This window comes from Mobula birostris, chromosome 4 (assembly GCF_030028105.1).
Source record: "Mobula birostris isolate sMobBir1 chromosome 4, sMobBir1.hap1, whole genome shotgun sequence".
Taxonomy (NCBI): Eukaryota; Metazoa; Chordata; class Chondrichthyes; order Myliobatiformes; family Myliobatidae; genus Mobula; species Mobula birostris.
This window is the reverse complement of record NC_092373.1, coordinates 194,550,193-194,622,281: the sequence shown is the minus strand read 5'-3', so window position 1 is coordinate 194,622,281 and position 72,089 is coordinate 194,550,193. Positions and strand designations below refer to the sequence as shown.

The 72,089-nt window shown below is 42.9% G+C and overlaps 2 protein-coding genes and 1 long non-coding RNA gene across 7 annotated transcripts; 1 reads left to right on the top strand and 2 right to left on the bottom strand.

Annotated features, from left to right (window-relative positions):
• Positions 1-14,990: 14,990 nt before the first annotated feature.
• On the bottom strand, positions 14,991-34,584 carry LOC140196853 (apolipoprotein L6-like). Of its 4 annotated transcripts, none has more exons than XM_072256738.1 (5): positions 34,412-34,584; positions 26,909-27,028; positions 26,696-26,808; positions 23,702-23,782; positions 14,991-17,979 (listed from the first exon to the last, which is right to left on the bottom strand). In XM_072256738.1, exons 4-5 carry the CDS (start codon positions 23,721-23,723, stop codon positions 17,228-17,230), a joined length of 774 nt encoding a protein of 257 aa, XP_072112839.1. In that variant the 5' UTR covers positions 23,724-23,782; positions 26,696-26,808; positions 26,909-27,028; positions 34,412-34,584; the 3' UTR covers positions 14,991-17,227. The 4 variants fall into 4 exon arrangements, with proteins under 4 accessions (XP_072112839.1, XP_072112840.1, XP_072112838.1 ...); XM_072256739.1 differs by having other exon boundaries at positions 34,420-34,584; XM_072256737.1 differs by lacking the exon at positions 26,909-27,028.
• A 44-nt stretch (positions 34,585-34,628) lies between these two features.
• Positions 34,629-63,627, top strand: LOC140196852 (uncharacterized). Of its 2 annotated transcripts, XR_011885821.1 has the most exons (4): positions 34,629-34,745; positions 41,148-41,311; positions 61,384-61,430; positions 63,164-63,627. It is a non-coding gene; the product is annotated as an uncharacterized lncRNA (long non-coding RNA). The 2 variants fall into 2 exon arrangements; XR_011885820.1 differs by having other exon boundaries at positions 61,384-63,627.
• Positions 47,168-65,505, bottom strand: LOC140196851 (apolipoprotein L6-like). The gene is made up of 4 exons (XM_072256735.1): positions 65,430-65,505; positions 65,217-65,329; positions 61,767-61,847; positions 47,168-50,761 (listed from the first exon to the last, which is right to left on the bottom strand). Exons 3-4 carry the CDS (start codon positions 61,786-61,788, stop codon positions 50,010-50,012), a joined length of 774 nt encoding a protein of 257 aa, XP_072112836.1. The 5' UTR covers positions 61,789-61,847; positions 65,217-65,329; positions 65,430-65,505; the 3' UTR covers positions 47,168-50,009.
• Between the last annotated feature and the right edge of the window lie 6,584 nt (positions 65,506-72,089).

Below are 72,089 nucleotides of genomic sequence, written 5' to 3'. Positions count from 1 at the left end.
TGTGTAATGAACCGGAGGTGATTAGAGAGATTGAGGTGAAGGAACCCTTAGGAGACAGTGATCATAACATGATTGAGTTCACTGTGAAATTAGAAAAAGAGAAGCCGAAATCTGATGTGTCAGTATTTCAGTGGAGTAAAGGAAATTACAGTGGCATGAGAGAGGAACTGGCCAAAGTTGACTAGAAAGGGACACTGGCGGGAAAGACAGCAGAGCAGCAGTGGCTGGAGTTTATGTGAGAAATGAGGAATGTGCAAGACAGGTATATTCCAAAAAAGAAGAAATTTTCAAGTGGAAAAAGAATGCAACCGTGGTTGACCAGAGAAGTCAAAGCCAAAGTTAAAGCAAAGGAAAGGGCATACGAGGAAGCAAAAATTAGTGGGAAGACAGAGGATTGGGAAGTTTTTAAAACCTTACAAAAGGAAACCAAGAAGGTCATTAAGAGAGAAAAGATTAACTATGAAAGGAAGCTAGCAAATAATATCAAAGAGGATACTAAAAGCTTTTTCAAGTATATAAAGAGTAAAAGACAGGTGAGAGTAGATATAGGACCGATAGAAAATGATGCTGGAGAAATTGTAATGGGAGATAAGGAGATGGCAGAGGAACTGAATGAGTATTTTGCATCAGTCTTCACTAAGGAAGACATCAGCAATATACCGGACACTCAAAGGTGGCAGGGAAGAGAAGTGTGCGCAGTCACAATTACGACAGAGAAAGTACTCAGGAAGCTGAATAGGCTAAAGGTAGATAAATTTCCTGGACCAGATGGAATGCACCCCCATGTTCTGAAGGAAGTAGCTGTGGAGATTGCGAAGGCATTAGTGATGATCTTTCAAAAGTCGATAGATTCTGGCATGGTTCCGGAAGACTGGAAGATTGCAAATGTCACTTCGCTATTTAAGAAGGGGGCAAGGAAGCAAAAAGGAAATTATAGACCTGTTAGCTTGACATCGGTGGTTGGGAAGTTGTTGGAGTCGATGGTCAAGGATGAGGTTACAGAGTACCTGGAGGCATATGACAAGATAGGCAGAACTCAGCATGGATTCCTTAAAGGAAAATCCTGCCTGACAAACCTATTACAATTTTTTGAGGAAATTACCAGTCGGCTAGACAAGGGAGATGCAGTGGATGTTGTATATTTGGATTTTCAGAAGGCCTTTGACAAGGTGCCATACATGAGGCTACTTAACAAGATAAGAGCCCATGGAATTATGGGAAAGTTACATACGTGGATAGAGCGTTGGCTGATTGGCAGGAAACAGAGAGTGGGAATAAAGGGATCCTATTCTGGTTGGCTGCCGGTTACCAGTGGTGTTCCACAGGGATCAGTGTTGGGGCCGCTTCTTTTTACATTGTACATCAACAATTTGGATTATGGAATAGATGGCTTTGTGGCTAAGTTTGCTGACGATACGAAGGTAGGTGGAGGGGCCGGTAGTGCTGAGGAAACAGAGAGTCTGCAGAGAGACTTGGATAGATTGGAAGAATGGGCAGAGAAGTGGCAAATGAAGTACAATGTTGGAAAGTGTATGGTTATGCACTTTGGCAGAAAAAATAAACAGGCAGACTATTATTTAAATGGGGAAAGAATTCAAAGTTCTGAGATGCAACGGGACTTGGGAGTCCTCGTACAGGATACCCTTAAAGTTAACCTCCAGGTTGAGTCAGTAGTGAAGAAGGCGAATGCAATGTTGGCATTCATTTCTAGAGGAATAGAGTATAGGAGCAGGGATGTGATGTTGAGGCTCTATAAGGCACTGGTGAGACCTCACTTGGAGTACTGTGGGCAGTTTTGGTCTCCTTATTTAAGAAAGGATGTGCTGACGTTGGAGAGGGTACAGAGAAGATTCACTAGAATGATTCCGGGAATGAGAGGGTTAACATATGAGGAACGTTTGCCCGCTCTTGGACTGTATTCCTTGGAGTTTAGAAGAATGAGGGGAGACCTCATAGAAACATTTCGAATGTTAAAAGGCATGGACAGAGTGGATGTGGCAAAGTTGTTTCCCATGATGGGGGAGTCTAATACGAGAGGGCATGACTTAAGGATTGAAGGGCGCCCTTTCAGAACAGAAATGCGAAGAAATTTTTTTAGTGCAGGGTGGTGAATCTATGGCATTTGTTGCCACGGGCAGCAGTGGAGGCCAAGTCATTGGGTGTATTTAAGGCAGAGATTGATAAGTATCTGAGTAGCCAGGGCATCAAAGGTTATGGTGAGAAGGCGGGGGAGTGGGACTAAATAGGAGAATGGATCAGCTCATGATAAAATGATGGAGCAGACTCGAGGGGCCGAATGGCCTACTTCTGCTCCTTTGTCTTATGGTCTTATGGAGTGTTTGATGGCTCTGGGCCTGATTCTGATTCTGATACAGAATCAGTTCTGACCACAGAAAGGACAAATGTACACCCATAACACCATACACACCTTTGTTACTTTCACTTCTCTCTCCAAGCCTCTACTTACTGGAAATCAGATGGTTCTCCAAAGCTCAACAGCATAATTTTGAATGCGTGGAACACAGATATGGTTGGTGATCACGCGACTCACTGAAGCAGGGTAGTTTCAGTTTCCATCTGTTGTGCTGAAGTAAATAAAAGTTTAACTAAATTAATTCCTATACAATGCCCATATCTGTCTATTTTCTGAACATTCATGTGCCACTTAAATGCTTCTACTGTATTTGATCCCATTACCACCCATGGCAACGCACTTCTGTGAAAAAAAATCTTGCCCATCTCCTTTGAAATTACCCCTCTCATCTTAAATTGGTATCTTCTGATATTAAATGCTGCAGCCATAGAGGTGAAAAAAAACCTGCCTGTTGTCTGGTCTATCTATACCTCTCATAAACCAACAAACTTCTGTCAGGTCTTCCCTCAGCCATCATTGCTCCAGAGAAAACAACACAAGTTTTTCCAAGGTCGATAACCACGTAACCATATAACAATTACAGCACGGAAACAGGCCATCTCGCCCTTCTAGTCCATGCCGAACTCTTACTCTTACCTAGTCCCACCGACCTGCACTCAGCCCATAACCCTCCATTCCTTTCCTGTCCATATATCTATCCAATTTAACCTTAAACGACAACATAGAACCTGCCTCAACCACTTCTGCTGCAAGCTCGTTCCACGCAGCTACCACTCTCTGAATAAAGAATTTCCCCCTCATGTTACCCCTAAACTTTTGCCCTTTAACTCTCAACTTATGTCCTCTTGTTTGAATCTCCCCCACTCTCAATGGAAAAAGCCTATCCACGTCAACTCTATCTATCCCCCTCATAATTTTAAATACCTCTATCAAGTCCCCCCTTAACCTTCTACATTCCAAAGAATAAAGACCCAACTTGTTCAACCTTTCTCTGTAACTTAGGGGATAAAACCCAGGTAACATTCTAATAAACCTTCTCTGTACTCTCTCTATTTTGTTTACATCTTTCCTATAATTTGGTGACCAAAACTGTACACAATACTCCAAATCTGGTCGCACCAACGCCTTGTTCAATTTCAACATTACATCCCAACTCCTATACTCAATACTGAGTTATAAAGGCCAGCATACCAAAAGCTTTCTTCACCACCCTATCCACATGAGATTCCACCTTCAGAGAACTATGCACCATTATTCCTAGATCCCTCTGTTCTACTGCATTCTCCAATGCCCTACCATTTACCATATATGTCCTAGTTTGATTAGTCCTACCAAAGTGTAGCACCTCACATTTATCAGCATTAAGCTCCATCTGCCATCTTTCAGCCCACTCTTCCAGCTGGCCTAAATCTCTCTGCAAGCTTTGAAAACCTACTTCATTATCCATAACTCCTCCTATCTAAGGTGCCACATAAAAGACTTATCCATAAGATAAGGATGCATAGAGTTGGAAGCGATGTATTAGCGTGGATAGAGGATTGCTTAACTAATAAAAAGCAAAGAGTTGGGATACATGGGTGTTATTCTGGTTGGCAATTAGTAGTGAACGGTGTGCCGCAGGGGCCGGTGCTGGGCACGCAACTATTCACAATATACATTAACATTCTGGAAGAGGGGACTGAGTGTAGTGTATCTAAGTTTGCTGATGATACTAAATTGAGTGGAAAAGCAAATTGTGCAGAAGATACAGAGAGTCTGCAGAGAAATATAGATAGATTTAATGACTGGGCAAGGGTCTGGCAGATGAAATGCAATGTTGGTAAATGCAAAGTCATCCACTTTGGAAAGAAACATGGAAGAGCAGATAATTATTTAAATGGTAAAAGATTGCAGCATGCTGCTGTGCAAAGGGACTTGGGGTTGCTTGTGCATGAATCACAAAAGGTTGGTTTGCAGGTGCAGCAGGTATCAGGAAAGCAAATGGAATGTTGGCCTTCATTGCTAGAGAGATTGAATTTAAGACAGGGAGGTCATGTTGCAACCCTACAGGGTGCTGGTGAGGCTGCACCTGCAGTACTGCGTGCAGTCCTGGTCTCCCTACTTGAGGAAAGATATACTGGCTTTGGAGCCGGTGCAGAGGAGGTTCACCAGGTTGATTCCAAAGATGAGGGGGTTAGACTATGAGGAGAGATTGAGTCACCTGGGACTGTACTCACTGGAATTCAGAAAAACAGGGGGAGATTTTATAGAAACATATAAAATTATGAAACGGATAAATAAGATAGAGGCAGGAAAGTTGTTTCCACTGGTAAGTGAGACTAGAACGAGGGAACATAGCCTCAAGATTCGGGGGAGTAGATTTAGGATGGAGATGAGGAGGAACTGCTTTTCCCAGAGGGTGGTGAATCTGTGGAATTCTCTGCCCAATGAAGCAGTGGAGGCTACCTCAGTAAATATATTTAAGACAAGGTTGGATAGATTTTTGCATAGTAGGGGATTTAAGAGTTATGGGGAAAAGGCACGTAGGTGGAGATGAGTCCATGGCCAGATCAGCCATGATCTTATTGAATGGTGGAGTAGGCTCGATGGGCCAGATGGCCGACTCCTGCTCCTCGAGGCAGTACCCTGGTAAACCTGTTCTGCATTCTCTTCAAGGATTCCGCATCCTTACTATTATGGGGCAAACTGAATTGAATGCAGTAAGAACAATCAGATCCTAAGAGATCCTGTCTGCCACAGGTACAAGTTCCCTGCCTTATCCTCTTTGCCTTGACCATGAACAGCAGTTCATTATCCAACGAGCCCTGTGGGAAAGAATGTTGAATATTCCAAACCCTTCAAACAAATACATTTCTCACCACAGCCTTATACTGTTAAATTGTCCTCCCACCCTATGCTATTCTCAGTTCTTAGACCATAAGACTTTAAGACATGAGAGCAGAATTAGACCATTCAGCCCATCAAGTCTGCTTCATCATTTCATCATGGCTGATCCATTTCCCTTTCAATCCCTTATATAATAATACTTGCATTCGCAGAATCATTCCCATCAACCTCTTCTGAACCCTCTCCAATGTCATCACATCCTTTCTTAAATAGGGTACCCAAAACTGCTCACAATGTTCCACTGAGGCCTCACAAGTGCCTTTTACAGCCTGCACATTATGTCCTTGCTTTATGTCTGCTTGAAATGAGTGCTAACATTGCATTCGTATTCCTACCACAGACTCAAGCTGCAAATTAACCTTTGGGAAATCTTTCATGAGGAATCCCAAGTCCCTGTGTGCTTCAGATCTTTGAGTTTTTTCCCCGTTTAGAAAAGAGCCTGTGTTTTTCTTTCTTCTATCAAACTGCATGACCGTACACTTCCTTGCACTCTATTCCATCTGCCACCCCTTTGCCCATTCTCCTCATATATCTAAGTCCTTCTGCCCCTTGACCAATCTTCATATCATCCATAAACACGAATTGAATTGAATTGAGTTGAATTGACTTTTACTTCCTTCATATACATGAGAAGTAAAACTCTACTTTATATCTCCGTCTAAATGAGCAACATGCAATTTATAGTAATTTATAATAGGTGTGCACAACAGGATAGTCAATATAACATAGAAATACAGTTGTATCCGCATGAGTTAAGCAGACTGATGGCCTGGTGGAAGAAGCTGTCCCGGAGCCTGTTGGTCCTGGCTTTTATACTGCGATACCGTTTCCAGGATGGTAGCATCTGGTCGCTGGGGTGACTTGGGTCCCCAATGATCTTTCGGGCGCTTTTTACACACCTGTCTTTGTAAATATTCTGAATTGTGGGAAGTTCACATCTACAGGTGTGCTGGGCTGTCTGCACCACTCTCTGCAGAGTCCTGCAATTGAGGAAAGTACAGTTCCCATACCAGGCAGTGGTGCAGCCAGTCAGGATGCTCTCCATTGTGCCCCTGTAGAAAGTTCTTAGGATTTGGGGGCCCATACCAAGCTTCCTCAACCGTCTGAGGTGAAAGAGGCGCTGTTGTGCCTTTTTCACCACACAGCTGGTGTGTACAGACCATGTGAGGTCCTCAGTGATGCTTATGCCGAGGGATTTAAAGCTGTTCACCCTCTCAACCCCAGATCTGTTGATGTCAATAGGGGTTAGCCCGCCTCCATTCCTCCTGTAATCCACAACCAACTCCTTTGTTTTTGCGACATTGAAGGAGAGGTTGTTTTCTTGACGCCACTGTGTCAGGGTGATGACTTACTCTCTGTAGGCTGCCTCATTATTATCTGAAATTAGGCCAATCAGTGTAGTATCATCAGCAAATTTAATTAGCAGATTGGAGCTGTGAGTGGTGACACAGTCATGGGTATACAGAGAGTAAAGGAGGGGCACTTGCGTTGAGGGTCAGAGGGGCAGAGGTGAGGGAGCCCACTCTTACCACCTGCCAGCGATCTGACAGGAAGTCCAGGATCCAGCTACACAAGGCAAGGTGAAGGTCAAGTTCTCTGGCCTTCTTGTTGTGCCTGGAGGGAGTTATGGTGTTGAATGCTGAACTGTAGTCCAAGAACAGCATTCTCACATAAGCATCCCTCTTCTCCAGATGTGTAAGGACAGTGTGTAGAGCTGTGGCTATTGTGTCGTCTGTCAATCGGTTGTGTGGGTAGGCAGATTGTAGGGGGCCCAGTGTGGGTGGTAGTAAGCTGCAGATGTAGTCCTTGACCAGCCTCTCAAAACGTTTGCTTATTGTTGAGATGAGTGCAACAGGATGCCAGTCATTCGGACATGTTACCTTGGTTTCTTTAGGTACACAAATTCATGGTCACAAAGCCATGAATTTTATCATCCAAATTGTTAGCATACAACGTAAGAAGAAGCAGTCCCAACATAGACCCCCGTGGAACACCAGTAGTCACCAGCATCAGATCCGAAAAGGATCCCACTGTTTGCTCCTGCCGATCAGCCAATGCTCTACCATGCTACTATCTTCCCTGTAATATCTCTGCTTCCAGAGCATAAAGTAGTCTATCATCTTGTTTGTGTTCTAATGAATTTAAAATATTCAGTGGTTAATTAAATTTCTGTCATGGTCCAGCACACACAGGAATGTCTTAGAGGAGGTGTTCCCAACTTGGGGTCCATGGACCCCTTGGTTAATGGTAGGGCTCTATCACATAAAAAGATTGGGAACCACTGGTTTAGAGGGATATGGCGCAAATTGGAGTAGCATATTATAAACATGAGAAAATCTGCAGATGCTGGAAATCCAAAGCAACACACGCAAGATGCTGGAGGAACTCAGCAGGCCAGGCAGCATCTATGGAAAAGAGTAAACAGTGGATGTTTCAGGCCAAAAGCCTTCTTCAGGACCACTTTTTAAAATGCTTTTTACATTGTAGATGCATACTGGCATTTATATATTTGTGTACCTTTTATTTCATATCCATACTTTAACCTCTAAGTTTATTCTTTGTACTTTATAATTGTTGAATGTTGTTTGTCGTTACATGTCATGCGCTGGCCAACATTACACGACAATCCCAAATAAATATAAATGTATATGGCGAATAAAGGTGACCTTTGATACTTGATCACTTCCGCATAGATTCTGCCATTCACTAGCAGACTGGGAGTGAGTTACAGTTGTCCATTTATCAGCCAAGACACAGCCTCATAATAAAGGGAGCTCCATTTAGAACAGAGATGAGGAGGAATTTCTTTAGCCAGAGAGTGGTGAATCTGTGGAATTCACTGCCATGGGCGACTGTGGAGGCTAAGTCATTGGGTATATTTAAGGCAGGGGTTTATAGATTCTTGATTGGTCAGGGCATGAAGAGATACAGGGGGAAGGCAGGAGATTGGTGCTGAGAGGGAAATGGATCAGCCATGATAAGATAGGCCAAATGACCTAATTCTGCTTCTGTATCTTATGATCTTATGGTCAATCTGCACATGGGCAGAAACTGGAGCATGCAGTCACAGGGAGAAACTGCATAGGGATAACATCCATGATCATGATTGAACCCAGAACATTGGAGCTGAGTGATTGTTCCTCAAATACCTGTGCCACCCTTTCAAAATAGATGAACTTGAACATGTCAGAAATGGTTCTGTTGATTGATAATCTGGGTGAAGAAGTCAGGAGGAATTGGACTTCAGCCTGGGTGAATGTTCATCGAAGTTTCAGAGAATGGGACACAATCTCCTTAACTGGTGGAAGAATCTGACAGGAGTTGACAGGATAGATGCTGAGAAGAGGCTTTCACTTGTGGTGAGGATAGAGTACTTAGTTTCAGAATATGACATCACCCATTTGAAATGGAGATATGGAAGATTTTATTTCTCTCTCTAGAGGTTATGAAGCTTTGAAATTCTCAAATTTTGAAGGTTAAGTGGTTGAAAATATTCAGGTTCAATATTTACAAACTGTTGAACTAAAGTAGCTCCCCGATGATAGCAACGGAGGGTGTCAATTTGAAAGAGTAGCTTCCTTTGACACATGTACATCGAAACATCAAAACATACTGTGAAATGCACCAATGGTGTCAAAGACTAACACCATCTGAGAATATGCTGGGGCAGCCGTAAGTGTCTCCATGCTTCTGGCACCAAAATAACATACCCATAACTTAATAACCCTTACCCAAGGGTCCCCAGCCTTTCTTATGCCAAGGACCAATACCATTAAGCAAGGGGTCTGTGGACCCCAGGAAAGTAAAATGCTGTTGTTAATATAGTAAATCATGTTCTGAAAGGGAAAAATATAATTTGTCTCTAAGACGAGACATATCATTAGCTTATGCAAGAAATCTAATCTTTAAAAAATCTTTTACACAACCAAGTTCAATATTTGTTTTATTTCAGTAGTGAGGTCTCTACTTGGTAGCTAACTTATTCAATTCTCCAAGAAGCACAAAGCATTACAATTATTTGTGATAGGCGGGAAAATTCTATAATACATTGACCAGGTTAAAACGATCTACAATGTACTAAGAAAAAGAATGCATCATTAGACATATTTCATCATTACACATTGTATACTGAAAGGCTAGAACACCTCAATGGATTTGAAAGAGGATCTTGTTTTGTTGACATAATGTAAGTTTTGGTCAACAAATAGAATAAATGTTTTATATTTACAAATTTTATGAACAACAAATCATATTTTAATCAAGGTAAAAATCATTAAAAAGTTTTATTAAATGGTATTTTTCATTAGTTGAAGATCAACAGACAACAGTGTAGATTCCAAACACAGACACAAACACAAAAGTTGCCTTTATAATGCAGATCAACTATGATATTAGGGTGACCTTAACTCTGGATGCAGAACCCTAGGTTAAACTACTCCCCATTAGTTTGAAAGATTAATTCTTATAACTGAACATTGTGAATCAGAATCAGAAACAAGTTTCTTATCACTGATATACTGTATGTTGTGAAATTTGTTGTCAGCAGTACAGTACAATACATAAAGTATAGTATAAATTGTAATTAGAATTATACACAGTGGCCACTTTATTTGGTACACCTGCACAGCTGCTCATTGATGCAAATATCTAATCCGCCAATCATCTGACGGCAACTCAATACATAAGAGCATGCAGACGTGGTCAAGAGGCCAAGAGGTTCAATTGTTGTTCTGACCAAACATCAGAATGGGGAAGAAATATGTTCTAAGTGACTTTGACCATGGAATGATTGTTGGTGCCAGAAACTGCTGATCTGCTGGGATTTTTACGCACAATAGAGTTTACAGAGAATGGTGTGAAAAATGAAAAAAAACATCCAATGAGCAGCAGTTCTGTGGGAAAAATGCCTTGTTAATGAGAGAGGTTGGAGGAGAATGGCCAGACTGGTTAATACTAACAGGAAGGTGTCAGTAACTCAAATAACCACACATTACAACAGTGGTGTGCAAAGAGTATCTCTGAACACACAACATGTCCAACCTTGAAGTAGATGCCCTACAGCTGCAGAAAACCATGAACATACACTCCTTATTAGGTTCAGAAGGTCCCTGATAAAGTGGTCACTGAATTTATATAATTTGTCTAATAGCAAGTAAAACTGAGAAAAGTGGGAATGCTGGCGTGACCAACTGATATATACTGGCGTGGGACAGTCAAGAGAGGCCATGTCAAGGACAGACATTGTTTAGAAGCACTTAAGAGTTCCCTTGAGTAGAGTTGCCTCTATCCTCAATGAGTTAGTTTGTGTTCTTGGCTCTCATTGTTATGGGGCTTCGGCTGTTTTTGCACTGAGGGTCTTTGAAAATCTAAGGTAGAGGCTCCTAACTTTTTTATGCCACAAAAAAAGTGATGGCATAAAAGGGAGAAAGAAAAGGGGGAGGGGAGGAAAAACCATTTTAATTCCACGTCCCATTCCCATTCTGATATGTCTATCCACAGCCTCCTGTACTGTAAAGATGAAGCCACACTCAGGTTGGAGGAACAACACCTTTTATTCTGTCCGGGTAGCCTCCAACCTGAGGGCATGAACATTGACTTCTCAAACTTCCGCTAATGCCCCACCTCCCCCTCGTACCCCATCCGTTATTTATTTATATACACACATTCTTTTTCACTCTCTCCTTTTTCTCCCTCTGTCCCCCTCACTATACCCCTTGCCCATCCTCTGAGATTTTCCCCCCTCCCCCTTTTCTTTCTCCCTTGGCCTCCTGTCCCATGATCCTCTCATATCCCTTTTGCCAATCAACTGTCCAGCTCTTGGCTCCATCCCTCCCCCCCCCCCCCCCCACCGTCTTCTCCTATCATTTCAGATCTCCCCCTCCCCCTCCTACTTTCAAATCTCTTGCTAGCTCTTCTTTCAGTTAGTCCTGATGAAGGGTCTCGGTCCGAAACGTCAACTCTACTTCTTCCTAGAGATGCTGCCTGGCCTGCTGCGTTCACCGGCAACTTTGATGTGTGTTGCTTGAATTTCCAGCATCTGCAGATTTCCTCGTGTTAGTATTAGTTTTTATTTAGTTTAAGCATTTTTAGTTAGTGGCTCAGTTGGTCTAACAATGATTATTTTCCTTTGTTGTGAATAGTTCTTATTACAACTGAGTGAACTCTTCACTCTGTGTCCGTGCCTCTCCCTTTGCATTCGGGACATCACTGAACTCCTGTCACATTCGATTTGACTTGAAGTACGGTTTGCATTTTCAGTCCTTGGGAAGAAAGCTGGAAAATGCGGTTGAAAGGGACAATAAAGCAGTCATGATCAAATGGAGGAGGGGACTCGATGGGCCATATGGCCTAATTCTGCTCCAATGTCTTATGTCTTCAGTCAAGTGGAACAATTCCATATTCTGAGAAGTAGGTTCACTTGCAAATGGGCTCAACCTTTTCTGGGGAATCATAAAACTGAGAGGGAGTCCAAAGATTCCAGGAGAGATGTGAAGGAGAGAGACTTGGGAATGGGATTGTCGGTAGTTTCGTTGTATATATTTACACTTAGATGACAATTAACTTGATTTACTCTTCTATTATTTTGTGATTAATTACTCTGTGCCCTAATACAGGAAGGACTTGGAGGCTTAGGAGTAAGTGCATAAAAGGTTAACCAGGACGTTATCTGGTTTGGGATGCATTAGGATTCTAAAAAGGAGTTTGGACAAACTTAGACTGTTTTTCGGAGGCAGGGTAAAGAGGGATGTAGACCATATGCTGATAGATGGGATTAATTAAATTGGCCCCATGCTTGGTACAGAAATGGTTTGCCAAATTGCCTGTTCCTGTTTTGTATTCTTCTGTGTTCCATGTTCTACACCTGACCCTTACCTTCTCATCAGAGTCAGAATCGGGTTTAATATCACTGCCGTATGTTGTGAATTTTTTTGCCTTACCAGCAGCAGTACAATACAATATATAACAATAGAGAAATAAAACTGAACTACGGTAAGTATATATTTATTTATGTTGTTAAATTAAATAAATAGTGCAAAATGCAAAAATTGAAATAAAAAAGTAGTGAGGTAGTGTTTATGGGTTCAATATCCATTCAGAAAATGAATGGCAGATGGGAAGAAGATGTTCCTGAATCCTTGAGTGTATGCCTTCGCGTTTCTGTACCTCCTTGAAGAACAGGGTGGTGGGGGTCCTTAATGATGGATGCCGCTGTTTTGAGGCATCACTCCTTGAAGGTGTCCTGGATACTACGGAGATCAGTGCCCATGAAGGAGCTGACTAATTTTACAGCTCTCTGCAGCTTGCTTCGACCTGTGCAGCAGCCACCCTCCCAATCCATACCAGGTGATGCAGCCAGTTAGAATGCTCCCTATAGTACATCTGTGGAAATCAGTGAGTGTGTTTGGATGACAGACCAAATCTCCTCAAACTCCAAATGCAATATAGCCACTGCCTTGTCTTCTTTTGTAGCTCCATCAATATCCTGTATCAATATTAACACCAAAGAACTTGAAATTGCTCACTCTCTCCACTTCTGATCCCTTGATGAGGACTGGTGTGTTTTCCCTCATCTTACCCTTTCTGAAGTCCACAATCAGTTCACGTATAATCATCTTAGACTTTAATGTAGTGATATGATACCGTTGCTTGTAGAAAGAACAAAGAAAAGACTATGTAGTTGACAGAGGGAAGGAATGCTTCAGGTGTCGAAAAGCCATTTGTAATTTTGGGCAGAAAATGGAATTCAATACAAGGAAGAAATGCAAAGAAATCAATTTCAGAAGGTGGGAAATAAGTAAGATTATGAATCATGTGGATGAACAGAGGCAGCTTGGAAAATCTAACTGTATGTATTGGAAAAACCTCAGCAGGGAAGGAAGCATTCGTGAAAAGAGAAACAGAGCTAATGTTTCAGGACAGAAGTGACTCAATGTTCCTAGACATGAAGCGTGAGCTAGCGCTCTCTCTCTCTCCACAGAGGCTGTCTGATTTGCTGAATATTTCTAGCACGTTTTTCTGTTTTTACTTGGGTTTTCAGCATCTGCAGTTCTGTGCTATATTCTCACCTTTAAGTTCCTGCCACAACACTGGCTAAGCATAAGCACTGGGAAGAGTTCAAGTCAACTCATTATAAGAAAATTGAGACAATATAAAATCTGAATCGTCCATGACCTTGAAACTTACCAGCTTTCTGGTTAAGATATGAAAGAAAAGGTTATTACAAAAACATATTTATATGCCAGTGTATTGCCTTCCTTAAAATTAAACTCTGAATAACTCTAGGTCAACTTTCTAAATATCTCCCCCTTCACCTTAGCAAAGGTTATGTCTGTGTACATACATCTATTGATGCTTCTGGACATATCTTCAGTGATGTTCCTGGAATCATCGGGTGTTTCGGGTCTTTCAACATCATACAACCTCCTCCAGGTGACCCAGCCGGGGCTGATCAGACCCCAGCTTGTGTCCAGATGGCTAGCTACTTATGACTCCATGGCTCCCCTCTTTTGAGCCACAGCCATCTTGAGGCCCTCTCTGCCGCATCGGTGGTACTGCGGATGGCTCTCCTCTTCCTCTCTCCCTCGATGCCCAAAATGCTGAAGGCTCTTAACTAAAGAACGGGCTACGAATCCCCTACAACCAACCTCCACTGGGAGACACCTCGCTCTCCATCCATCCTGCTGACAGTTGCTGACCAGTCCTGCGTACTTGGAGAGCTTCCTTTGAAAGGCCTCTTCCAAGCTATCTTCCCATAGATATGTAGTGATATGTAGTGATATGATAACCATTCCAGGAAGCATATTTAAGAAAGAACCATATGACAATTCAATTACATTGTTTATGAACCTAGGACATTTCAACACAATTCCCACCCAATATATAATCTGGATGTGAAACATCTGGTGTATGTTGCAGGCTTCCAGAACAACCAAAATAATAATGGATCCATTTTTGTTTGGGTCATTAAATGCTAAATATATGTAACATTTTCCAGTTCTCCAGCACTTCTCCACTCATCTAAGAGTAGATCATGACTTGAATTAAAATCACATCTGAAAGGTAGAATTCTTGAGTGGTACAGTGGGCCTGAATGTGCTCAAAGCCCCTGAAAGAAATGCGACATTGCCCCAGGAACCCTGGCCCATGTCTGCTCAAGTGGAGATGCATTATTCTGCATGACAGTGAGAAGCTCTGGTTCACGTATCCTGAGCAGAGGAGCCCAGAGTAAGTGGCAGAAAATACCCACCATCTGAAACCAACAACCCCAAAAGACAAAGCAACGCACGCAAAATGCTGGAGGAACTCTGTGAGCCAGGCAGCACCTGTGGAAAAGAGAAAACCGAGAGTAAACCCCAAAAGACATTTCATGTCTTATCTGTGGAAGAGTGTATGGTTGCCCACCGACTCTTTCAGACATCTCAAAACCCACAAAAACAATCCGGGATGAAATCATTCCTGCTTAAGGGGAGAATTATGTTTTTGTGGAGAGCCATGGGATGATTTTCAATGTCAATATATAGGTTGCTGTTGTTAACAGCAAATCATTCCCTAAAGGGAGAAATTATTAATCTCTCTACAGGAGACATCAGACCCCCAATCACCTTCTGCAAAGAACTTGTTCCTTTAAAAAATATTCTGCACACTCAATTTAAGTGTTTGTATTACTTTTGAAGTGAATCAAGTACAGCATAGGTAGCTCATTTATGATTATGATTATGAGGACATGCAGTCCCCTTTTATTGTCATTTAGTAATGCATGCATTAAGAAGTGATACAACGTTTTTCCAGAATGATATCACCAAAACACATGACAAACCGACTGAAAAACTAACAAAAACCACATAATTATAACATATAGTTACAACAGTGCAAAGCAATACCATAATTTGATAAGAACAGACCATAGTACAGTAAAAGTCTCAAAATCTCTCGAAAGTCCCGTCATCTCACGCAGATGGTAAACCTCCAGCGCCGCCAACTTGCCGATGCAGCATCCCGGAAGCATCCGACCACAGTCCGACTCCGAGTCTGTCCGAAAACTCCGAGCCTCTGACCACCTATTCGACACCGAGCACCATCTCTGCCGAGCGCTTCAACCCCGGCCCCGGCAACAGGCAAAGCCGAGGATTTGGGGCCTTCGTCTCCGGGGATTCTCAATCACACAGTAGCAGCAGCAGCAAAGTAGGCATTTCAGAAGTTACTCCAGCTGTTCCTCTGTGCTTCTCATGGCAGATGTTCCTTTGCGCTCCTCTGCTTTGTGTTTGATTTAATTCTCAATCAAATGCAAAGCATTACAATTAGATATTATTCAGACAGAAAAACCTCAGTGGTAATAAACTAAATGAGTTAAAATAATCTGAATGTAATGAATGTATCATTAAACATATTTAATAATTTCACACAATACATCGAAAAATGAGGACTTCAATTCGAATTGAAAGAAAATTTTGTTTTGTTGACATAATGCAAGTCCTCTTCAGCAAATGGAATAACTTTTTTTATATTTGCATGTTTCACAAACAAATCAGATTATTTTATAATCACATGAAAATAAATCTTTTTAAAGTATTATTGATTGTTATTTTTTAATTAGTTGAAAATCTGATTACTGGTGCGGTAAAGAGATCTGACTAACTGCTACTTTTCGGTATGGCCCCAATGACAACCAATGAATGTCAGGGAGCTTCCTAAACCAACATTGACAGCTGTTCTTTTCGTCATGGGTTCTCAGTCAGACGCTTTCTCTTTGTGTCCCTGTAAAACTGATTCTATCCTCCTGAGGAATAATGCATTTTCCAATCCTGGAATGCTTAATCTTTCCATTAATTACTTCCAGTTACCAGGGCACTCTCCTCTGAACTGTCTTGCTTCTTTCTGGTAAAGAAGCCAAGAACATTTGCAGGTGCCAGTTGTGTTGGGCCTCAGGGCAGCCTGTATTCCACAGACACCTCACGTCCCTCAGGCACATCCTGCATTTGTGGCTTCGGTCAATGCTAATACTTTGGGGCCAGATTAATGGGCCGAACAGAATGGACTGAGTGGTAGTCACTGAGCCAAGAGCAAGAGAGAACATTAACATTGAACTCAAATAGTGCAAATCAGGATGGCTGTCAAATCGGAAGTTTAAATAGATTGATCCTGGGCCAACGTAAGAAGCAGATAATAGATAAGGATGTGCTGGTTTTGGAAATGGTCTACAGGAGGCTCACAAGAGTGATCCCAGGAATGAAAAGATTAACATACGAGGGCCATTTCATGACATTCTGCTTGTACTCACTGGAGTTTAGAAGGATGAGGGAGAGGGAGATCTCATTGAAACCAATTGAATAGTGAAAGGCCTAGATAGAGTGGATGTGGAGAGAATGTTTCCATTTGTGGCAAAACTAGGACCACAGAGCACAACCTCAGGACATGATGGACGACTCTTTGGAACAGAGATGAGGAGAAATTTCTTTAGCCAGAGGGTGGTGAACCTGTGAATTCATTGCCACAGACTCAGTGGAGGCCAAGTCATTGGGTATATTTAAAGTGGAGGTCGATAGTTTCTTGATTAGTAACTAGGGCATCTGGGGTTATGAAGAGAAGGAAAGAGAATGGGATTGGGAGGGATAATAAATCAGCCACAATGAAATTGCAGAGAAAACTCAATGGGCGAATTCTACACTGATGTCTTATGGTCCTGTAAGCAGTTGTCAGGTCAATAACGAATTTGAATTTGGAAGCAAAAGAAAACTTAGATTTTAAAGGGTGGATAGTTTATAAGAAATATAGAACTGCTACTAATTTAGGGAGAATTAATGCAGTATATCAAAGAACATTTTTATGTGTTCTCTTCATGATCACTAATCAACCAGATATTTATTGAGTCTCCAAAGATTACCTATGCTGGAATTTGCAACAACACAGGAAATCTTGGAAGAACTCAACACGTCAGCCAAATGTTGCCTGACCTATTGAATTTCTTTATTATCTTCCCAATTGCTCCTGAAATTTCTGCAGCTTAGTGCAGTTCTTCAGCACTGATGGAATTTTCTCAAAATTGCCCCTTTCTTCCTCCATCCTCTTAGCTACCTCCCGGATCATATGAGAAATTTCTGTCTCTTTGTCTTTCAGTTCTTTGCTATCCTTCCATACAGAATAAACATCCCATACCACAGCAAGACCTACCAAAACTCCTGAAACACATTTGAATACTTTTAAGGCCTTTTTAGTCACTGCTGAAGTAACTGTAGATATACTATTTAAGCTCTTCGTGATACTCTGAGTTGTGCCAACAAATACCGCATTTGGTACATTTCTTGTCTCAATTTTAATGAAAGATTCAATTGCTTTGTTGAGTAGCTCTAGTTTGTTTACCATATCTTTCTGTTCCTTGAGATATTGCTGTATAATTTCATCTACTCTTTTCTGGTTTCTTCTTTGATAGCTTGTCTCAGAAACACTGGCTACAATGTTGGTGACCCCACCAGCAGAACCAACTATCGCTCCCATACCAGTAAGCACTAATGAGCTTCCCAATGTGAAAGGAGAAGCAATCAATCCTGCAATACTTAGCATTCCTCCCACAACTCCTGTAGCAGAGCCTGCAATGTTTGTCTTGGTAGTATCTGCATGATATTCATCAATGCAATCAGCGATTACTCGCAATTCAGTGATGTACTTCAATGATTGTTCTGTCCACTGCTGAATTTCCGTCTGCAATTCATTCATTTTTTTGGCTGGAAAATTGCAAAGAGAGTTAATTATTAAACATCTGAGAACACATACTAGCAAAGCACATATGTTGCACAAATAGAAATAAAACAGTTGCTTCACATCATTCCAAGTTGCAGTGAAATGGAAGTGGCCCAGAATGGAGGTGGATTCCAATCACATCAAAACTTCAGCCGTTAATACGATATGAACATATAACACAGTAACCGGACCATCGGCCTCATTTCCTGCCCCCTGACCTCAGATCCATGTCAATCATTAAGCACCTGAATGGCCAATTCTGATAAAAGGTCTCAGCCCAAAGCTTCGACTGTTTATTCCTCTCCATAGATTCTGCCTGACTTGCCGAGTTCTTCCAGCATTTTGTTCATGTGTGTTGCTCAAGATTTCCAGCATCTGCAGAATCTCTTGTGTTTATCTAACCTACTAATCCCACTTAGCAACACTTGGTCCATTGTCTAGAATGCTTTGGTGGTGCAAGTGCTCATCCACACATTTCTTACCTGTACCTGCTTGCTCCACCTTCTCAGTCAGTGCATTCTCTGGGTAAAAATATAATCTTCCACAGACCTCTGGCTTCTCAAATTAAACCTATACATGGAGAAAAGCTTCCTACCATCTACCCAATATATGCCCTCAGTTTTATATGCATCTAACAGGTCACCCTTAAGCCTCTTCATATCCAATGAAAACAGGCCCAGCCTATCCATTCTTCCCCATAACTACACATTGGAATATATAGTGAAATATGCTATTTGCACTAAAAACTGGGGCAGCCTGCAAGTGTCGACATCCTTCTGGCACCAACATAGCATGTCCACAACTTATTAACCTTAACACTGTATATCTTTGGAATATGAGAGGAAACCGGCATACCTAGAGGAAACTAATACAGGTGGACCCCGTTTTCCGAACATTCGCTTTACGACACCTCGCTGTTACAAAAGACCTACACTTGTTACCTGTTTTCACTAACAGAAGGTGTTTTCACTGTTACGAGAAAAAGCAGCGCGTGCCCGAACAGCCAAGCTCCTTCCCCGGAACTGCATTCTAGCTGGCATTGCTTAAACATGTGCCTGTGAGCATCTGTGCTTTATGTCGATTTATTTTGTGCATCCGCTAGCAAGGTGAGTTCTAAGGTATCGGAAAGGCCTAATAGAGCTCGTAAGGGTGTTACACTTAGCGTAAAACTAGACATAATTAAGTGTTTCGATCGTGGTGAACGAAGTAAGGACATTGTCCCCCATTCACACTATTTATACGCAGAGAGAAAGAATTTTGAAAGCTGCCAATGTTACTGTCGGTTCTGCTCGTAGCAAAGTGGTCTCTCTTAGTCGGCAACCAATAATGGATAAAATGGAAAGTCTGTTGCTTGAGTGAATTGATGGGTGTACAAAGCATGGTGTTCTGTTAAGTTTTCTTATACTTATGGAGAAATCAGTCAGTCTTTTTAATAAGCTGAAACAGAAGGCACTGGACAATGGTGAAGGAAGTGTTGCGAAAGTGGAAGTTAAAGGTAGTCATGTGTGGTTTGATCGGTTTCTGAGGCGAAGGCAGCCTCATAGTTTAAGCAGTGGTCCCCAACTTCAAGGCCACGGACCAATACATTGCCGCAAAGAATGCAGTGGTGAGCGGTAGTCAGAATGCACCCAGCACATCTTTAAGAAAAAAAGCTAAAATAAACAAGCCAATTAATTAAGTGCCGCCCGGCATGTAAATGTCGGCCCAGATCAGAGGCGATTGCCGACTGAGTCAGGTGGTTATTCGTATAAGCAAGTGTTTAACTGTGACAAAACTGAAAAATCCCGATTCCAGTAAGTGAAACTACACTGTACATACATTATTTCTACTTTATGTAGGCTGTGTATTTTTGTGTTATTTGGTATGATTTGGCAGCTTCACAGCTTAAAGGTTACTGGAGAGAGTGTTTCTGCCAAAAGCGCTTCCACGAGATTTTCGCTGCGCTAGACAGTGCTGCAGAAAAGTATTTCTACCTTATATAGGCTGTATTTATCATATCATTCCTGCTTTTACTATATGTTACTGTTATTTTAGGTTTTGTGTGTTGTTTGGCATGACTTTGTAGGTTATTTTTTGGGTCTGGGAACGCTCAGAATTTTTTCCCATATTAATAAATGGTAATTGCTTATTCACTTTACGACATTCCGGCTTACGAACCATTTCATAGGAATGCTCTACCTTCAGATAGCAGGAGAAACCTGTATAGCAATGTCAAGAACGTACAAACTCTTTAAAAAAAACAGTGGCGGAATTGAACCCTGATCACTGGCAACACACACTAGATGCTGAAGAGCCTCCGCAGGCCAGACAGCATCTACGGAAGTGAATAAACAGTTATCCTTTCAGGTGAGATCCTTCTTCAGAATGGAAAAGATACCAGAATATGGAGGGAGAGGGAGAGGGAGAGGGAGGAAGGAGGAAAAAGTGGAAGATAATAGGTGAAGCCAGCTGATGGGAAAGGTGAAGGGCTGGAGAAGAAAGAATCTGACAGGAGAAAAGAGTAAATTGTGGGAGAAAGTGAAGAAAGAGGGGCACCAGCTGGGGGTGATGGGCAGGTTAGGAGACCACGTTTAAGAGACCAGAGTGGGGAATTGAAGAAGAGGGATGGGAAGGGGTAGAAAAAATACCACAGTTGGCGAAATATCAATATTCATTCAGCCTAGACAGAAATGTGTTACTCATTCAATCTGAGAGTGGCCTCATAATGGCAGAAGAGGAGGCCGTGAACCGATAAGTCAAATGGGAATGGGGATAGGAGTTAAAATGGTTAGCCTTCAGGAAATCCCACTTTTTGCGGATGGACTGGAGGTACTCAACAAAGTGGTCCCCCAGTTTACGTCGGGTCTTACCATTATGGAGGAGGCCACATCGGGAGGACTGAATAGAGTAGACAACCTTAACATGTTCACAGTTGAAGTGTTGCATTACCTGGAAGGACTGTTTGGGGCCCTGAATAGAGGTGAAGGAAGAGGTGAATGGGTAGGTGCAGCATTTCTGTATTTCTTACAGGTCTATATGCCAGGATAGATTGGTGGGAAGGACAAATGGACCAGGGAATTATGGAGGGAGGGGTCCCTGCAGCTAGCAGAGAGTGGCAGGAGGTAAAGATGCACTTGGTGGTAGGATCCTGTTGAAGACAGTGCAGGTTGTGGAGAAGGATGGGCGAGATACAAAGGCTCATGGTCGGTGAAGACAGGAGGAACTCCATCACTGTTAAGGCAGCGGGAAGATTGTGTGAGTGCAGATGTCCAGGAAATGGAGGAGATGCAGGACAGGACAGCATCAATGGTGGAGAAAGAGAACCCCCGTTCTTTGAAAAAGGAGGATATCTCTGATATTCTGGAAAGTAAAGCCACATCCTGGGAACAGATGCAGTGGAGTAAGTTTGTCTTCAGAGATGGAGATAATGAGAGGGAGGAAGGGGAGAGAGGTGTGAGAAATGGACCAAGTGAATTTAAGAGCAGGGTTGAAGTTGGAAGTTGATGAAATTGACGAGCTCAGCATGGATGCATGAAGCAGCACCAGTGCAGTTATTACTGTAGCAGAGGAAGAGTTGGGAGCATTAGTGGGGAATGCATGGAACCTGGACTGTTACATGTGTACCGTGAAAGGCAGGCATTGCTGGGGCCCATGCAGGTACCCATGGTTACCACTTCAGTTGGGAGTAAGTGGGAGGACCTGAAGAAATTGAGGATGAGAACCAGTTCTGCCAGGCAGAGGAGTGAGGTGGTAGAGTGGAACTGATTGATCTTTTGTCAAGAAAAACGTGGAGAGCATTAATGCCTTCTTGATGGGGAATAGAAGTGGGTAAGGCATGGACATCCATGGAGAAAAATGAGGCAATCAGGACCGGGTAACTGAAAGCTGTTGAAGAGATTGAGATCACGTGAAGTGTCAAGGATGTAGTTGGGAAGGGACTGAACCAAGGGGGATAGAACAGTGTTGAGGTAAATGAACATAAGTTCTGTGGGACTGGAACAAGCAGAGACAATGGGCCTGGCTGAACAGTCAGGTTTATGGATCTCGGGTAGGAGGTAGAAACAAGCAGTGCGGGGTAAGGGAACTATAAGCTTGGAGGCAGTGATTGGGAGATTTCCAGAGTGGATGAGGTCAATGATGAGAGACAGTTTTCTGATGGTGGGTTCCTCTTCCTTGAGAAAGGTAGAGGTCAGTTCACCATGCTAGAGCAGCACTCCCTTTGTCTGTGGGCTTGATTGTAAGGTTTGGATTTGTGCAGATAGAGCAGAGGACAGTGCGTTCAGAGGGGGTAAAGTTCGAGGAGGAGAGCGGAGTGCTGAAGTCAAAGCAGTTCATGTCTCATCAGCCATTAGAGATGTAAAGACCCAAGGCAGGCAGAGAAACAGAGCAGGGTATCCAAGGAGAGGAAGAGATTTGGAGAGGGGTCATTGATGAGGGGTGGGGAACTCTTGGCAAAGAAGTGGGCTCGGAGAAAGGTAACAGAAGAAATGCTCGGCATCCTGGCAGGTGCAGAACTCACTAGGGTCCGGGTAAAGTGGAACAAAGGTAAGGGCCTTATCAAGTATAGAACTTTACATCTCAGGGAAGGGAACGTTCAGATGGAATGGTGAAGACTTGGCAAGTATTTGAGCTGGAATCAAAGGGGGGGGGGAAGGAGAGTTTCTGACATCAGAGGAGGGGAGGGTTGGGGTATTAAAAATGAGCAATATTCCACCCTGTACCTGAAATGAAGGCTGATGTTGCAGCATCAAGATCTTGTTGCTCTTGTATTCTGTTCTGGCTAAGGAAGCCATATAACCTAAGTGTTTTCTTCACTACTCTATCAACCTGTCCTGCTACTTTCTGAAATACATGCATCTGTATTGTTAATTTTTTTTTAAAACTCAAGTCACAATAGTCTACACCGGAAAATTAAATCTCTGGAATTCATTGCCACAGACATATTGGTTTGGACCCATCATCAAGGCTGGAAGGGAAGGAGGAAGATGGGGGAGGGGTAAATAACTGCTCCTGAACCTGTTGGTGTGGGATCTATGCCTCCTGTACCCCTTGCAGATGGCAGCAATGACACCAGATTCCCACAATACCAGATTCAGGAACAGCTATTACCCAACAACCATCAGACTATTAAACCAGAGGGGATAAGTTCACTCGACCCATCACTGAACTGTTCCCACAACCTATGCACTTTCCATGAGTCTTCATTTCATGTTCTTGATATTGATTTCCTTCTATTATTATTATTTTGTTTATTTTCTTCTTTTTGCATTTGCAGATTGCCACCATTTGCACATTGGCTATTTGCTTGTTTTGTCATCTGCGTTTTTTCATTAATTCTAATGTTTCTTTTTCCTTACAGTGTATGCCCACAAGAAACTGAATTTCATGGTTGTATATGATGACCTTGACAATAAAGTTACTTTGAACTTTGATGGATGCTGCTTTCCTGTGGCAGTGCTCCTTGTAGATGTGCTCAATGTTTGGGAGGACTTTTCCTGTGATGCTCTGCAAGACAAGCTTTTCACCTGGTAATACGTGACAATAATAAACCAATACTCCATACTCTAATGGAGTTGAAGGTCATGTGAAGATTACCGTGTCGGTTGACTCTGAATAATCTGCATGTTAATAAACACACTGTGCAGCAAAGACCAAATAGGGTTGAATACTGAATTCACATACTGCTGAAAGTGGAGCATATTTAAATTGAAATATAAAAATGCTTACCTAAATCTTGATCGAATCCCATGTTTTCACGAAAGTAGGGCTCCAATTTGGACACAAATGTCTTCAACAATTTTCCTTAATCTTCAAAAAATGTAATATTAAAAAGGTTTCAAGTTGCACTTATCCACAAAATTTCAAAATCAGATTCAGAATCATGTTTAATATCACTGGCATATGTCATGAAATTTGTTGTTCTGTGGCAGCAATACATAATAAAAATATAAATTATAGTAAGTACATATATAAAACAGTTAAATTAAATAAGTCGTGCAAAAAATTGGCGAGGTTGTGTCATGGGTTTTATGTCCATGCAGAAATTGATGGTGGAGGGGAAGAAGCTGTTCCTGAATCATTGAGTTGTGACTTCAGGCTCCTGTACCTCCTCCCTGATGGTAGCACTGAGAAGAGGGCATAGCCTGGGTGGTGGGGGTCCTTAATATTGCTCAGCGCCTTTTTGAGTCAGCGCTGCTTGAAGATGTCCTGGATGCTACAGAGGCCAGTACCCATGACGGAGCTGACTGATATGTTTCCTGTCCTGCTGAAGGGTCCCAGACCATAAGGTTGGCTGTTTATTTCCCTCCATTGATGTCATCTGAATTGCTGAGTTCCTCTAGCATTTTGTGTAAAATGAGAGGGTTATGTGGAAATGAAATGCAGATAATGTGATAATGCTACTGAGACAGTCTGGGGAAATATATCTTATTGTAATTCAAAGTACTTTTTATGTATTGCCACAAAACTACAAATTTCACAGCACAAATGAGGCCCTCTGTTGGTGGTGGCCAACCATGGATATTGCAACCGAGATTTCTACATGATATGTGCGCAAACCAGGGAAGTAAGATTTGGAGACCAAGCTGTTGCCCATGCAGGCGTTGTCAGTCAGTGTTGAACTCAATATAGGCCTGCCTTAGAGAATCCAGCTCCCTCAAGGTTTACTCCTGAAGCCTTCCCCATCAGTGGGTATAGCCACAAGGCAGTGGAAGCTTGAGATCAGAGTTTTCCTTCTCCTAGATGACCTGTGAACTACGGCCGTTCAGCACCATCTGCCCGAAGTGACTGGTTTTAAGATGCCAGCAACCCATCTTTGTACCTTCTCTTGTCTGCAGAAACAGCTACACTGGCCTGAGTAGCTAAGCACCATGTTAAGGCCAGGAACAGGACTTGGGTGTCAGACAGTACTTGAGATGGATGCCATAGCGAACATTTAATATCTAGTGGGAGCATATCCCCACCAGCTCCCCCCACAATGACAACCTTAAGGAACCAAGGTTGCATAAGGAATATATATCAATGATAATAAACCTGATTCTGTTTCTGAAATCTGAGAAACACTAACCGTTCCATTTCCAAAGATGTAGCGTGATTTCTGTTCATGTTTTTGGACTCTGGAGAATAGGGAGTACCAACGTCATAGAGCATCCACTGAGCATCGCTGCAAACCAGTGGGGTCTCCTCATCACAGGTCCTGTCTCCATACTCACAACTTCTCAGTTATTGTCGCATCAAATAAAGAGTGCTGATTGCTTATTGAATTATCAGAGACTTAAGAAGAGCGGGAGGCAGCAGAAAGGAAACTTATAGACCTGTTAGCCTCACATCAGTAGTTAGCAAGTTGGCATCGATTGTTAGGGATAAGATTATGGAGTACTTGGAGGCACATAACAAGGTAGGCCACAACCAGCATGGTTTCCTGCAAGGAAAATCCTGCCTGACAAAAAAACTGTGATTCTTTGACGAAATTACAAGCAGGGTAGTCAAAGGAGATGCAGTAGACGTGGTGAACTTGGATTTTCAGAAGGCCTTTGACAAGGTGCCGCACATGAGGCAGCTTAGCAAGATAAGAGTCCATGGAATTACAGGGAAGTTACTAGCATGGGTGGAGCATTGCCTGCTCGGCAAAAAGCAGAGAATGGGAATAAAGGGATCCTATTCTGGCTGGCTGCCAGTTACCAGTGAAGTACCACAGGGGTCGGTGTTGTGACCACTGCTTTTTACAATGTATGTCAATGATTTGGACTATGGTATTAACGGATTTGTGGCTATATTTGCCAATGATACAAAGATAGGTGGAGGAGTGGGTGGTTTTGAGGAAACAGAGAGACTTAGGTCATTTAGGGGAATGGGCAAAGAAGTGGCAAATGAAATACAATGTTGGAAAGTGTATGGTCATACACTTTGGTGGTAGAAATAAACGGGCAGACTATTATTTAGATGGGAAGAGAATTCAAAATGCAGAGATGACAAGGGACTTGGGAGTCCTTGTGCAAGATACCCTAAAGGTTAACCTCCAGGTTAAGTCGGTTGTGAAGAAGGCGAATGCAATGTTGGCTTTCATTTCTAGAGGTATAGAATATAAGAGCAAGGATGTGATGTTGAGGCTCTATAAGGCACTCGTGAGACCACACTTGGATTACTGTGTGCAGTTTTGGGCTCCTTAATTTAGAAAGGATATATTGACATTGGAGAGGATTCAGAGAAGGTTCACAAAAATGATTGCAGGAATGAAAGGTTTACTGTATAAGGAACATCTGGCAGCTCTTGGGCTGTATTCCCTGGAGTTCAGGAGGATTCATAGAAACATTCTGAATGTTAAAATGCCTGAACAGATTAGATATGGCAAAGTTATTTCCCATGGTAGGGGGTTCCAGGACAAGAGAGCACGACTTCAGGATTGAAGGACATCCATAAGCGGCTGCTGAGGTCAAGTCATTGGGTGAATTTAAGGCAGGGTTAGATAGGTTCTTGATTAACCAAGGCATTAAAGGGTATGGGGTGCAGGCAGGGGCGTGAGGACTACTAGAAGAATCGGATCAGCCCCCAATTGAATGGCAGAGCAGACTCGATGGGCCAAATTGCCTACTTCTGCTCCTATATGGTCTTATGGATTTTTGTAGACCACCAGCTCCTCGTGACCACTGATAGTCAAAAGTAAGCAGATGAGGAAAGCTAAAAGAAAAAGGAAGGAGAAAAGTAAATCACACTTTTACTCACCAAAGCCTTCACTCTGTGATCAATGCAGACTGTCCGATATGGAACTGAGCTTTAGCAGAAACAATAAACTAGTTTACTGCGACTGTGGTCGGCTGGTCTCAACAATCCAGTTTCTGGTGGTTAAAGGAAACGTAAATTGCAGGTTAAATGGATAAAATTTCTCCAATTTTATTTGATGACTTTAGTTCATCATCCAATAGAAATAAAACTGACCTTGCACACGATAACAAGACCAACTGTGTCAGAAGACAATGAGGACTCAATTATTAGTCAGCTATTAGATGACATCAATTAGCCAATCATACGATATTGTAAGCTGCGAGCTTGGTCCATCTCATAGAGGAAATAAAATAGTGAAAAATACTGACATTTGCATTAGAAACATATAACATCAGTGACCTAGTCTTGACTTCTATCTTTTATCAGATAAAGGAGTCAATAACATCAAAAATGTAAACTAACAAGAAAGAGTCACTACTGGAGGGATGGAACTGAAAGTCAGAATGTGCCAGTAGGTGAATTTGGAGCCCAGGTACGGTTTAAGTTACTGGGCAAACAATTATGTAGATAAAGGTTTGAAGTAATTATTCAAACCCACAATGAGAGTTGGGTGGTTTCAATTCAGATAAGTTACTGAAACATAAATCTGTAATAAAAAGATATTGTTGGTATAGCGTCCATGAATTTCAGACGGTCTCAGCCTGAGCACACACCCCTCAGCATCAGCGGCACCACAGTGGAGAGAGTGGAAAACATCAAGTTCCTTGGGGTGCAGATCTCGGACAATCTCACCTGGTCCAGGAACACCACTGGGATTGTGAAACGGGCCCAGCAGAGATTGCACTTTCTGAGGAAGCTTAAACAAGCATCACTCCCCACTAACAGTGAGTGGGCAGATGCAGTTTAATGTGGATAAATGTGAGGTTATCCACTTTGGTGTAAGAACGAGAAGGCAGATTATTATCTAAATGGAGTCAAGTTAGGAAAAGGGGAAGCACAACGAGATCTAGGTGTTCTTGTACTTCAGTCACTGAAAGCAAGCATAGCAGGCAGTGAAGAAAGCTAATGGCATGCTGGCCTTCATAACAAGGGGAATTGAGTATAAGAGCAAAGAGGTCCTTCTGCAGCTCTACAGGGCCCTGGTGAGACCACACCTGGAGTACTGTGTGCAGTTTTGGTCTTCAAATTTGAGTTACGACATTCTTACTATTGAGGGAGTGCAGCGTAGGTTCACAAGGTTAATTCCCGGGATGACAGGACTGTCATATGTCAAAAGATTGGAGCGACTGGGCTTGTATACTCTGGAATTTAGAAGGCTGAGAGGGGATCTGATTGAAACATTTAAGATCATTAAGGGATTGGACACGCTGGAGGCAGAAAGCATGTTCCCGCTGATGGGTGAGTCCAGAACCACAGGCCACAGTTTAAAAATTAGGGGTTAGGCCATTTAGAACAGAGTTGAGGAAAAACTTTTTCACCCAGAGAGTGGTGGATATGTGGAATGCTCTGCCCCAGAAGGCTGTGGAGGCCAAGTCTCTGGATGCTTTCAAGAAAGTGATGGATGGAGCTCTTGAAGATAGTGGAATCAAAGATTATGGGGATAAGGCAGGAACTGGATACTGATTGTGGATGATCAGCCATGATCACAGTGAATGGCGGTGCTGGCTCGAAGGGCCAAATGGCCTACTCCTCCACCTATTGTCTATTGTTCTGCGCCATCGCAGCCCAGAGGTCTGAGATGAATTGGAGCCTGCAGTCAGAGGAAATATCAGCTGGGGTGTCAAACCAATCAACCCAGTTGCTGATGAACACCCGAGCCATATCTGCAGCTATTGTCAATGCTAAAGGGACATAAAGGGAGATAAGAAACACAAGAAATAGGAGCAGGAGTAGGCCAATCGACCCATCGAGCCTGCCCCGCCGTTCAATAAGATTATGGCTGATCTGTCCGTAAACTCAGCTCCATCGACCTGCCTTTCCCCCATAACCCTTAATTCCCCTACTATGTAAGAATCTATCTAACTGTATCTTAAATATACTTATAGAAGCCTCAACTGCTTCCCTGGGCAGAGAATTCCACAGATTCAGCATTCTCTGGGAAAAACAGTTTCGCCTCATCTCCATCCTAAATCTGCTCCCCTGAATAGTGAGGCAATGTCCCCTAGTTCTAGTCTCACCTACCAATGGAAACAACATTCCTACTTCTATCTTATCTAGCCCTTTCAAAATTTTGTATGTTTCTATAAGGTCCTCTCTCATTCTTCTGAATTCCAGAGAGCATAGTCCCAGGCGACTCAATCTCGCCTCATAAGTTAACCCCTTCATCTCTGGAATCAACCTGGTGAACCTTCTCCAAAGCCAGTATATCCTTCCTCAAGTATGGAGACCAGAACTGCACGCAGTACTCCAGGTGCGGCTTCACCAGTACCCTGTATAGTTGCAGCATGACCTCCCTGCTCTTGAATCCAATCCCTCTAGCAAACATTCCGTTTGCCTTCTTAATAACCTGTTGTACCTGCAAGCCATCTTTTTGCGATTCATGCACAGACACTCCCAAGTCCCTCTGCACAACAGCATGCTGCAATCTTTCACCATTTAAATAATAATCTGCTCATCCTTCCAAAGTGGATGATCTCATATTTACCAACGCTTGATTCCATCTGCTAGACCTTAGCCCACTCACTTAACCTATCTATATCCCTCTGCAGACTCTCCACATCCTCTTCCTTCAGAGATTGTCTCATTCTGTCGAATAAAAGACGACTTTATATCTACCAGCTGCATCTCCAAAATGACTGTTCATGTTACAACAAAGTCATCTTGCTTAAGGATAGAATTGGGGCAGTGGGTGTTGTCCACATGGATTTTAGTAAGGCGTTTGATCCAGATGCATGGGGTCACAGCAAATTAGCTTGCACATAGAAGACAGGGTAGCGGTGATCAAGCTAGAGGTCTGTAAATAATGGAGTTCCACAGGAATCTGTGCTGATACCTCTGCTGTTTATGATGTATAAAAATGACCTGGGTGGGATTTCCTGGTGGTGGCTGATGGAGTAACAGCAATCTGCCATTGCTCCAACTTTAATTATCTTACTATTTCCAACCAGTTGTTTGTTTGTTTGTTTTTTTTTATATATAATTAAAAGTGTGATATTCTTTCATTATGGCTGGAAGGAGTACCAGAGGTACCAAAAAGGATGATTTTCCTACGCCTTTGGATTCTATTATAGAATTGCTGCAAAGCCATACACGAGAAGCCTCTGAGAAGTTTTAACAATTCAGCACTGAATTTAAACAAATAGATGGTAAATTGGACTCTATGCAACAAACTCTTAATGAACACATTAAACGTATTAAAAATAATGAGGAAAATTTGTTGGCTCTGGAAACGGAAGCGGATGAATTGCATAAGATTTGTGAAAAGCAATCAAAGTCCAATGAAAAGTTAAGACAGAAGATTATTGACCTAGAAAATAGAAGTAGAAGGAACAACCTACGGGTTCTGGGTCTTGAGGAATTAATCGAAGATAACCATCCAATGGAGTTTTTTGCAAACTTCTTGCAAGAATTATTTCTGGAGATTTTGACATCTGTGCCTGTGATCGAATGAGTTCACAGGTCTCCTGCGTTTACACCTCCTAACACTCAGAAACCAAGATCAGTAATAACCTGCTTTCATGAATTTAAAACAAAGGAACTCTTAATTTGCAAATCTCGTCAAAGAGGCATGATTGACTATAATGGTCACAAGATTAGAATTGTTGAAGATTATTCGCCTGAGGTTATGCAGGAACATGTTAAATTCAAAGAAGTTATGTCCGAGCTTTTTAATATGGGTTTCAACCCTTCCCTTTGCTACCCAGCCCAACTCAGAATCACACTTAAAACCGGTTCTTCCGAACGGTTCCGCTCAACTATTGAAGTACAAAAGTTTTTTTAAATCTGAAGGTTAAATCCGAAGGCTAACAGTTTAGTTTCTACTTGCAAGACGACACAAGATTAAATGAGAAACTTTTAATTCGTAAATCCCGTCGAAGTGGCATGTCTTGTTATAGGGTGGAATATTAAGACTCTCGAAGGTTATTCGCTTGAGGTTATGCAGGAGTGTGCTAAGTTTAAACAAGCTCTGCTGGAATTTTTTTTTTTTTTTTTTTTTTTTTTTTTTTTTTTTAAAAACAAGGGTTTTAACCCATCTCTTGGCTACCCAGTTTGACTGAGAACCTCATTAAAGATGGATCCTTCAAATGGCTTTGTTTGAATGTTGAAGCACAAAGATTTTTTAAATGTGAAAGCTAATTGCTTAGTCTGTTTTTCCATGAAGATATAAGATTAATGTTCAATGTCTATCTGTACCAATAATTGTATCTTTTACTTTTGGTAAACCTTTGTAACTAAATTCTTTTCATATTTTTAAAACTGAATTTTTGATATACGAGAGCTGAATCTCTGGTTTGGGTATTGCTTAGTCTAGGCTGGAACATAAATAACCTTGAAAGTAATTGGAGCGATCACCAGGTTTTTTTTAAAAAAGGGGATTGTCAGTAGTTTGTAGATGCCGACTTTCTATTGGTCGGTTTTCTTCCTTTGGGAGGTGGGCGGGGTTATGTTTTTTTCCCTTGAAGCGGTTTTTGAATTTTTAGCCAACTTATTGCATGGTTACCATTTCCCAATGTTTATGCCTTGGTTTTTAACTTGCATTTTAACCCTTCCTTTAATTAATATTAAAAATGGACCAAACTATTAATTTACTCAGTTTTAACATGAAAGGGTTAATCACCCTGTTAAACAGAATAAGAGTTTTGCTTATATTAAGAAATTTAAGGTCTCTATAATTTTTTTAACAAGTAACTCATACGCAAATGTGATAATCTATGTTTTTTTTAGCCATTGGAATGGACTTTGTTTTCACTCTTCTTTTCAGGCCAAATCTAGAGGAGTTTCGATTCTTATAGATAATACACTTTCCTTTGTCCAACATAAAGTAGTGTCTGATACTAATGGAGATTTTGTTATCATCTCAGGAAAACTAGATAAGTTAATAGTATTTGCCAATGTGTATGCCCCAAATGTAGATGACCCAGGATTCTTTGAACACTTTTTTTCCATTTTTACCAGATCTGAATCTTTCCTCTTTGGTGATGGGAGGAGATTTTAAACTGTTGGCTAGACCCAAGCTTAGACCGATCATCTTCTAAACCAGTGTCTCTTAATAAATCAGCTTTGTTCATTCAATCCTTTTTATTGAAGTGTGGTATAGTTGATGTTTGGCATTTCCTACATCCCTTAGATAGGGAATTTCTTTTCCCCCCATGTTCATCACAAATATTCCAGGATTAATTATTTTCTTTAAATCAATAGTCAAATAATCTCATCAGTTCGTTCCTGTGAATATAAAGAGATTGCTGTTTCAGATCATGCTCCTGTATTTTTATCTTTAAAACTCCTTGGTCTTCTTCAAACCAACAGATTCAGGTGTTTTAATACAACTTTGTTATCTGATAAGGAATTTTAAAAATTTCTAGAGAAGCATATTATTTTGTTTTTTGGAGTGAATAAAAAGGAAGAGACTTCTAATCCCTTTGTATGGGATACTTTAAAGCCTATATTAGAGGACAAATTATTTCTTATACTGCAAGTGTTAAGAATAAAGCTAATAAAGAAAGAAGTGAATTAGCCAATCAATTAAAACAATTAGATCAAAAATATGCTATAGCTCCAGACCCTGTTTTATATAAAAGACATGTTGAAGTTAAAGCTAAATATGATCTTCTGTTAACATATCCAATTGAAACTCAACTTCTTAAAGATAAAACTCAATTTTACATTCACAGAGATAAATCAGCCAAAGTATTGGCCAACCAATTAAAAACTTCTGCAGTTAAACAACCAATTAAAGAAATTTGCAAAACTAATGGTGATAGGACAAATGATCACTCTGAAATAAATGATACCTTCAGAGAATTCTATTCTAAACTTCATACTTCTGACCTCCCTGAAGATAATACTGTAATGAACAATTTCTTGGATCAATTAAATATCCCTGCACTTTCTACAGATAATTGCAAACAGATGGATCAACCTATTTATCATGAGGAACACTGAGGCGGTCTACAAGAAGGGTCAGAGCCGTCTCTATCTCCTGAGGAGACTGAGGTCCCTTAACATCTGCCGGACGATGCTGAGGATGTTCTACGAGTCTGTGGTGGCCAGTGCTATCATGTTTGCTGTTGTGTGCTGTGGCAGCAGGCTGAGGGTAGCAGACACCAACAGGATCAACAAACTCATTCGAAAGGCCAGTGATGTTGTGGGGATGGAACTGGACTCTCTCACGGTGGTGTCTGAAAAGAGGATGCTGTCTAAGTTGCATGCCATCTTGGTCAATGTCTCCCATCCACTACATAATGTACTGGGTGGGCACAGGAGTACATTCAGCCAGAGACTCATTCCACCGAGATGCAGCACAGAGCGTCATAGGAAGTCATTCCTGCCCATGGCCATCAAACTTTACAACTCCTCCCTTGGAGGTTTAGACACCCTGAGCCAATAGGCTGGTCCTGGACTTATTTCATAATTTACATATTACTATTTAACTATTCATGGTTCTATTACTATTTATTATTTATGGTGCAACTGTAACGAAAACCAATTTCCCCCGGCATCAATAACGTATGACTATGAAATCGCCAAGGCTACACGTTCAATACACTTGGGGAAGGTTCTGGGTCCAGATGGATTTTCTGGAGCATTTTATAAGGTTTTTCTTCAATAATTATACTGTAGCGATGTGCTACACACAGAGCTAAAAATAATAACATGCAGCCTGTAAGTCGCAGTCGAGACTAGTTTATTCAAACTTCGCGGCGCTGGCTTTTACGCAGTTCCGTTCCTGCCCTCTCCGGCGGAAATGACGTCAGAGGCGCGGTACCAGTCTCTGGCGGCTAGCGGGCTTTCTCCCCTCACTGGCGAAGGAGACCCAGTGCCATTTTGGGGCCGGCCTCTGCCGACGCACGCACCATTTTGTGAGCCGGTTCGCCTGCGAAGAAAGTGGGTCGCCACAGAACCCACTTTCAGGACCTCCTCCCTTATCCTATTTATGTCATTGGTACCAACATGTACCAAGACAACTGGCTGCTCGCCCTCTCCCTTCAGAATATTCAGGACCCCAGCCGAGACATTCCGTACCCTGGCACCTGGGAGGCAACACACCATTCGGGTATCTCTATCAGGCTCACAGAATCTCCTGTCCCTTCCCCTGACTATGGAATCCCCTATGACTACCGCATTCCTCTTCTCCCTCCTCCTCTCCTGCACAACAGCGCCAGGCTCAGTGCCAGAGACCCGGTCACCGTGGGCGTTCCCTGTCAGGTCATCCCCCTCAACAGCATCCAGGACAAGATATTTGTTGCTGAGGGGGACAGCCACAGGTGTGTTCTCCACTATCCGGGCATTTCCCTTCCCTCTCCTGCCAGTGACCCAGTTTTCTGACCCCTGTAGCCTAGGGATGACTACCTCCCTGTAGCTCCTGTCTATCACCTCTTCACTTTCCCTGATAGTCTCTGAGGAGCTGCATCTCGGTGCACCTGGCGCAGATGTGGCCATCAGGGAGGCTGGAGGTCTCCCAGGATTCCCACATCTGACACGCTGGACAAAGCACTAACCCTACAGGCATGCTATCTAATTCTACAGGAATGAAACAGGAAAAGTAAGTCTACTCACCCACTTACCTCGCCAAACACACTAACTTTTTAAACAGTTAGCCGTGTGAACCTTGCTGTTCCTCTGTCTGTCCGGGCCGATTCCCCAAGGGGTTAAAAAACAGTCGGTGCGTCACTCTTGTCACTGTCGGCTGGTCGCCTTTTAAATCGCTCCGCGCATGCGCAGTCTCGTCCCCCCCCCCCCCGCACTCGAAGTTAAAAAAAAACTCTCTCGCCGCACTTCTTGTCCGGATCCAAAAACCGCTTTCACTTTCACATTCTCTCCAGGTCTATATTTACAGGAAATCAAGTGACTGTTGCCTGCTGAACAGCAGTTCTGAATGCATTGAATACAGGTACGCTTGGAAATCACATGATTTACTTAACACAAAATAATCTGCAGATGCTGGGCTCAAAGCCAGACTCACAACCCGCTGGAGGAACTCAGCAAGTCGGGCAGCATCCGTGGAAAAGATCGGTCGATGTTTCGGGCCGAAACCCTTCGTCAGGACTGTAGGGGGAAGGGGCAGAGGCCCTATAAAGAAGGTGGGGGAGGGTGGGAAGGAGAAGGCTGGTAGGTTCCAGGTGAAAAACCAGTAAGGGGAAAGATAAACGGGTGGGGGAGGGGAAGCAGGGAGGGGATAGGCAGGAAAGGTGAAGAAGGAATAGGGGAAAACACAATGGGTAGTAGAAGGAGGCAGAACCAAGAGGGAGGAGGTAGACAGCTGGGGGAGGGGGCAGAGTGACATAGGGATAGGGGAAGGGAGGGGGAGGGAATTACTGGAAGTTGGAGAATTCTATGTTCATACCAATGGGCTGGAGACTACTTTGAGGGTATATGAGGTGCTGTTCCTCCAACCTGAGTTTAGCCTCATCATGGCAGTAGAGGAGGCCATGTATGGACATATCTGAATGGGAGTGGGAAGCAGAGTTGAAGTGGGTGGCTACTGGAAGATCCTGTCTGTTTTGGCGGACGGAGCGGAGATGCTCGATGAAGCGGTCCCCCAATCTGCGTCGGGTTTCACCGCTGTAGAGTAGGCCGCACCGGGATTCACTATGTCACTCTGCCCCCTCCCCCAGCTGCCTACCACTTCCCTCTTGGTTCCACCTCCTTGAGCACCTCATTAACTCCAAGCTGCCTATATTTATTGTAAATCCCTCTCTTTTTGCGAACCAAGTTTCCTATATCCCTTGAAAACCATGGCTCTCTCAAACTTTTAACCTTTCCTTTCAACCTAACAGGAACATAAAGATCCTGTACCCTCAAAATTTCACCTTTAAATGACCTCCATTTCTCTATTACATCCTTTCCATAAAACAAATTGCCCCAATCCACTCCTTCTAAATCCTTTCGCATCTCCTCAAAGTTAGCCTTTCCCCAATCATAAATCTCAACCCTGGGTCTAGTCCTATCCTTCTCCATAATTATATTGAAACTAATGGTATTGTGATCACTGGACCTGAAGTGCTCCCCAACACATACCTCCGTCACCTGCCCTATCTCATTCCCTAACAGGAGATCCAACACTGCCCCTTCTCTAGTTGGTACTTCTATGTATTGCTGCAAAAAAACTATCTTGCGCACATTTGACAAACTCCAAACCATCGAGCCCTTTTACAGAATGGGCTTCCCAGTCTATGTGTGAAAAATTAAAATCTCCCATAATCACAACCTTGTGCTTCCTACAAATATCTGCTGTCTGCTTACAATTTTGCTCCTCTAGTTCTCAGCCCCGTTAGGTGGTCTATAATACACCCCTATAAGCATCACTGCACCTTTCCCATTCCTCAATTCCACCCAAATAACCTCCCTGGATGAGTCCACTAATCTATCCTGCCAGCACACTGCTGTTATATTTTCTCTGACAAGCAATGCAACACCTCCCCTCTTGCCCCTCCTATTCTATCACACCTGAAGCAACAAAATCCTGGAATATTTAGTTGCCAATCACACCCTTCCTGTAACCACGTTTCACTAACAGGTACAATATCATATTTCCAGGTATCAATCCATGCTCTAAGCTCATCCACCTTTCTTACAATGCTCCTAACATTAAAATAGATGCATTTAAGAAACTCTCCACCTCTTACACTCTGTTTATCCTTAATGGAGCAAACAACTTTGTTATCTTTTTCTTCCTTGTCCCCTATATCTTTGGTCTCAGTGCTTCTGATCTCTGTCCCTTGCCTATACTCCCTCACACACTGTCTACTACCTTTACTACCTTTGTGGGGGTAGTAACATTACTACCTTTGTGGTCCTTTTTCTCAACTCCCTTCCTAACTCCCTATATTCTCCTTTCAGGACCTCTCACCTTTTCCTACCTGTGTCATTGGTACCTATATGTACCACAACCTCTGGCTCCTCTCCCTCCCATTTCAGGATATCTTGGACATGATCAAAAACATCCCGGACCCTGGCACCAGGGAGGCAAACTACCATCGGGGTCTCCGAACTGCGTCCACAGAATCGCCTATCTGACCCCCTAACTATCGAGTCCCCTATTACTACTGCCTTCCTCTTCCTTTCCCTACCCTTCTGAGCTACAGGGCCAGACTCTGTGCCGGAAGCACGGCCACTGTCGCATCCCCCAGGTAAGCTGTCCCCCACAACAGTACTCAAACAGGAGTATTTATTGTCAAGGGGCACAGTCACTGGGGTACTCTCTATTACCTGACTCTTCCTCTTCTCCCTCCTAACCGTGACCCACTTGTCTGCCTCCTGTGGCCCCAGTGTGACCACCTGCCTGTAACTCCTCTCTATCAACTCCTCACTCTCCCTGACCAGACGAAGGTCATCGAGCTGCAGCTCCAGTTCCCTAACGCGGTCCCTTAGGAGCTGCAGCTCAGCGCTCCTGGCGCAGATGTGGACGTCCGGGAGGCTGGGAGACTCCAGGTCCTCCCACATCCGATGCCAAGAACAACAAGCTGCCCTCACACTCATACTGCCCCTCTCCTCAAATAACAACAGAAAATGAATACCAAACCTTCCTCGCCTCACCCGTTTCCGCCTGAGCCCATTGAGCCAAAGCCCTTAAGCCGTCACTCTACTCCCAGCTCACTCCACTGCCCGCTGTAGAATGGCTTTCATCATGGCTGATCCATTTCCCCCTCAGCCTCAATTCCTATCTTCTCCCTCTATACTTTCATGCCCTGGCTAATCAAGAATCTATCAACCTCCGTCTTCAATAAGCCCAATAAGTTGACCTCCACAGCTGCCTCTGCAAACAAATTCCACAGATTCGCTACTCTCTAGCTGAAGAAATTTCTTCTCGCCTTTGTTCCAAAAGTTTTCTATGGTGGAGGAGCCTATGATCGGAGGAAAATGCCTCAAAATAAATAGGCTCCTCCACCATAGAAAACTGCTCTCCACATATGCTCTATCCAGGCCTTTCAAAATTCAATAGGTTCCAATGAGGTCACCCCTCATTCCTCTGAATTCCAGTGAATACAGGCCCTGAGCAATCAAACGCTCTGCATATGACAAGCATTTCAATCCCAAAATCTCATATGTGAGCCCCCTCTTAACCCTTACAATGTCAGCACATCCATTCTCAGATAAGGGGGCCAAAACTACTCACAATACTCCAAATTATGCATCACCAGTACTTCATAAAGCCTCAACATTACATCCTTGCTTTTATATTCTCGTCCTCTTGAAATGAGTGCTAACATGGCATTTCATTCCTCATTACTGACTCAGCTTGTAAATTAACCTTAGAAAATCCTACATGAGGGCTCCCAAGTCCTTTTGCACCTCAAGTTTATTAATTTTCTCTCCATTTAGAAAATTGTCTCCTTTTATTTCTTCCACCAAAGCACATGACAATACACTCCACAACACTGTATTCCATCTGCCACTTCTTTGCCCATTCTCCTAATCTGTCTAAGTCCTTTTGTAACCTTTCTACTTCCTCGAAAGTACCTGCCTTTCCAGCTATATCCGTTTCACCCACAACCTTGGCTACAAAGCCATCAATTCTGTCGTCCAAATCATCAACTTACAATGTAACAAAAAACACTCCCAACACAGACCCCCAAGGAACACCACTAGTTACCAGCAGCCAAGCAGAAAATCCTCCCTCTATCCTCACTCTTAGCCTCTTGCCAAATAGCGAATGATCTATATATGCTAGTATCTTCCCTGTAAAACCATGATCACTTAAGTTGTTAAGCAGCCTCATGTGCGACATCTCATCAAATGCCCTAGCCTTGTGAAAATCCAAGTACACAACATCCACCAATTCTCCTTTGTCTATCCTGCTTGTTATTTCTTCAAAAATTCCAAAGAATTTGTCAGGCAAGATTTTTTTCTTGAGGAAACCATGCTTACTACAGCCTATTTCATCATGTGCCTCCAAGTACCCCAAAACCACATCCTTAACAATTGACTCCAACATCTTCCCTTCCACTGTGGTCAGACGAACTGGCCTATTATTTCCTTTCATCTGCCTCTCACTCTTCTTGAATTTTCCATTCCTCTGAATCTATTCTTTCCGATTTGGCTGCTGAACAGATTATAGAGCAGGTGAGGTCAGACAAACTGTTGATGGTCACCTCTGTTGCCAGTGGCAGTCATCCATGGATGTACACAAGAGGTTTATTAGGGGGCCAGCAATGTGCAACGTCAGTGGAGACAGGGTCGTCGGTATCGATAACTAATCTACCCTTGCCCATGAGTGCAGAGGTGAGTTACATTACCAGTGCAGGAGGTGGAACTATGATGGTGGAGAGAAGTCAGCCCCAGGTACCTGAGATAGAGGAAGAGCAGCTTCCTGTAGATTTTTGGGTGTGCCCAAACAATGAAGGTACTATCTTGGGGATGGACACACTGTGTAAGGCAGGTGCTATCATAAACTCAGGAAAATGAGAAATAACATGGACAAGACAGGAACAGCCATCTTGTGTAACCCACAAAGCAGCCAACATGCCCCACTGAGAGACAGCAGCCCCAAGCAGGGAGGAGAGACAGGACGATGTGTAGAAACTTTGTCAGGAGGTCCCAAGGTTTGGTGCCAAGCACAGTCAGGAGCTGTTAGGAGTGGTGCAGCTGCCTGAGGAGGGAACATTAATTACAGTAAAGGCTCACCAGAAAGGGCATGGAAGGAGCAGAAAGGGAATGAGTGGGCAAACATCACTGTGTGGAGGACAGTGGAAAAGCAAGTGTTGAAGGACTAAGCAAAACAACAGCAGCATATTGCTGATCAGAGAGAGTCGGATGGAAATGAGATAGTCCTCCTGTGATCGGGAGACCAAGTCAGTTTTCTACCTAGCTCTCTAAGTTCTTTTTCAGGACCACTTTGCTTTTCTTTCCTATGTCATTGGTACCAATATGCACCAAGACATCTGGCTGCTCTCCCTCCCTCTCCAAAATGCTGTGGTTGCAGTCCACACTGTCCCTGACCCTAGCCCCTCGGAGGCAATATACCATTCGGGTGGCCCGTTCATGTCCACAGATCTCCTGTCTGTTCCCCTGACTGTGGAGTCCCCTATCACTACCTGTCCTCTCTTATCTCTCTTTACCTTCTGCACCACAGACCAATGATCAGTGCCAGGTTCCCAGTCTCCATGGCATTCCGCTAGGACGTCGTGCCCCACAATAGTATCCAAAACAATATACTTATTATTGAGGGGAATGGTGACAGGGGTGCTCTGCGCTAACTGCCTATTCACATTTCCATTTCTCCTGACGGTCACCCAGCTACTTACCTCCTGCAACTTAGGGGTGACTACTTCCCTGTAACTCTGATCGATGATCTCCTCACTCTCCCATACAAGCCAAAGGTCATCCTGCTGCTGCTCCAGATCCCTAACATGGTCTTCAAGGAGCTGCAGCTGGATGCACTTCATGCAGATGTGGTTCCCTGGGAGAGTCTGGATCTCCCAGGACTCCAACATTCAGCATGAAGAACACACAACAGCTATTTACTACACTACGTACAGTAAGAGAAAAAAAGGAACCTTAACAGAAGCTTATCGAAAGACAATGCCTTTTTTGAGCCAAAGCCTTCTTTGGGCCAAAGTCTGACATTCCTACTCTCACCATTTGCCTACTCCCAGCAATGGCCGCCCTAACAACGGCCACTCCACTTGTCTCTTCTGTACTTTTAAACAAGAGTCACTGACCTGTGAGAAACCTCGTTGCTGTGGCCTGCTCCTGCTGCTGATTGGGCTGTCGGAATTACCCTTCTTATTTCTGTTCCACCCATAATGCCTCACTAGATGAGTTCTCCAGACTTTCCTGATTCAGCACTGCTGTGACAATTTCCCTGACTAGTAATGATACCCCTCCTGCTTTAAACCACCCACCCTTTCGTGTCTTAAAACAACAGAACTTCCGAATATTGAGCTGCCAGAAAGGGGATAGAAGGAGCAGAAAGGCAATGAGCAGACAAACGTCAATGGAGGGCAGTGGAAGGACAAGAAGAAACTACCACTACCAATTTTGTAAGATTACATGGAGATGAAAAGGACCTTTGTAACCAACTTTAACTGTTGAAGGACCAAGTAAAAGAACAGCAACATATTGCTGATCAGAGAGAGCAAGAGGGAAAAGAGATAGTCCTCCCATGATCGGGAGACCAAGTCAAGGCAAGGCTGCTGCCTGGAAAGGCAAGGATTGCTCCCAGATGGATAGGACCATGGATGGTACTTCAGAGAAATGACACTTGTGTCTGTGTGCAGACTTGGCGAGTTAGCCAGTGGAAACTTCGGACTCAGGTCAAAGCGTAGGACTCACCTTCTTGTCACCCTCACAGACAGAGCGGGAGACCAAGAGTACCCAGTTACAGAATCATTACAGAGAACCCAAGTGATAGACACCAGCTGGCTACATCACACCTGAACACACCTGATGGAAGCAGACTCAATGCAAACGCGAAGGCAGAGGACAACAGGAGTGTGACAGAAAAGTGTGAATAACGTACGTTTATAACGGTAACAGTACTCTACAATGAAGCTTGGTTTCTGAAGGCAGGTGATTCAGCATAGAGTAGAAAAAAAATACTGGGGGAAGTGGATGGGAAGGGATCTGAACTACAACAGAGACATCAGGTTCCACAACTTCAATGGCATGGCAGACTGAGTAAGAGAAGAAATCGAACACGGCATCTGAGGCCAGACACCCCAACAACCTGAGAGTGAATAGAAACGAGCTGGGCCTTTACAGCGGTTGGGCCAGTGACTGAACGGATTGCTGGAATACGATGCCACCAGGGTGAGGTCCTTACAGTCATTCATTTAGAGACCATCCCAATTCCTCCTGTATATCGATGAGAGGGGCTCTGAGCCTGATATATTTACCTTGCTGGTGTTCCTGAGCAGTGTAACCACTGATAGCCATTGCAGAGTTTTATCTATCAGAAAATGAAGGGGCAAAGATAAAGAATTCGATTAAACTGCAATCAGCCAGCAGGGAATGATGCAACAGACATACAAATGATGAAGCTACGTTTTAAAGACTCCTGGTAAAATTTCTGGAACCATCTGTCTGCTTAGCATCTTGGAGAGAGCCATGAGGGATGATAGCATAGATGCAAATGCACATAGAGTCATTGGGAGGGGTTCTGAAGCAGGGCATTTCTGCTGCTCTATTGGAGTAGATCCTCCTTAACGTTGGCCTTTCTTGGTACAACTTTATTTTTTTCCAGGAGAAGCAAAAGGAGGAAATATTAGGGCATACTCTAGACTTAGGGTGTATAACTTCAGCAACTATCTTCAGCAACCAAACTTTAGACCTGATATGGACTGTAAATTAAGTTCAAAATGCAGTCCTGGACAATAAGTCCCTAGATCTATAAACCACAATTAATTGAAAAACCAGACAATGCTGATCAATGGTCATTTTGGATGATGGGTGTATGGGTGCAAAGAAGGAGGTGGAAAGTTATATGTAATCCAAAGGAAGTATTGTAGATCCATTGTAAATATAGAATTGTAATTTGATCATCAGTTTATAAGCTGTCACGTAACATTGGGCTGAACAGGCCTCTTCCTTCAGAGACTGTCTCATTCTGTCGAATAAAAGACTACTTTATATCTACCAGATGCATCTCCAAAATGACTTTGTTTATGTTACGACAAAGTAATTTTGCTTAATGATAGAATTGGGGCAGTGGGTGTTGTCCACATGGATTTTAGTAGGGCGTTTGATCCAGAAGATTAAGATGCATGGGGTCACAGAAAATTAGCTTGCACATAGAAGACAGAGGGTGGCGGTGATCAAGCTAGAGGTCTGTAAATAATGGAGTTCCACAGGGATCTGTGCTGGTACCTCTGCTGTTTATGATGTATAAAAATGACCTGGATGAAAATGTAGATGGGGAGCATTAGTAAGTTTCCAGAAGATACCAAGATTGATGGTGTTGTGGATAGTGTAGAAGACTGGCGAAGAATACAACATTATGTAAATCAGTTGCAGATGTGGGCAGAGAAATGGCAGATAAATTTTAACCCAGATAAATATGAAGTTTTGCACCTTGGTAAGGCAAATGCAAGGAGACAGTACACAATTAAGGGCAGTGAGTTCAAAAGTAAAGAGGTTATCTTCAAAAGTCAGGAGGAAATCCTGGCTGACGAATGGTTCTAGTGGGGAGCTGAATGTCCAAGGTTACACGTTGTATAAGAGGGATAGGAAGGTCAGCAGAGGGGCTGGCATGGCTCTGCTGGTAAAGAATGGCATCAAATCAGTAGAAAGATGTGACGTAGGATCAGAAGATGTTTAATCCTTGTGGGTTGAGTTAAGAAACTGCAAGCGTAAAAGGACATTGATGGCAGTTAGATACCAGCCTCCCAACAGGAGCTGGGATGTGGACCACAGGTTACAACAGGAAATAGAAAAGGCACGTCAAAAGGGCAATGTTAAGATAGTCATAGGAGATTTCAACATGCAGGTCAATTGGGAAAATTAGGTTGGAAATGGATCTCAAGAGGGTAAGTTTTTTGAATGACTTTGAGATGGCTTCTTAGAAGAGTTTGTTGTTGAACCTACTAGGTGATCACCTATACTGGATTGGGTGTTATGCAATGAACTAGAGTTGATCAGGGAGCTTAAGGTAACAGAATCTTAGGAGGCAGTGGTCGCAATATGACTGAGTTCAACTTGAAAGTTGATTGGGAGAAATTAAAGTCTGACATAGCAGTATTTCAGTGGAGTAAAGGAAATTACAGTGGTAAGGGAGAGGAGTTGGCCAAAATAAATTGGAAGGAGATGCTGGCAGGGATGACAGCAGAGCACCAATGGTGTGAGTTTCTGGGAAAGATGAGGAAGGTGCAGGACAGATGTATTCCAAAAGCAAAGAAATAGTCAAATAGCAAACTGTGGGTGACAAGGGAAGTCAAAGTTAATATAAAAGCAAAAGAGAAGGCATACAACAAAGCAAAAATTAGTAGTAATCCAAAGGATTGGAAAGCTTTTAAAAGCCTACCGAGGTCAATTAAAATAATCATTAGGAGGGAAAAGATGAAATATGAAAGCAAGCTAGCAAACAATATCAAAGAGGACAATAAAAACTTCAAGTATATAAAAAATAAAAGAGAGATGAGAGTGGAAAAAGGACCTCTAGAAAATGAAGCTGGAGAATTAATATCGGGGGGCAAGGAGATAGTAGATGAAATAAATGACTGTTTTGCATCAGTCTTCACTGTGGAAGACACTAACAGTGTGCCTGGTGTTGAAGGGTGTGTGGGAAGAGAAGTGGGAGCAGTTACTATTACAAGGGAGAAGGAGCTCAAAAATCTGAAGGACCTAAGAGTACATAAGTCACCCAGATCAGATAAACTGCACTCTTGGGTTCTGAAAGAGGTAGCAATAAAGACTGTGGAGTCATTAGTAACGATCTTTCAAAAATCATTGGACTCTGTCATGGTGCCAGTGGACTGCAAAAATTGCAAATGTCACTCAGCTCCTTAAGAAAGGAAGAAGGCAGCATAAAGGAAATTATAGACCAGTTAGCCTGACGTCAGTGATAGGGAAGAAGCTGGAGTCAGTTGTTAACGCTGAAGTTGTGGAGTACTTGGTGATGCAAGACAAGATAGGACAAAATCAGAATGGTTTCCTTCAGGAAAATTCTTGCCTGATAGACCTGTTGGAACTCTTTGAGGAGAGTACATGTGGGACAGATAAAGTGGATGCAGTGGATATTGCATATATTGACTTTCAGAAAGCCTTTATCGACATCCCATATCTAGTTAAGAGCTGCTTACCAATTTAAGAGCCCATGGTATTACAGAAAAGCTATTGGCTTGGTTAGAGCATTGGCTGATTGGTAGGAGGCTGGAAGTGGGAATAAAAGGATCCTTTTCTGGTTGGCTGCCAGAGACTAGTGGTGTTCTGCAGGGGTTTGTGTTGGGACTGCTTCTTTTTATGCTGTATATCAATGATTTAGATGATGGAATAGATGGCTTTGTTGTCGCTTGCAGATGATACGAAGATTGGTTGAGGGGCAGGTAGTGTTAAGGAAATAGGTAGGCTGCAGAAGGACTGAGATAATTTAGGAGACTGGGCAAGAGAGTGGTACATGACATACAATGTTGGAAAATACATGGCCGTGCACTTTGGTAGAAGAAATAAATGAGCAGACTATTTTCTAAATGGGGAGAAAATCCAAAAATCTGGGATGCAAAGGGGCTTGTGTCCTTGTGCAGAACACCCTAAAGGTTAACTTGCAGGTAGAGTTAGTGGTGAGGAAGGCAAATGCAATGTTGAGATTCTTTTCAATAGGTCTAGAATACACGAGCAAGGATGTGACGCTGAGGCTTTATAAGGCACTAGAGGGCATGCATTGAAGGTGAGAAAAGATAGGGGTAGGGATGTGGGGGGCAAGTCTTTTTTATTCAGAGGTAAATGCCTGGAATGCACTGGCTGGTATGGTGGTAGAGGCTTTTAAGAGATGTTCAAGTTGGCACATGGATGTAAGGAAGATGGAGCGATATGGACATGGTGTCGGTAGGAGGGATTGGTGTTCAGGTGTTTCCATATAACCATATATCAATTGCAGCACGGAAAAAGGCCATCTTGGCCCTTCTAGTCCATGCCGAACTCTTACTCTCACCTAGTCCCACCAACCTACATTCAGCCCATAACCCTCCATTCCTTTCCGGTCCATATAGCTATCTAACTTTAAATGACAACATTGAGCCTGCCTCAACCACATCTGCTGGAAGCTTGTTCCACACAGCTACCACTCTCTGAGTAAAGAAGTTCCCCCTCATGTTACCCCTAAACTTTTGCCCTTTAACTCTCAACTCATGTCCTCTTGTTTGAATCTCCCCCACTCTCAATGGAAAAAGCCTATGCACGTCAACTCTATCAATCCCCCTCATAATTTTAAATACCTCTATCAAGTCCCCCCTCAACCTTCTAAGCTCCAAAGAATAAAGACCCAACTTGTTCAACTTTTCTCTGTAACTTAGGAGATGAAACCCAGGTAACATTCTAGTAAATCTTCTCTGTACTCTCTTTATTTTGTTTGACATCTTTTCTATAATTTGGTGAGCAGAACTGTACACAATACTCCAAATTTGGCCTTACCAATGCCTTGTACAATTTCAACATTATATCCCAACTTCTATACTCAATGCTCTGATTTATAAAGGCCAGCTTACCAAAAGTTTTCTTCACCACCCTATCCACATGAGATTCCACCTTCAGGGAACTATGCACCATTATTCCTAGATCCCTCTGTTCTACTGCATTCTTCAATGTTCTACCATTTACCATGTATGTCCTATTTTGATTAGTCCTACCAAAATGTAGCACCTCACATTTAACAGCATTAAACCCCATCTGCCATTTTTCAGCCCACTCTTCTAATTGGCCTAAATCTCTCTGCAAGCTTTGAAAACCTACTCCACCTTCACCTATCTTAGTATCATCTGCATACTTACTAATCCAATTTACCACCCCATCATCCAGATCATTAATATATATGACAAACAGCATTGGACCCAGTACAGATCCCTAAGGCACACCACTACTCTCTGGCGTCTCCCATCCAGCCACTGCTGAATCCATTTTACTACTTCAATATTAATACCTAACCATTGAACCTTCCTAACTAATTTTCCATGTGGAACCTTGTCAAAGGCTTTACTGAAGTCCATATAGACAACATCCACCGCTTTACCCTCATCAACTTTCCTAGTAACCTCTTCAAAAAATTCAATGATTTGTAAAACATGACCTTCCATGCACAAATCCATGTTGACTGTTCCTAATCAGACCCTGTCTATCCAGATAATTATATATACCATCCCTAAGAATACTTTCCATCAATTTATCCACCACTGATGTCAAACTCACATTCCATTTGAATTCTAGCTGGTTCGGCACAACATTCTGGGCTGATTGGCCTGTTTCTGGGCTGTACTGTTCTACAGTATGTTCTATTTACATATAAATATAGATTGTTGTCGTTATCAACAAGTCATTCCCTGATAGGGTAACATTATTAATTTGACTATGAGAGAGATCAGACCGTGATCACCTTGTGCAAGGAACTTATTCCTTTAAAAAAATATTCTGCACACTCAAGTTAAGTTTTTTGTTTTATTTTAGAAGAGAATCAAGTACAGTGCAGGTAACTTATTTCACTCTCAATCAAACACAAAGCATTACAATTAGTTATGATTCATATAGAAAAACATCAGTTGAGTGAGTTAAAATAATCTAAACTGTATAGGTAAAACGAATGTACCATTAGACATATTTAATAATTTCACATAATACATCGAAAAATGAGGACTTCAATTCGATTTGAAAGAAAACTTTGTTTGGTTGACATAATGTAAGTCCTTTTCAACAAATAGAATAACTGGTTTATATTTGCAAGCTTCATGAATAATGCAAATCATTTTTAATCATGTGAAAATATTTTTTCAGTATTATGAATTTGATATTTATTCATTAGTTAAAGATTTTCATACAATAGCTTATATTCCAGCCTCTGAGCAGACGCAAGCATTATCTACATATTGAAGATTGGTTATGATATTAATATATAATTATATTCTCACCATAGGTTAAACTGCTTCCCATTGGTTCCAAAGATGGGTTTGTTATAACTGTGAATTGTAGTGAGGAAAAGACTAAAGGCTGATTTATACTTGTGCGCCAAATCGACGCCGAAGGTACAGCCTAGCCACGAACCCTACGCAGTGCCTACGCGGATCCTACGCCGTAGCCTGACGCGCACCTCTCCGAAAATGTAACTACGCGTGGCAGCAATGCAGACCGCAACAACTGTGATTGGTCCGCTTGGTAGCATCGTATTTCCTCCTACACTGCAATAGCTTCCCATTGGGCGACTGAAGGGCAGGGAAGGAGCTCAGGCTGCAATGCTTTCCATAAAGCTTCACAGACCTCCGAAATTATGGAGGACACATTTCGCTTTTATGAAAAAAGACGCTCGCTTTAAACCGGTTTACCCCGAGAAAGACTACCATGACCATAAACCCTTGCACGGGCAGGTGTGTGCGCATGCGTAACATGCGCGCATTGCAAAGCGACGCAGACACACCAACACGCAAGTATAAATGCTCACAACAGTGTAGCCCACTTGCGTAGACTACGGCGTAAACTGGGTTTTTTTTTTGGATCTCCCCCTCCCCCTCCAACTTTCAAATCCCTTACTCACTCTTCCTTCAGTTAGTCCTGACGAAGGGTCTCGGCCTGAAACGTCAACTGTACCTCTTCCTAGAGATGCTGCCTGGCCTGCTGCGTTCACCAGCAACTTTGATGTGTGTTGCACACACAAGTATACATCAGCCTTAAGAGAGGTGGGAGTGTAGTAGGGCTAACTGACATAAGGTGATGTGGGATGGAATCAAGGAGGTTATGTCAAGGACAGTCATGTTGAAGAGAATTTTGGAGGGTTCCATCAAGCAGATTTGCCTAAGTCCTCAAGCAGTTCATTGCTGCTCTTGGCTCTGATTGGCATGGCATTTTGAGTACTAGGCTAAAACATTTCCATGCATTTGAGAGATCAGCTTTATTTCTCACATGTACATCAAAACCTACAGTGAAATGTGTCATTTCCATCAACAACCAACACAGTCTGAGATCTGTTGGGGGAGCCTATAAGTGTCACTGTGCTTCAGGTGTCTACATAGCATTCCTACAACTTACTAACCCTAAACGGTACATCTTTAGAATGCATGAAAAAAAAACAGAGCAACCAGAAGAAACCCATGGGGTCACAGGTAGAATATCGAAACTCCAGCAGCAGTGGGAATGGAAGCCCCTTTGCTGATTAATGGTGCTGTAATGCAATCCGGCCAACTTCTGCTCTACCTGGTTGCACTGATAGGAACCAATAAATGTCAGGCAGTTGCTGTGCTTCCTAAACCAACTTTGACATCCGTTCTTTTAATCCCTAGTTCTCAGTTGGGCACTTTCTCTTTATATCCCTGTAGAACTGATTCTATCCCCCTGAAGAATAATGCAGTTTCCAATCCTGGAATGTCTAATATTTCCATTAATTACTTCCAAATACCAGGGCACTCTCATCTGACCTGTCCTCCTGCTTCCTGGTAAAGAAGCCAAGAACATTTGCAGGTGCCAGTTGTGTTGGGCCTCAGGGCAGCCTGTATTCCACAGACACCTCACGTCCATCAGGCACATCCTGCATTTGTGGCTTCTGTCAATGCTAATACATTGGGACCAGACCAATGGACTGAACAGAATAGAATGAGCGTTAGTCAGTGGGCCAAAAGCAGGAGAAAATAATTAACATTGAACTCAAATAGTGCAAATCAGCAGAGCAGACAAATCTTAAGTTTAAAGAAAATGATCCTGGGACAACGTATGGAGTGGAATAATAGATAATGATGTGCTGGTATCAGAAATGGTCCTTAGGAGGTTCACAAGAGTGATCCCGGAATGAGAAGGTTAAAATATGAGGGGCATTTCAAGGCTCTCTCCCTGTACTCACTGGAGTTTAGAAGGATAAGGAAGGGGGAGATCTCATTGAAACCAATTGAATATTGAAAGGCCTAGATAGAGGGGCTGTGGAGAGGAAGTCTCCGATTGTGGCGGAACTAGGACCACAGGGCACAATCTCAGAACAGAATGCTATCCCTTTAGAACAGAGATGAGGAGAAATTTCTTTAGCCAGAGGGTGGTGAACCTGTGAATTCATTGCCACAGACTCAGTGGAGGCCAAGTCATTGGGTATATTTAAAGTGGAGGTTGATAGGTTCTTGATTAGTAACTAGGGTATCTATAGTTATGAAGAGAAGGAAAGAGAATGGGATTCGGAAGGATAATAAATCAGCCACAATGAAATTGCAGAGAAGACTCAATGGGCCAATTCTACACTGATGTCTTATGGTCCTGTAAGCAGTTGTCAGGTCAATAACGAATCCGAATTTGGAAGCAAAAGTAAACATGTAGATTTTAAAGGGTGGATAGTTTACAAGAAATAAAGAATTTCTACCAATTTAGGGAGAATTAATTCATAATATCAAAGTACATTTTTATGTGTTCTCTCCATGATCACTAATCAACCAGATATTTATTCAGTCTTTAGGGATTACCTATGCTGGAATATGCAACAACACAGGAAATCCAGAAAGAACTCAACACGTCAACCAGATGTTGCCTGACCTGTTGAATTTCTTCATTATCTTCCACATCGTTCCAGAAATTTCTGCAGCTCAGTGCAGTCTTTCAACTTTGATGCAATTTTCTCATAATTGTCCAATTCTTCCTCCATACTCTCAGCTATTTTCCGGATCATCTGTGAAATTTCAGTTGCTTTTTCTCTAAGTTCATTTCTATCCTTCCATACAGAATAGATATCCCATGCTACAGTGAGACCTGCCAAAACTCCTGAAACACATTTGAATACTTTTAAGGCATTTTTAGTCACTGCTGAAGTAACTGTAGAAATATGACTGAAGCTGTTTATGATACCCTGAGTTGTGCCAACAAATACCGCATCTGGTACATTTTTTGTCTCAATTTTAATGATAGATTCAATTGCTTTGTTGAGTAGCTCTACTTTGTTCACCAGCTCTTGTTGTTCCTTGAGATATTGTTGAATAATTTCATTTACTCTTCCCTGGTTGCTTTTTTGACTGGATTTATCAAAAACACTGGCTGTAATGTTGGTGACCCCACCAACAGCGCCAGCTACCATTCCCACACCAGTAAGCACTAATGAGCCTCCCAATGTGAAAGGAGAAGCAATCAATCCTGCAATACTTAGCATTCCTCCCACTGCTCCTGTAGCAGAGCCTGCAATCTTTGCCTTGGTAGCATCTGCATGATATTTATCAATGGAATTAGCAATTAGTCGCAGTTCAGTGATGTATGCTGTTACTTGTTTTGTCCACAGGGAAATTTCTGAATGTAATCCATTCACTTTTTTGGCTGGAAAATTGCAAACAGAGTATATTGTTAGTTATTAAACACCTGAGGACACATACTAGCAAAACACATATGGTGCACAAATAGAAATGAAACTGTTATTTCACATAGAAACATAGAAAATAGGTGCAGGAGTAGGTCATTCGGCCCTTCGAGCCTGCACCGCCATTCAGTATGATCAGGCTGATCATCCAACTCAGAACCCTGTACCTGCCTTCTCTCCATACCGCCTGACCCTTTAGCCACAGGGGACATATCTAACTCCCTCTTAAATATAGCCAGTGAACTGGCCTCAACTGTTTCCTGTGGCAGAGAATTCCACAGATTCACCACTCTCTGTGTGAAGAAGTTTTTCCTCATCTTGGTCCTAAAAGGCTTCCCCTTTATCCTCAAACTGTGACCCCTCGTTCTGGACTTCCCCAACACTGGGAACAATCTTCCAACATCTAGCCTGTCCAATCCCCTTAGAATTTTATACGTTTCAATAAGATCCCCACTCAATCTTCTAAATTCCAGAGAATATAAGCCTACTCGATCCAGTCTTTCATCATATGAAAGTACTGCCATCCCAGAAATCAATCTGGTGAACCTTCTTTGTACTCCCTCTATGGCAAGAATGTCTTTCCTCAGATTAGGGGACCAAAACGGCACACAATACTCCAGGTGTGGTCTCACCAAGGCCTTGTACAACTGCAGTAGTACCTCCCTGCTCCTGTACTCGAATCCTCTTGCTATGAACGCCAGCATACCATTCGCCTTTTCCTTTCTTCCTTTTTTTTAATTTATTTTTATTGAAGGAATGACACAATACAGAATATATAATGGATTACATTTTCCTCCATTTTGCTTTAGTATCGTACCCCCAAAACAACCCTCCCCGAACATATCATGGCAGCTAATATATTTACAACACAACTCACAAATACAAGTACGGACATTTCACAGCCATACCCCACACTATTTCAAGACGACAGCTCACACACATCTGCAACATGTCAGGCAATCCAAAATACACTCATATTTACAATTCATCAACCACCCTGTGAGGTAAATTATAAGCGTGTTAAATGGGAGGCAACTTCCCAAGTACAATCAAGTGCCCTCAACTAGTAGGTAATTCCTTAAGACTCCCAAAATATGATAAGAAAGGTCCCCATTTCGAATAGAACTTTTTCACAGACCCCCTCAAAGTGAATTTAATCTTTTCTAATTTCAGAAAAAACATTACATCTTCTAACCAAGCAGCAGCAGCTGGGGGAGTGGCAGATTTCCAAACCAGCAAAATTCTCCTACGGGCCAATAGCGATGTAAATGCAATGATATCCAACTGGCTTGCATTTAAACCCAAATCATCATCTGCCACACCAAATACAGCTATAAGCGGGCAAGGTCTCAGCGTCACCCCCAAAATCTCACTGATAATTTTAAAAATCAGTGCCCAATAGTCATCAAGCCGAGGGCATGACCAAAATGCATGTATTAAACCAGCTGGAGAGAAGGAACACCTGTCACTGTCAGCGTCTGTCCCAGGGTATATGTCTGCAAGTCTGGCTTTACTTAAATGTACCCTGTGTAAAACCTTAAATTGTATGAGCCCCAGTCTAGCACATGATGATGAGAAATGAACCCTATTTAATACTTTTGCCCAATATTCCTCCGCCAGATCCATACCGAGGTCATCCTCCCACCTACTCTTAGTTTTGTTTAGATCTTGAACTCCCAAAGACATCAGCTGAGAGTATAGCTCAGAGATCAGCCCCTTATTGTTAAAGCTAAGAGTGAGTTTTTCCCACAACATAGCAGGTGGTAGAACAGGAAAAGAGGGAAAATTTTCCTTGACCAAGTGGCGAATCTGCAGGTATTTAAAAAAAAAAGATGATGCGGAAGGCCATACTTACTGCACAGGTTATCAAAACTATCAAATATGTTATCAGTATACAAATCCTTAATGCGCGTAAGACCGTTCAAACCCCATTGTTTGAAAGCTGAATCGAATGTGGAGGGAGGAAATAAATGGTTTTTATGAATGGGGCCCAAAACTGAAGCTGATATGAACTTATAGTGGCAGCGAAATTGATTAAAAATTTTGAGGGTGGAGACCACGACCGGGTTAGATGTGAAATGAGAGGATTTCAATGGTAAGGAAGAATACACCAAAGCTGGGAGAGACGAGGAGTGGCAAGACCGTGACTCAAGCAGGCACCAGATTATATCTGGCCGGTGAAGCCAAAATAATACTTTTTGAATATTTGATGCCCAGTAATAATGAATAAAACTGGGAAGACCCATTCCACCTACGTCACGACCTCTTTGGAGAGTGTGTTTATTAACCCTTGGGACCTTATTTTCCCAAATAAAGGAGGTTATAGCTTGGTCGACTGATTTAAAAAATAACTTAGATAAGAAAACTGGCAAACATTGAAACAAATAGAGAAATCGAGGAAGTATAGTCATTTTCACTGACTGAATTCTCCCAGCTATAGTAAGGGGTAAACTACACCATCTCTCGAAATCAGCTTTCATTTGGCTAACCCGAGGCCTGTAGTTAGCTTCAAACAGAGATGTAAAAGAGCGAGTAATATGTATTCCTAGGTATACAAAACCATCTTGAGATAAAGGAAAAGGCAAGGATTCCTGTCGGATTTGTAGGGCCAAGTTATTAACGGGAAAGCATTTGCTTTTTTGAAAGTTCAGTTTATAGCCAGAGAAGGCTCTAAATTGACCTAATAATGACACAATAGCAGGACTACTACCTACAGGGTCGCTAACATAAAGTAAGAGGTCATCAGCATATAGGGAAACACGGTGTTCCATGTCCCTCTTCTAACACCTTGAAATAATGTAGTTCCATTCACCTTTTTCACCGCCTGCTGTACCTGCATGCCCACTTTCAATGACTGGTGTACAATGACACTCAGGTCTCATTACACCTCCCCTTTTCCTATGCGGTCACCATTCAAATAATGACCAGTTTTCCTGTTTTTGCCACCAAAGTGGATAACCTCACATTTATCCACATTAAATTGCATCTGCCATGAATTTGCCCACTCACCTAACCTATCCAAGTCACCCTGCATCCTCTTAGCATCCTCCTCTGCAGCCCAGCTTCGTGTCATCCGCAGACTTGGAGATGCTGCATTTAATTCCCTCGTCTAAGTCATTTGTATATATTGTAAACAACTGGGGTCCCAGCACTGAGCCTTGCGGTACCCCACTAGTCACTGCCTGCCATTCTGAAAAGGTCCTGTTTATTCCCACTCTTTGCTTCCTGTCTGCCAACCAATTTTCTATCCACATCAATACCTTTCCCCCAATACCGTGTGCTTTAAGTTTGCACACTAATCTCCCGTGTGGGACCTTGTCGAAAGCCTTTTGAAAATCCAGATATACCACATCCACTGGTTCTTCCCTATCCACTCTACTAGTTACATCCTCAAAAAGTTCTATGAGATTCGTCAGACATGATTTTCCTTTCACAAACCCCTGCTGACTTTGTCCAATGATTTCACCGCTTTCCAAATGTGCTGTTATCACATCTTTGATAACTGACTCTAGCATTTTCCCCACCACCAATGTTAGGCTAACCGGTCTATAATTCCCCGGTTTCTGTCTCCCTCCTTTTTTAAAAAGTGGGGTTACATTAGCCAGCCTCCAATCCTCAGGAACTAATCCAGAATCTAAAGAGTTTTGAAAAATTATCACTAATGTATCCACTATTTCTTGGGCTACTTCCTTAAGCACTCTGGGATGCAGACCATCTGGCCCTGGGGATTTATCTGCCTTTAATCCCTTCAATTTACCTAACACCACTTACCTACCAACATGCATTTCTCTCAGTTCCTCCATCTCACCAGACCCTCGGTCCCCTACTATTTCTGGAAGATTATTTATGTGAAGACAGAACCAAAGTAGTTATTCAATTGGTCTGCCATGTCCTTGTTCCCCTGTTTCTGACTGTAAGGGACCGACATTTGTCTTAACCAATCTTTTTCTTTTCACATATCTATAAAAGTTTTACAGTCAGTTTTTATGTTTCCTGCCAGCTTTCTCTCATAATCTTTTTTCCCTTTCCTAATTAAACCCTTTGTCCTCCTCTGCTGGACTCTGAATTTCTCTCAGTCCTCAGGTGTGCCACTTTTTCTGGCTAATTTGTATGTTTCTTCTGTGGAATTGATACCATCCCTAATTTCGGTTGTCAGCCAAGAGTGCTCTACCTTCCCTGGTTTATTCCTTTGCCAAACTGGGATGAACAATTGTTGTAGTTCATCCATTCGATCTTTAAATGCTTGCCATTGCATATCCACCGTCAACCCTTTAAGTATCATTTGCCAGTCTATCTTAGCTAATTCACGTCTCATACCTTCAAAGTTACCCTTCTTTAAGTTCAGAACCTTTGTTTCTGAATTAACTATATCACTCTCCATCTTAATGAAGAATTCCACCATATTATGGTCACTTGTACCCAAGGGGCCTCGCACGACAAGATTGCTAACTAACCCTTCCTCATTGCTCAATACCCAGTCTAGAATGGCCTGCTCTCTAGTTGGTTCCTCGACATGTTGGTTCAGAAAACCATCCCGCATACATTCCAAGAAATCCTCTTCCTCAGCACCCTTACCAATTTGGTTCACCCAATCTATATGTAGACTGAAGTCACCCATTATAACTGCTGTTCCTTTATTGCACGCATTTCTAATTTCTTGTTTAATGCCATCCCCAACCTCACTACTACTGTTAGGTGGCCTGTACACAACTCCCACCAGCGTTTTCTGCCCCTTAGTGTTATGCAGCTCTACCCATATCGATTCCACATCCTCCCGGCTAATGTCCTTCCTTTCTATTGCGTTAATCTCCTCTCTAACCAGCAATGCCACCCCACCTCCTTTTCTTTCATGTCTATCCCTCCTGAATATTGAATATTCCTGAATGTTGAGCTCCCATTCTTGGTCACCCTGGAGCCATGTCTCTGTGATCCCAACTATATCATATTCATTAATAACTATCTGCACATTCAATTCATCCACCTTGTTACGAATGCTCCTTGCATTGACACACAAAGCGTTCAGGCTTGCTTTTACAACACTCTTAGCCCTTATACAATTATGTTGAAAAGTGGCCCTTTTTGGTTTTTGCCCTGGATTTGCCAGCCTGCCACTTTTACTTTTCGCCTTACCACTTTTTGCTTCTACCCTCATTTTACACCCCTCTGTCTCTCTGCACTTGTTCCCATCCCCCTGCCACATTAGTTTAAATCCTCCTGAACAACAGTAGCAAACGCTCCCCCTAGGACATTGGTTCCAGTCCAGCCCAGGTGCAGACCGTCCTGTTTGTACCGGTCCCACCTCCTCCAGAACTGGTTCCAATGCCCCAGAAATTTGCATCCCTCCCACTTGCACCATTTTTCAAACCACGTATTCATCGGAAATATCCTCCTATTTCTACCCTGACTAGCATGTGGCACTGGTAGTAATCCAGAGATTGTTACCTTTGTGGTCCTACTTTTTAGTTTATCTCCTAACTCCCTAAATTCACCTTGTAGGACCTCATCCTGTTTTTTACCTATATCGTTGGTACCTATGTGCACTATGACCACTGGCTGTTCACCCTCCCACTCCAGAATGTCCTGCAGCCGCTCAGAGACATCCTTGACCCTTGCACCAGGGAGGCAACGTACTCTCCTGGAGTCTCGTTTGCGGCCTCAGAAACGCCTATTCCCCTTACAATCGAATCCCCTATCATTACAGCTCTCCCACACCTTTTCCTTCCCTCCTGTGCCGCAGAGCCATCCATGGTGCCATGAACTCAGTTGCTGCTGCCTTCCCCTGATGAGACATCTCCCCCAAAAGAATCCAAAACAGTATATCTGTTTAGGAGGGAGATGACCTCAGGGGACACCTGCACTACCTGCCTACTGCTACGCTGTCTAGTGACCACCCATTCCCTTTCTGCCTGTGTAGCCTTTACCTGCGGTGTGGCCAACTCACTGAATGTGCTATTCACAACTTTCTCAGCATCGCGGATGCTCCAGTATGAATCCAGTCGCAGCTCCAGCTGCTCAATGCAGTCTGCCAGAAGCTGCAGCTGGACACATTTCCTGCACACATAGTCGTCAGGGACACTGGAAGTATCCCTGATTTCCCACTTGCTGCAGGAGGAACAAATGACGGGGCCGATCTCAGCTGTCATGACCTACCCAATACGCTACAGCCTCGCCACCTTCCTTGCTTCAAATTAAATACTGCTGCAGACCGTTCTCCTTTTAAAGGAACTTAACCGGCCTTACCTCACTTGGAGTGAAACTCGTCCTCAGCCTCTGCTCGCCGAAACCTCTTGAGACAAAGCCTTCCTACTCTGTCTCCCTCTACTACTCCATCGCCCACTACAACATCACCCACTCCGTCAAACTGCTCCCTTTTAAATACTCCCGCTGCCTCACGGGCCAACTTACACGTGCTTGCGCAGTCCTGCCCTGCCACATCATTCCAAGTTGCAGTGAACGGGAAGTGGCCCAGAATGGAGGTGGATTCCAAGCACACCAAAACTTCAGTAGTTAATAGGACATGAATATATAGCACAGTAACCGGACAATCAGCCCCATTCCCCCACCTTGACCCCATATCCACGTCAAACATTAAGTACCTGAGGGCGAATTCTGATAAAGGGTCTCAACCCAAAGTTTGAACTGTTTATTCCTCTCTATAGAAACATAGAAAACCTACAGCACAATACAGGCCTTTTGTCTCACAAAGTTGTCTCAAACATGTCCTTACCTTAGAAATTACCTAGGGTTACCCATTGCCCTCTATTTTTCTGAGCTCCATATAACTGTCCAGGAGTCTCTTAAAAGACCCTATCGTATCTGCCTCCACCAATGTCACCAGCAGCCCATTCCACGCACTCACCACTCTCTGCGTAAAAAACTTACCCCTGACATCTCCTCTGTACCTTCTTCCAAGCACCTTAAAACAGTGCCCTCTCATGCTAGCCATTCCAGCTCTGGGAAAAAGCCTCTGACTATCCACACAATCAATGCCTCTCATCACCTTATACACCTCTATCAGGTCACCTCTCATCCTCCGTCGCTCCAAGGAGAAAAAGCCAAGTTCACTCAACCTACTCTCGTAAGGCATGCTCCCCAATCCAGGCAACATCCTTGTAAATCTCCTCTGCACCCTTTCTATGGTTTCCACATCCTTCCTGGTTGGTGAGGCAACCAGAACTGAGCACAGTACTCCAAGTGGGGTCTTACCAGGGTTCTATATAGATGCAACATTACCTCTTGGCTCCTAAACACAATCCCACAATCGATGAAGGCCAATGCACCGCATGCTTTGTTAACCACGGAGTCAACCTGCGTAGCAGCTTCGAGTGTCCTATGGACTCGGACCCTAAGATCTCTCTGATCCTCCACACTGCCAAGAGTCTTAGCATTAATACTATATTCTGCCATCATATTTGACCTACCAAAATGAACCACCTCAGGCTTATCTGGGTTGAACTCCATCTGCCACTTCTCAGCCCAGTTTTGCATCCTATCGAAGTCGCGCTGTAACCTCTGACAGCCCTCCACAGTATCCACAACACCCCCAAACTTAGTGTCATTAGCAAATTTACTAACCCATCCCTCCACTTCTTCATCCAGGTCATTTATAAAAATCACGAAGAGTAGGAGTTCCAGAAGGGGTTACCTGAGGCACACCATTGGTGATCGACCTCCATGCAGAATATGACCTGTCTACAAATACTCTTTGCCTTCTGTGAGCAAGCTAGTTCTGGATCCACAAAGCAATGTCCCCTTGGATCCCATGCCTCCTTACTTTCTCAATAAGCCTTGCATGGGGTACCTTGTCAAATGCCTTGTTGAAATCCATATACACTACATCTCTGCTTTACCTTCATCAATGTGTTTAGTCACATCCTCAAAAAATTCAGTCAGGCTTGTAAGGCACGACCTGCCCTTGACAAAGCCATGCTGACTATTCCTAATCATATTATGCCTCCCCAAATGTTCATAAATCCTGCCTCTCAGGATATTCTCCATCAACTTACCAACCACTGACTGAAGTAAGACTCACTGGTCTATAATTTCCTGGGCACTCTCTACTCCCTTTCTTGAATAATGGAACAACATAGAAAAAAATACCGGAGTTGGCAAATTATTGATATTCGTGCAGACTAGAGAGAAATATGAGATGTTACTCCTTCAGTCTGAAGGTGGCCTCATTATGGCTAAATAGGACATGGACTGCTATGTCAGATTGGGAATGAGGACTGGAGTTAAAATGGTTAGCCTTCAGGAAATCCCACTTGTTGCAGATGGAGTGGAGGTACTCAACAAAGTGGTCCCCCAGTTTACGTCAGGTCTTACCATTATGGAGGAGGCCACATCGGGAGGACTGAATAGAGTAGACAACCTTAACATGTTCACAGTTGAAGTGTTGCATTAACTGGAAGGACTGTTTGGGGCACTAAATAGAGGTGAAGGAAGAGGTGAATGGGTAGGTGCAGCATTTCTGTATTTCTTACAGGTCTGTGTGCCAGGATGGATTGGTGGGAGGAACAAATAGACAAGGGAATCATGGAGGGAGTAATCTCTGCAGCAAGCAGGGAGTGGGAAGGAGGTAAAGATGCATTTGGTGGTAGGATCCTGTTGAAGACAGTGCAAGTTGTGGAGAAGGATGTGCTAGCTGCGAAGGCTCGTGGTTGGTGAAGACAGGAGGAACTCTATCACTGTTAAGGCAGTGGGAAGATTGTGTGAGCGCAGATGTCCAGGAAATGGAGAAGATGCAGGAGAGGACAGCATCAATGTGAAGAAAGAGAACCCCTGTTCTTTGAAAAAGGAGGATATCTCTGATATTCAGGAAAGTAAAGCCACATCCTGGGAACAGATGCAGTGGAGTAAGTTTGTCTTCAGAGATGGAGATAATGAGATCGAGGAAGAGGAGAGAGGTGTGAGAAATGGACCAAGTAAATTTAAGAGCAGGGTTGAAGTTGGAAGTTGATGAAATTGACAAGCTCAGCATGGATGCATGAAGCAGCACCAGTGCAGTTATTATTGTAGCAGAGGAAGAGTTGGGAGCATTACTGGGGAATGCTTGGAACATGGATTGTTACATGTGTACAGTGAAAGGCAGGCGTTGCTGGGGCCCATGCGGGTACCCATGGTTACCACTTCAGTTGGGAGTAAGTGGGAGGAACTGAAGAAGAAATTGTTGAGGGTGAGAACCAGTTCTGCCAAACAGAGGAGTGTGGTGGTAGAGTGGAACTGATAGAGCTTTTGTCAAGAAAAAAGTGGAGAGCTTTAATGCCTTCTTGATAGGGGATAGAGTTGTATAAGGAATGGACATCCATGGAGATAAATGAGGCGGTCTGGGCCAGGGAAGTAAAAGTTGTTGAAGAGATTGAGATCACGTGAAGTGTCAAGGATGTAGTTGGAAAGGGACTGAACCAAGGGGGATAGAACAGTGTTGAGGTAAATGAACATAAGTTCTGTGGGACTGGAACAAGCAGAGACAATGGGCCTGGCTGAACAGTCAGGTTTATGGATCTCGGGTAGGAGGTAGAAACAAGCAGTGCAGGGTAAGAGAACTATAAGCTTGGAGGCAGTGGTTGGGAGATTTCCAGAGTGGATGAGGTCAATGATCTGAGACAGTTTTCTGATGGTGGGGTCCTCCTCCTTGAGAAAAGTAGAGGTCAGTTCACCATGCTATAGCAGCACTCCCTTTGTCTGTGGGCTTGATTGTAAGGTTGGGATTTGTGCAAATAGAGCAGAGGACAGTGTGTTCAGAGGGGGTAAAGTTCGAGGAGGAGAGCGGAGTGCTGAAGTCAAAGCAGTTCATGTCTCATCAGCCATTAGAGATGTAAGGACCCAAGGCAGCCAGGGAAACAGAGCGGGGTATCCAAGAAGAGGAAGAGAATTGGAGAAGGGGTCATCGATGAGGGGTGGGGAATTCTTGCCAAAGAGTGGGCTCAGAGACAGAGACAACAGAAGAAATGCTCGGCATCCTGGCAGGTGCAGAACTCACTGGGGTCCGGGTAAAGTGGAACAAAGGTAAGGGCCTTATCAAGTATAGAACTTTACACCTCAGAGAAGGGAACGTTCAGATGGAATGGTGAAGACTTGGCAGGGATTACAGCTGGAATCAGAGGGGGGAGGAGAGTTTCTGACATCAGAGGAGGGGAGGGTTGGGGTATTCAAAATGAGCAATATTCCACCCTGTACCTGAAATGAAGGCTGATGATGTTGCATCAAGATCTTATTGCTCTTGTATTCTATGTTCTGGCTAAGGAAGCCATATAACCCACATGTTTTCTTCACTACTCTATCAACCTGTCCTGCTACTTTCTGAGATACGTGCATCTGTATTGTTAATTTTTTTTTAAATCAAAGTTACAATAGACCACACCAGGAAATTAAATCTCTGGAACTCGTTGCCACAGACATATTGGTTTGGACCCATCATCAAGGCTGGAAGGGAAGGAGGAAGATGGGGGAGGGGTAAATAACTGCTCCTGAAACTGTTGGTGTGGCATTTGCACAGATTGTCATTGTTTGCACATTAGCTATTTGCTTGTCTTGTCATCTGCGTTTTTTCATTAATTCTAATGTTTCTTTTTCCTTACAGTGTATGCCCACAAGAAAATGGAATTTCATGGTTGTATATGATGACATGTATGTATGTCCTTTGACAATAAAGTTACTTTGAACTTTGATGAATGCTGCTTTCTTGTGGCAGTGCTCCTTGTAGATGTGCTCAATGTTTGGGAGGACTTTTCCTGTGATGCTCTGCAAGACAAGCTTTTCACCTGGTAATACGTGACAACAATAAACCAATACTCCATACTCTAATGAAGTTGGAGGTCATGTGAAGATTACTGTGTCGGTTGACTCTGAATAATCTGCATGTTAATAAACACACTGTGCAGCAAAGACCAAATATGGTTGAATACTGAATTCACATACTGCTGAAAGTGGAGCATATTTAAATTGAAATATAAAAATGCTTACCTAATTCTTGATGGAATCCCATGTTTTCACGAAAGTAGGGCTCCAATTTGGACACAAATGTCTTCAACAATTTTCCCTAATCTTCAAAAAATATAATATTAAAAAGGTTTCAAGTTGCAAGTATCCACAAAATTTCAAAATCAGATTCAGAATCAGGTTTAATATTACTGGCATATGTGATGAAATTTGTTGTTCTGTGGCAGCAATACATTGCAATACATAATAAAAAATGTGAATTATAGTAGGTGCATATATAAAACAGTTAGATTAAATAAGTCGTGCAAAAAATTGGCGAGGTTGTGTCATGGGTTTTATGTCCATGCAGAAATTGATGGTGGAGGGGAAGAAGCTGTTCCTGAATCATTGAGTTGTGACTTCAGGCTCCTGCACACTCCTTCCTGATGAGGTACACTGAGAAGAGGGCATGGCCTGGGTGGTGGGGGTTCTTAATGTTGTACAGTGCCTTTTTGAGTCAGCGCTGCTTGAAGATGTCCTGGATGCTACAGAGGCCAGTACCCATGACGGAGCTGACTGATATGTTTCCTGTCCTGCTGAAGGGTCCCAGACCATAAGGTTGGCTGTTTATTTCCCTCCATTTATTTCATCTGAATTGCTGAGTTCCTCTAGCATTTTGTGTAAAATGAGAGGGTTATGTGGAAATGAAATGCAGATAATGTGATAATGCTACTGAGACAGTCTGGGGAAATATATCTTATTGTAATTCAAAGTACTTTTTGTGTATTGCCACAAAACTACAAATTTCACAGCACAAATGAGGCCCTCTGTTGGTGGTGGCCAACCATGGATATTGCAACCGAGATTTCTACATGATATGTGCGCAAACCAGGGAAGTAAGATTTGGAGACCAAGCTGTTGCCCATGCAGGCGTTGTCAGTCAGTGTTGAACTCAATATAGGCCTGCCTTAGAGAATCCAGCTCCCTCAAGGTTTACTCCTGAAGCCTTCCCCATCAGTGGGTATAGCCACAAGGCAGTGGAGGCTTGAGATCAGAGTTTTCCTTCTCCTAGATGACCTGTGAACTACGGCCGTTCAGCACCATCTGCCCGAAGTGACTGGTTTTAAGATGCCAGCAACCCATCTTTGTACTTTCTCTTGTCTGCAGAAACAGCTACACTGGCCTGAGTAGCTATGCACCATGTTAAGGCCAGGAACAGGACTTGGGTGTCAGAGACTATTTGAGATGGATGCCATAGCGAACATTTAATAGGTAGTGGGAGCATATCCCCACCAGCTCCCCCCACAATGATAACCTTAAGGAACCAAGGTTGCATAAGGAATATATATCAATGATAATAAACCTGTTTCTGTTTCTGAAATCTGAGAAGCACTAACTGTTCCATTTCCAAAGATGTAGCGTGATTTCTGTTCATGTTTTAGGACTCTGGAGAACAGGGAGTACCAACGTCATAGAGCATCCACTGAGCATCGCTCCATAGCAGACACTAACAGGATCAACAAACTCATTCGTAAGGCCAGTGATGTTGTGGGGATGGAACTGGACTCTCTCGTGGTGTCTGAAAAGAGGATTCTGTCTAAGTTGCATGCCATCTTGGTCAATGTCTCCCATCCACTACATAATGTACTGGGTGGGCACAGGAGTACATTCAGCCAGAGACTCATTCCACCAAGATGCAGCACAGAGTGTCATAGGAAGTCATTCCTGCCTGTGGCCATCAAACTTTACAACTCCTCCCTTGGAGGGTCAGACACCCCGAGCCGACAGGCTGGTCCTGGACTTATTTCGTAATTTACTGGCATAATTTACATATTACTATTTAACTGTTTATGTTCTATTACTATTTATTATTTATGGTGCAACTGTAACGAAAACCAATTTCCCCAGGATCAATAAAGTATGACTATGACTATACCAGTGGGGTCTCCTCATCACAGGTCCTGTCTCCATACTCACAACTTCTCAGTCAGTGGCATCAAATAAACAGTGCTGATTGCTAATTGAATTATCAGAGACTTAAGAAGGGTGGGAGGCAGCAGAAAGGAAACTATAGACCTGTTAGCCTCACATCAGTGGTTGGGAAGTTGTTGGAATCGATTGTTAGGAATGAGATTACTGAGTACTTGGAGGCACATGACAAGATAGGCCAAATCCAGCATGGTTTCCTGAAAGGAAAATCCTGCCTGACAAACCACCTGCAATTCTTTGAGGAAATTACAAGCAGGGTAGTCAAAGGAGATGCAGTAGACGTGGTGAACTTGGATTTTCAGAAGGCCTTTGACAAGGTGCCGTACATGAGGCTGCTTAGCAAGATAAGAGCCCATGGAATTACAGGGAAGTTACTAGCATGGGTGGAGCATTGATGGTTGGCAGAAAACAGAGAGTGGGAATAAAAGGATCCTAATCTGGCCAGCTGCCGGTTACCAGTGGAGTTCCACAGGGTCGTTGTTGGGACCGCTGCTTTTTACGATGTATGTCAATGATTTGGACTATGGTTTTAATGGATTTGTGGCTAAATTTACCAATGATACAAAGATAGGTGGAGGAGTGGGTGGTGTTGAGGAAACAGAGAGACTTAGATAGTTTAGGGGAATGGGCAAAGATGTGGCAAATGAAATACAATGTTGGAAAGTGTATGGTCATACACTTTAGAGGGAGAAATAAACAGGCAGACTATTATCTAGTTGGGGAGAGAATTCAAAATGCAGAGATGCAAAGGGACTTGGGAGTCCTTGTGCAAGACACCCTAAAGGTTAACCTCCAGGTTGAGTCAGTTGTGAAGAAGGTGAATGCAATGTTGGCATTCATTTCTAGAGGTATAGAATATAATAGCAGGGATGTGATGTTGAGGCTCCATAAGACACTCGTGAGAGCACACTTGGAGTACTGTGTGCAGTTTTGGGCCCCATATTTTAGAAAGGATATACTGACATTGGAGAGGGTTCAGAGAAGATTCACGAGAATGATTCCAGGAATGAAAGGGTTACTGTATAAGGAATATCTGGCAGCTCTTGGGCTGTATTCCCTGGAGTTCAGGAGAATGAGGGAGGATCTCATAGAAACATTCCGAATGTTAAAAGGCCTGAACAGATTAGACATAGCAAAGTTATTTCCCATGGTAGGGGATTCTAGGACAAGAGAGCATGACTTCAGGATTGAAGGACATCCATAAGCGGCTGTGAAGGCCAAGTCATTGGGTGTATTTTGGCAGAGTTAGATAGGTTCTTGATTAACCAAGGCATCAAAGAGTATGGGGTGAAGACAGGGGTGTGGGGACGACTGGAAGAATTGGATCAGCCCCCGATTGAATGGAGGAGCAGACTCGATGGGCTGAATAGCCTACTTCTGCTCCTATATGGTCTTATGGACTTTTGTAAACCACCAGCTTCTGGTGACCACTGATAATCAAAAGTAAGCAGATGAGGAAAGATAAAAGAAAAATGAAGAGAAAAAGTAAATCACACTTTTACTCACCAAAGCCTTCACCCTGTGATCAATGCAGACTGTCCCATATGGAACTGAGCCTTAGCAGAAACAATAAACTAATTTACTGCGACTGTGGTCGGCTGGTCTCAACGATCCAGTTTCTGGTGGTTAAAGGAAATGTAAATTGCAGGTTAAATGGATAAAACTTCTCCAATTCTATCTGATGACTTTAGTTCAGCATCAAATAGAAATAAAACTGACCTTAACCATGGTAACAAGGCCAACTGTGTTAGAAGACAATGAGGACTCAATTATATAGTCTTCTATCAGATGACTCAGTTAGCCAATCATACGATATTGTAAGCTGAGAGCTTGCTACAAGGAAATAAAATATTGAAAAATACTGACATTTGCAGTAAAAACAAATAACGTCAATGACCAAAACATCACTTCTATTTTTAATCATATATAGGAGCCAATAACATCAAAAATGTAGACAAACAAGGAAGACTCACTACTGGAGAGATGGAACTGAAAGAATGTTCCAATAAACAAACTTGGAGCCCAAGGACATTTTATCTTACTGGACATATGTTGTTATAGGTTTGAAGAAATTATTTAAATTACCAATGGAAATTGTGTGGTTTCAATTCAGGTAAGTTATTGAAATATAAATCTGTAATGAAAAGATACTGTTGGCATAGTGTCCATGAAAACACCAAACTGGTGTAAGACAATAAATTTAGAAACTTCTATCAGAGGGTGAGGTGGAAGGTGAGGTCTCACTGGCAAGGATTTGAGGCTTGGGCTTTGATGTCCAGGCTACTGAACAACCTTCAGGCCTGATGTTCAGTTTTGACCCCAGACAAGCTGATGATAGGACCCCAAACTCTGGGCTTGTGACTGACTGTTCCTTGTGCCTCTCCATGCCATATTTACATCACATATTAGATATGAATATGGCACAATACAGATCGCTGAAGAAGTTGCTGACCCAGGCACCGGTGCTGGCTTTTGCGGACCCCCGGTTACCCTACGTACTACACACCGATGCCAGCTGAGAGGGAATAGAGGCCATCTTGTATCAAGATCAGGGGGCCGGGTTGAGACCTGTAGTGTTTGTCAGCCGCAGTTTGTCGCCCTCCAAGAGGAACTATACCACCCACAAGTTGGAGTTCCTGACATTGAAATGGGCGGTGGTGGATAAACTGAGTGACTATCTCTACGGGGCCAAGTTTGAGGTGAGGACGGACAACAACCTGCTTACTTATATCCTGACCTCTACGAAACTGGATGCTACGGACCATCGGTGGTTGGCGGCCTTGTCGTCATATGATTTCAGCCTGAAGTACCGGCCGGGGAGCCGGAACTTCGATGTGGATGCTTTGTCCCGACAGGCACATGAGGAACTGGAGCGGGACCAGGAGTGGGAGAGCGTTCCTGCCTCTAGGATGAAAGCCATGTGTCAGCTTGCAATCACTGTGAAGGCTGAGGAAAAGGAGATGCCGTATCGTACAGTGGACCCACTGGGGACTTCTGACGACACCCTACCCCTGGTTTACTGTGACCTGACTGCTCTGAAGACCAACCAGCTGCTGGAATTGAGTCTGGGGTTAGTGGCAGCTGCTCAGCGAGATGACCAGGCCATTGGCACCGTTTGGGACGCGGTGGAAAAGGGGGATATGGCGTGGGAGGAGAAAATGAAACACGCTTTGGTGCCTCCATTACTGAGGGAATGGCCCCGGTTGAAGTTGAGGAAACAAATTTTATACTGGGTCACATCGCCCCCCGACCGACCATAGTGTTGGCAGTTGGTCCTGCCTGAGAAGTATCGGAAGATTGCATTGAATTCACTGCATGATGAGTGTGGTCATTTGGGGGTGGAGAAGACCTGTGGATTGCTCAAAGACAGGTTTTACTGGCCCAGAATGAAGTTGGACGTTGAAGAGTACAGCAAGTCGTGCATTCGCTGCATACGCCGGAAGTTACTGCCTGTGCAGGCCGCTCCTCTGTCACACCTGCAGAGTGCAGGGCCCCTGGACTTGGTGTGTATGGATTTTCTGTCCATAGAACCCGATGCCAGCAACACGGCGAATGTCTTAGTCATCACGGACCACTACACTAGATATGCTCAGGTTTTTCCGACCAAGGACCAGAGGGCGACTACAGTGGCAAAAGTGTTATGGCGGAAGTATTTTGTGTATTATGGCCTTCCCCAGTGGATACATAGTGATCAGGGACGGGACTTTGAGAGTAAGCTCATCTATGAGTTACTGGGCATGCTGGGGGTTGAGAAATCGAGGAACACACCCTATCATCCGCAGGGTGATCCCCAGCCAGAAAGGTTTAATCGGACCTCGCTAGACATGCTCAGGACTCTAGAGATCAGCAAAAAGAGCAGATGGAGCCAACATATTGGGCATCTGGCTCACTGTTACAACTGTACACGCAATGAAGCTACCGGGTATTCGCCCTATTATCTGATGTTTGGGCGTGAGGCGAGGTTGCCCATTGACCTCTATTTCGAGACTGACACGATCCAGTTTCTGGTGGTTAAAGGAAACATAAATTGCAGGTTAAATGGATAAAACTTCTCCAATTTTATCTGATAACTTTAGTTCAGCATCCAATAAAAATAAAACTGACCTTGAACACAATAACAAGACCAACTGTGTCAGAAGGCAATGAGGACTCAATTATATAGTCTTCTATCAGATGACTCAGTTAGCCAATCATACGATATTGTAAGCTGAGAGCTTGCTACAAGGAAATAAAATATTGAAAAATACTGACATTTGCAGTAAAAAACAAATAATGTCAATGACCGAAACCTGACTTCTAGTTTTAATCATATATAGGAGTGAATAACATCAAAAATGTAGACAAACAAGGAAGACTCACTACTGGAGAGATGGAACTGAAAGAATGTTCCAATAAACAAACTTGGAGCTCACGGACATTTTATCTTACTGGACATATGTTGTTACAGGTTTGAAGAAATTATTTAAATCACAAATGGAAGTTGTGTGGTTTCAATTCGGATAAGTTATTGAAATATAAATCTGTAATGAAAAGATACTGTTGGCATAGTGTCCATGAAAACACCAAATTGGTGTAAGACAATAAATTTAGAAACTTCTATCAGAGGGTGAGGTGGAAGGTCAGGTCTCACTGGCAAGGATTTGAGGCTTGGGCTTTGATGTCCAGGCTACTGAACAACCTTCAGGCCTGATGTTCAGTTTTGACCCCAGACAAGCTGATGATAGGACCCCAAACTCCGGGCTTGTGACTGACTGTTCCTTGTGCCTCTCCATGCCATATTTACATCACATATTAGATATAATGTGGCACAATACAGAAATGGAAACAATAAAAAACCTTGTAACCAATTCAGATTTTTTAGGATAAAGCCCCAGGAAATATTTTCTCTTCCTGCGGTGCCAGGTTGGTTTAACAGTTATCATGAAGCTATTAGAGCTTAGGATGTTCCAGAGTTTGGTGTTCAACTCCAGCCCCGTCTGTAAGGAGTTTGTACGCTCTCACCGTGAAACACATGGGTTTCCTCTGGGTGCTCTTGTTTCCTCCCACGGTCCAAAGACATACTAGTTAGTAGGTTAATTGGTCATTGTAATGACCAATAGGTGTGTTGCTTGGCAGTGAGTCTTGTTGAGCCTGAAGGCCCTGTTTGGCACTGCGTCTGAAAATATATGTAAAATACTACACTATGCAAGTTCCAGTAATCAAATTATTTCAGGTGAATCTCACAAACTCTCAAATTAAGTTAGATTAGACATTTCTATCTGCTGGTATGCACTGAACCATCTCTTTTGATCTTTGAGCATTACATAGGATATGTGGAAACAGTATGGCCTATTGGATCATGTGCTATTTGTCCCCAGTTGCCAAGAGTTGTTCAGTCCTGGTGGTGTTAGTTGCGTAAGCTGAAATTCATCTTTTGAGATTAGATGGAGAACATCAGAAGGGATGGTGAGAACATGGCAGAGACTGGGATGGAGGGAGAGGAGGGGATAGAGGAAAGTAAATGACAAGAATGATACAGAGGAATTTTAGAATTAAAAAAAGGGAGTTAACAGTTGTATGCACCCTTTCACTTTCACATTCTCTCCAAGTCTATATTTACAGGAAATCAGGTGACTTCATGTGTTCAGCTGAACAGTAGTACCAAATGCATAAAACATAAGTATGCTTGGAAATCACATGATTCACTTAAGCAGGTTAGCTTTAGTCTTTCTGTTTCCTGGAAATCTTGTGATCTGCAGATTCCAAACAATCGTTAACAAATATCTCAGTGTGAAGCTTGAATCTTACTGTTGTACTTTCCTTCCCTTCCTGGTCCAACCCTGGACAAGGGAATGGGTTGCAAAGGAGAAGAGAATTGGGGCTTAAGCTGATTCATCTACATTCAGTGGCCACTTTATTAGGTACACCTGTACACCCGTCCATTAATGCAAATATCTGAATAGCCAATCATGTGATAGCAAATCAATGCATAAAGGCATGCAGACTCATTCAAGAGGTTCAGTTGTTGTTTAGAGGAAACATCAGAATGAGGAAGAAATGTGATCTAAATGCCTTTGACCATGGAATAATTGTTGGTGCCAGTGAGGTGATTTGAGTATCTTAGAAACTGCTTGCTGTTTATTTTATTGTGTATTTTGCACACGTAAGTTATGCATAGTTTTGTTAAACTAATCTAATATTAATGTAGAGTTCTCAGTAATATTAACTGTAATGTTAACTGCTAATTATAAAATGGCTCCTCTGAAGTGTAATAATGAAATGGCTTCTTTGCAATGTTAACTATGAGGTAATGTTCTCTGTAACTGAAATGTTTGAGTTATAGTGATAGATAATGGAGGAACTAACCAATGGAAGCTATGTTATTCTACCTGTATGTGTGGGAACCTGGGTCAGTGCGCGGGCTTTTCGGGAGGAGAACCGAAGAGGAAGGATGTACTGGACGCGCTCTGGTCGACCACTGTGGGTGGTCCCAGGCGGCAGATCGAGGAGGTCAGAGGAGATCGACTGGTGGAAAGAAGACCCCGTTAACTGAGCTCCAACGGTTGTGCACGAAGTGGTAGAACGCTGATAAGTTTGGCGCCTTTTACTTTCCTTTTATATTGTATCTCTATTAATTACGTAGTTCCAGTAAGATTTATAAAGTGTAATCTGTAAATCCTACATTCTGTGCTGTCTGATATTTGATGTGTGAGTTTGTACCAAGGTGCATTACACAGCAACTACACAAACGTGAGACACGGTTTGGCGGCCGGACGGGGTTTCCCCTAGATAAACACGAGCCGATAGCCCTAAGCGTTACATTAACTTATGCTTGCCCTTGTCTTGTACTATGCTGCTGCTCTGAAATGCTAACTTTTCTGCCATTTATCCTGAATGAATTTATGCCTATGACAACAATAAACTTGAATTTGCCTTCTGATACAGACAAGTACAGAGTTTACAGGAATGGTGTCACAGACAGGCCAGGTGATGATGACAACACTTGACACTCTGGCCTTCATCAGTCAGGGTACTGAGCATTGGAGCCGAGACATAATGCTACTGTGTGTACTTGGATTGTCTATTGTTTTAATCACCTTCTTATAGGAAAGGTATCATTCAATTGGAAAGAGTAGAGAGATAATCTACAAGGATACAATAAAACCCTTGGATAAGGACATGGATAGCAGGGGTTTAGAGGGTATGAGGATGAAATTCAAATTCAAATTTATTTATCATTCAACCATACATCAACACAGCTGAATGAAACAGGACAATCAGTCCATGAGCAGGGTGGACGTTACTTTGTGACGTTACTGGCCCTTTTTCAGCACCTTTCTGTACATATGTCCTTGATGGTGGGTTGCCTGGTGCCGATGGTGCATTGGGCAGTATTAACTCCTCGTTGTACAGCTTTCCTGTCCACCATTGCAGTTTCTGTATCATACATTGAAGCAGCTTATTAGGATGCTCTCTACTGTGCATTTGTAGAATGACGTTTAGATGCACACAGTCTGGCTGTCAAATAAAAACAAAAACAAATCAAATCAAAAATCAGGAAGGTGCTGGATAGATGTATCCCAAAAACAAAGAAACACTCAGATGGCTAAATATTACAGCCGTGGCTGACAAGGAAAGTCAAAGCTAATGTAAAAGCAAAAGAGAGGGCATACAACAATGCAAAAGTTAGCAGGAAGATAGAGGATTGGGAAGTTTTTAAAAATATACAGAGAGGAACTAAAGGAATTAGGTATTTGACAAGATACCCCATGCAAGGCTTATTGAGAAAGTAAGGAGGCATGGGATCCAAGGGGACATTGCTTTGTGGATCTAGAACTGACTTGCCCACTGAAGGCAAAGAGTGATTGTAGACAGGTCATATTCTGCATGGAGGTCGGTATGCCTCAGGGATCCATTCTGGGACCCCCACACTTTGTGATTTTTATAAATGACCTGGATGAGGAAGTGGAGGGATAAATTAGTAAATTTGCTGTTGACACAAAGGTTTGGGGTGTTGTGGATAATGTGGAGGGCTGTCAGAGGTTACAGTGGGATATTGATATGATATAAAACTGGGCTGTGAATTGGCAGATAGAGTTCAACCCAGATAAGTGTGAGGTGTTCATTTTGGTAGGTCAAATATAATGACAGAATATAGTATTAATGGTAAGACTCTTGGCGGTGTGGAGGATCAGAGGGAACTTGGGGTCCGAGTCCATAGGATGCTCAAAGCTGCTATGCAGGTTGACCCTATGGTTAAGAAAGCATATGATGCATTGGCCTTTGTCAATCGTGGAATTGAGTTTAAGAGCCAAGAGGTGATGTTGCAGCTGTATAGGAGCCTGGTCAGACCCCACTTGGAGTACTGTGCTCAGTTCCGGTCGCCTCACTATAGGAAGG

Coding starts and splice junctions, on each gene's coding strand:
- LOC140196851 (XM_072256735.1), bottom strand. CDS start 61,788: ATGGGATTCCATCAAGAATTAG. Junction 50,762..61,766: donor GGGATTCCATCAAGAATTAG/GTAAGCATTTTT, acceptor GCAATTTTCCAG/CCAAAAAAGTGAATGGATTA.
- LOC140196853 (XM_072256738.1), bottom strand. CDS start 23,723: ATGGGATTCGATCAAGATTTAG. Junction 17,980..23,701: donor GGGATTCGATCAAGATTTAG/GTAAGCATTTTT, acceptor GCAATTTTCCAG/CCAAAAAAATGAATGAATTG.